The 72089-nt window shown below is 38.4% G+C and overlaps 1 protein-coding gene across 3 annotated transcripts; it reads right to left on the bottom strand.

Annotated features, from left to right (window-relative positions):
* Nucleotides 1–8473: 8473 nt before the first annotated feature.
* On the bottom strand, nucleotides 8474–53615 carry LOC130093026 (ephrin type-B receptor 3-like). Of its 3 annotated transcripts, none has more exons than XM_056260533.1 (16): nucleotides 53096–53615; nucleotides 28587–28651; nucleotides 24282–24954; nucleotides 20951–21106; nucleotides 19826–20161; nucleotides 17940–18064; nucleotides 17405–17567; nucleotides 17088–17196; nucleotides 16060–16112; nucleotides 15828–15950; nucleotides 14532–14779; nucleotides 13925–14140; nucleotides 13675–13824; nucleotides 13397–13590; nucleotides 11496–11651; nucleotides 8474–10086 (listed from the first exon to the last, which is right to left on the bottom strand). In XM_056260533.1, exons 1-16 carry the CDS (start codon nucleotides 53157–53159, stop codon nucleotides 9978–9980), a joined length of 2940 nt encoding a protein of 979 aa, XP_056116508.1. In that variant the 5' UTR covers nucleotides 53160–53615; the 3' UTR covers nucleotides 8474–9977. The 3 variants fall into 3 exon arrangements, with proteins under 3 accessions (XP_056116508.1, XP_056116507.1, XP_056116509.1); XM_056260532.1 differs by having other exon boundaries at nucleotides 15744–15950; XM_056260534.1 differs by lacking the exon at nucleotides 11496–11651.
* Between the last annotated feature and the right edge of the window lie 18474 nt (nucleotides 53616–72089).

The following is a 72089-nucleotide window of genomic DNA, read 5'->3' on the forward strand; positions in this document are numbered from 1 at the left end:
CACACAACCCCGAACACCCCCACTGTTATCGCCTTTGTCTGGCTGTCAGCTAGCATTAGGAAAACTAAAATCACTTGTTTTCATGCAGACCGAAGGCTAGGGTTGTGCTAGTTGGGCCACCTGGTCACAGCAGGTCTAATTTCCACTTATTAGGAATTCAACTTAGTACACATTACAAGAATGCTCATAAAATATTACATATTTCTGATTACTTTGTAGCTAGTTTTTACTAATAAATAGTGAATTCCATGGCTTTATCATGAATAAAACATTATAATAAGAATAAAACAGAATCAAGACGGAACTAACCGTTTTATACATGGTGATATATTTGTACAATATTGGTGAAATATTGAAAGACCCGGTTATGTGGATATTAAAGCACAATATGAAGAGAGCAATTGCTTGGTTGCAGGTGAGGTTTTACATTCCTAACAAAAAGGGGATTCGCTTACATCTACGGTAACACTTTACATCTACGGTAACTCTTTACATCTACGGTAACACTTTACATCTACGTAACACTTTACATCTACGGTAACTCTTTACATCTACAGTAACACTTTACATCGACGGTAACTCTTTACATCTACGGTAACACTTTACATCTACGTAACACTTTACATCTTACGGTAACTCTACATCTACGGTAACACTTTACATCTACGGTAACTCTTTACATCTACGGTAACACTTTACATCTACGTAACACTTTACATCTTACGGTAACACTTTACATCTACAGTAACACTTTACATCTACGGTAACTCTTTACATCTACGGTAACACTTTACAAAAAGGTTAATTAGTTAACATTAGTTAATGTATTAACTAACATGAACTTTGTTAATGTTATTGAATAAAAATACAGCTGTTCATTGTTTGTTCATGTTAGTTCACAGTGCATTAACTAATGTTAACAAATACAACCTTTGATTTTAATAACATATTAGTAAATGTATTAATAGATGCGTAAGAGGTATTGTTAATTCGTAGTTCATATTAACTAAGGTAGTTAACTATTGACGCTTACTGTAAAGTGTTACCACATCTACAGTACGGGGTTTAAATAACTGATTATGTTTATAAATAACAGTAGATTAAGCTCTGAGCAAAAGTTATTCATATTACTGTATTTACATCACTTAGCCACTTTGCACATTTCCCTTTAATGTTTTAGTATTTTTCCCTGCTGTGCTGAATGAAAGCATTTGGAGGTCACAAAAGCTTGCACATTAAAGAAATAAATAAAGAAATGATAAATCAAATGGGAATATACAGTATATATATATATATATAAGAATAGCAAATGCATTAATGTAATGTCATGTAAAATTATAACCATGTATTTTTAGCTTAAGATATAATATTAATAATAATATGAGTCAAAACACTCACACACACACACACACACACACAAATCAGGTATCCTTAAAATGATCATTTTAGTATTTATGTTAACTGTATATTTTGCCTTTTATATTTTCAATATTTTATTATACTTCAAGTTTGGTGGCTTCTGGCATTTCTTATACCTATCAAGGGCGTGTGAGAGGACACTGTGGTCGCTGGGAAATTATCACGGCATGTCTGCCGCAAATTTGATTAAGACTGATAAATATCATCGCTCAGTTAATGAGATGTCAGGCGCTAACTGGACTTTCCCAGCCTAACCTTTTCCACCCGCAAAACATAATATAAAAACAGGACAGCGTGTTCTCACATATCTCAAGGTCATCTTTCACTGCGCTGGTCAGGTGGCTTTTCATTTTTATCAAAAGACAACAGAAGAGAAGACGGAGTCCTCGTAGCTGGGAAAAATATTTCGGTTAGCAGTTCAAGGTATCAAGCATTAAGTGGATTCCTCACATATAGACATCAAAGGAACTGAAAGTTCAAGTTCATGCACTTGTCTTAAAAATGTTCACATCACGGCGCATAAGAAGCATGTTAAAGTAATACAAAAATATTACTAACTTGACAGCTTTCTTTAGTAACATAACAGTAGCTCATTGCATATTAAAAAGCTTGGTGTTGGTTTTCAATAAGGCATTGTCTACAGTTAGTTTTAGTTGACAGTGTTTTTATATGTTATGACATAGTGTGCACATACTGTAGTCCTAGAATTGTTTACATTTTCTTAAGATCAAAACTTGCACAACTTACAGTTTGAATGAATTGGTTTAGGGTTTGTTTGAAAATGTATGCAATACCTATAGTTATAAAACACACAGAAACACTAATAAGCAATATAATCTGATATTTATGCAATATTCCCTTCTTAATACCCATAACCCAGTAATTTGCTATTAGTATACTGATTTTAAACTAAAAAATAAGAGAGTATACTCTCAGTACTTATCAAATATGTCCTTAACCAATTCATACCAACTAATTCTTGGCTTATACTGACAAGTATACAAAAAAAGTTGAAGAATATTTGGCCTATACTTGTACTTAATATTTTGATTGAGATGTACTTAAGAAAAAGATCATTTTGCAATCACAGATTTCTACATAAAAACAGATAAACATTTAGCTGATTTTAATTACAATTATTCAATGAAAGTAAGTGAATAGTAAAGTGTCCATCGAACACACACTTCAGAATCCCAGCGGAAGTACAGTAGTAGGTCATCCGGGTATTTATTGCCCGCTGTTTTTCGAATACTATGTATTCGGACATACTACTCTGTTGGCCTAATGTTTATCACATACTATATAGTAGCGAATATATAATATTCAATTCCGGATGCTGCGATGTAGTATAGTTGCAGTACAAAATAAAAACTTAGTAGCACTTAAAGTCTACTAGAAACACTTAAAAGTATACTTTTATAAACTATAAAGTGTGCCAATTTAGTCCCAATAAGTATTGAAATAGAAGTATACTACTAGTAAATTGATTTTAGTTTAATTCCTATATAGAGTATACTTGGAAAATACACTTGAAATTAAGTTTACTTCAAATTAACTTGAAGTATACTTCTTTCTTTTTTGTATGGGTAGGTAAAGTAATTGGTTACTCAAAACACATGTAACATGTAGAAATAGCCTGCTTGACAAGTTCCAGACTTTATGGTGGCTCATAATTAATATATTGTTTGAGTAATGACAGTGCATGGCAAGCTAATCCAGTTTGGGGTGCTCAGCTGCGCTCAAAGATCTCAACAAAGGCCTGCTTGTTGCACCACTGTCAGTGCAGGCTGCCATTTTGGATGGATCAGTCAAGGCGAACAGAATTGTTTTGGGGGTTGGAGGTAGGAATGGGATAATCCTGCTTGACGTCGATGGGAAAGTACGGCGGAGCCTTCTCCAAAGTCAAAATGGAGAAAAGCCTTGCTTCCAGAGATCCCTGCCTAGATAAAATCCTGTTTTCCGACTTTCAATGACATGGGAAACCAGAGGACGATGTAATGTCGCCAACACCTTCTGCAATTTAACTTAGACCAAATCAACAGGAAGCGCACAGTCCTCCAAAATACGCATTCAAGATCATTAATCGTGGTAAATACAAAACTGGAGACATGACAAGAATTACTAAAACACGCTTTATTGTTCCCCTGGTAAGATTGCGGTTGTTCTATCAGAAATCCTAATGAAACACTATATGCAATAGTGCATAATAAGACCTGTGATTTGTGACCATTCGACAGATGACCACTGGAAAAACATTTGAAACCCTTAATGGTGCAGATAGATCATTCTTGTGTACTAATTTCCCATATGGAAGAGTATGTATTTTCTGCCCGGTCTTGGCATCGGCCTCATCTGCGAACACAGTTCGCTGTCAACTCCTTCTCTGAACGGCACACATGAGCACACAAACACCCCCATTCTTGTGGGAACCCTCTCCCAATTAAACGCTGTGGCGCTGGTCCTGTAATTAGCGTTTCCAGTCAGTTGCTGTCTGCATGTTGCTTAGCCGAGACAGGCCTGATGCTAAACGGCACACTATTTGTCCAACAATTATGTCAGGTCCCCGTGTCATGGCACAGACGTGACCAATTAGCCGAACCTCTGCACCGAGCGAGAGAAAGAAAAAAGGGATTAGAGCGGAGGAGATGGGCGAGGATGAAAACAGGGTGAGGGGGAGAGAGGAGTGGGTGGAGAACGAGGCGAATCTAATGGGAATAAGAGCAAAGAACACATAGAAAGGCTTTTGCCTCGGGAGGGAGGTGTCAGGCTGCTCTCTCTCTCTCTGTACTTTCTGTATTTTCTGAGGCTGTACTGATCATTTCTTTAACCAAAACATGGTCCACAATATTCATCAAAGGATGCTTGGAAAAGCTCAGTCTATTTGTCTGTGAAGCCAGCGTTTATAATGCATTGTAAAGGTTGACGTAAGACATCACTATGTATTCGTAAAAGCCGTCTTATAATCATTTTGTAGGTTCTCATGCTAAACATCACGATGTGCACAAGGGACTCGACTCACAATGGATTCCAGCAGAGATTGATGTTAGCATGGTGCTAAGCTAACAGCCCAGGACTCCAATTAGCATAAAATCCACCTATACAAGTTTTGTCCCAAATAATGAACTTCACACTATGTATTTATCAATGCTATCTCACGAACATTTAACATTTCTCTCCCTTCCACCATTTTGAATTCAGGTTTCACTGAGCTTGTCACAGTGAATTCTGTGATTGTCCTCTGCACAGAAGGATGAATAAACTATTGAAACAGTGCAAATGCAAAGCAATTCGGCTCTGCAAGCACATAAATCTGCGCAAACTCTTGGTCTAAAGAACCTTTCACGTCTGCTGCTGTCAAAACATTTTGCCATATAGGATGTGCGGTTGCTCCGTCTGGAAGCACCTCTGTTTCCCTTTCCAATCTGACAACAGCTCTTGTGTGCGCGCCAGCCACTGTAATGTCACGGCTCTCACCGCAGAGACTGACAGCGACTGGTTGCCATTGCAAATCAAGAGATAGCACACAATACAAGCACTGTGTCATCACATTCCTGCCCCGTAATATCTGTCAGGGCTTGCTTAACTGAATCTATTATCTGGTGCGGCCCGAGGAACAGGGTTTGGTGTGGTAAGATTTCTTTTGTATTCTCTCTCTCTCTCTCCCTCTCTCCATTCTGTGCAGGCAACAAACAAGTAATCCTCCTTTTAAGGACCTCTGAGCATATCGCCACAGTTCTGCAGAAAGCATGCAACAGCACACAGCTCCTTGACAACAAGAGAAGGAGGAAGAGGACTAAGTATGTAAAGACCAAGAATGGGTCCCCCTTGTTTTCTTCGATATTGGAAAAAAAGTTCCAGCATCATTTGTTTGCATACACTTCTTGATATTTTATCTAATGCAATGGAATAGCACTTTTTTTTTGTCCAGATCTATTAATCATTTCAAAAATAAATTAAAAAGCATTCGTATTGATGTTTTAATTTTTGCTTAATGCTTATTAATATTTTACAACCAATTTTTTTTTTATTGGTAAATCGTGTAACCAACATGCAGAAATATAAACACAAAACAAAGCTCAAAATACAAAACAAAATATAAAGCACACAACCATATCAAAACAAAATATAAGACACATGACGAAACAACAAAACTAAACTAAACAAGAAATAAACTAAATATAAGACACAAACTGAAAAAATCAAAAACAAGACAAGACACGACAAAAAATATGGCAAAACAACAAAACCAAACACACACACACACACACACACAAACACACACACACACACACACACACACACACACAAAACGTAAAGAAGAAAATTATATAATAGAAAAGAATCAGTTTCTTAAAATTTTAAATAATTTGACCTTTTTATGACGAGGCAAGGCTAATTTAGTTGATAAAATATAATGTGATTCAATGTCCAAAAAACTTGAATTACCAATTCATGATATTTGCACAAAGGAGCAAACAAACAAACAAACAACAAAACATTTTGCCTTCAAAAAATGCTACTGTGTTACTGATGTTACACAGTAACATTTGTAAATGTTCTATTTAATATTTTGCTGAAAATGAAGGTTTAAAAAAAAAAAAAACATATGAAACCAAAATTCAAAAAATGTAGGACACCATTGAGTGTGACTTAAGCGTCCAAACATTTTGGGGCCAATGATTTTTTTTTTTTTTTTGAAAATAGCCCTCTATAGTTACCAGTGGCGTACTTATGAAGACCATAAAATCACATATTTCTAAGATAATCAATTCAAACTAAAGTAATACAACTTCAAGGCCTGGATGTCGGGAGTTATGAAGATTCTCCATTTTGAATGTCCAGAGCCGTCTGAACAGCACATGAGCTCCACATACTTTCTCACAGTCTGTATCTGCGAGGCAGGTTCCCTGACCTGTAAAGATCAAAGCCTTCCTCACTCAAATACAGGGCAGAATGTTTTATAGAGGAGGTTGGTCATAAAAATCCTCAGGCCTTTCAATTAAACAAGAATCTGTGGCCCCAACGTTCCTGAAAAAAAAGCTACCACAATTGAAGACTTCAACAATTGAGCATGTCGATACACAATAACTTTCAACAGAAGCCATAAAGTAAACCACGCAAGAACAGACTCAGCAGACACAGGTATTTCTTAAATAATTTAATTGCAAAAGGGTTTTTTAAAAATATTTCTACAAGAATGCATTATTTAATCGCTGTTTTTTGTCTTCACCATTAAATACATCTCAATGCTTTCCAAAAAAAAAAAAAAAAAAAAGAACAAGAAAAGAAAATATCTTGAAATGTGTCTTGCTTCTCTCAATGTAAGTACAGCACTCAGCAGACATTTTGCTTTTTGAACGTCAGTGATTTGCGATGTGATGAGAAGACCGTTTCAACTGCTTGGAAAGAAAAAGTTTTTTTTTTTTTTTTGCTTGATTTTTAATATAAGAGAGTAACTTTGAAACTCAGGGCAGGGGGGAAAAAATGTCACAGAGGAACAGGAAAGGAGTGGAGGGGAGAGAAAGAGAGAGTCCGAGAGATTGGCACAGAGTTATTGAACAAAAATCATGCAAGTTGTGTTCCATAAAAAAACAATGACAATAGCACCTTACCTAAATACAGTCATACATACAAACATACACACACTCACATCCAGTTAAGAGAGAATATACGGTCAGACATGATGAAAAGCAGCTACGTTCAGTTCCCGGACGGCTCTGTGAGTTAGTAGCAGTGCAAGACATAAACTTTAAGGAACAGGGTTCATATATATCAAGATCAAAAAAGATAATGTCTGTCATCATAAAATCGCTTCAGCGTGTTATATTACATAGAACTCTTGTAATTGAGAAAATAGGGAACCGTTAAATGATTTGTGAACTTATGAAACAAAACCACAAACAGAAGAGTACTGTCCAGAATATATACCATTTGCCCAGTATCTACTCTAGATACAGATTTTGGTAATAACATTCTGAATTCGCTTCTAGCTTTAGTTCTTAACCCATCAGATATGCTACCGTTTTGCATATTGTACGTCTTTCCTGTTTGAAGTGGGGCCATGAAAACTTTACATAACTAATCCATTAGTTCAAAACCTGAAATGGGCTGGTCATCTGTCTCTGCCAGACTGTAAACAGCCTATTTGCCAAGAAAAAGATGAGCGAGGTGAAGGCTTAAAAAATGTGGAAGACTAACCGACAGTTTCAGGAAGTATAACGTATCCTGCCGCCCGCAGAGCACTAACATGAATTTCCATTGTAACTGAAGATCTCATTTGAAAACACCCCCGGAAATCCTGTAATTCCAAAAATATGATTGCTAGAAATTACCGAAACGCTTGGCGAGTGAGCTTTACAAAAGGATATGTTAAAGAATCGGTACTAACAGTTTCTCTTTTGTGGTGGTGACGGAAAGGCTTAGCTTTAATATTGAAGAGATTTACTAGGGATCTGCCCAACATTGATGAGATGTTCAACACCTCTATTCATTTATCTTACACCAATTTCAATGCACTTCCTCTTCAGCAAAGAAACATCATGATGTCATTCCAAAATCTTTTTTGTTGTTGTTGTTGTTGCATGTCTCTTTTTAAATGTCAGCATACACTGTAAAAAAAAAACAAGAAAGTTGCTGTCTTAAGTTCAATCAACTTGAATTTAAGTACAATCAACTTGGATGTTTAAGTCATTTAAATTAAATGACATTAATCTTACTTTAATCTTGTATAACAAAAAAGTTGAAAATTGCGTAACTTATTGTTGATGAGTTAAGCAATGTCAAAACATATGTTGATCATATAATTTTTTTTACAGTGTATACTGCTTCAAATTCATATCAATCATTCCTTTTGGCCTCTTGGGATATGTTGAAATCAAATCAAATAAAAATCTCAATAAATTGGTATTTCTCCACATAATAGCATTGATTCGTAAGTGATGATATATAATATAACTGGAGCTCCTCACAAATTGGTTCATGCATTTTTGCATTGAAATGTTCATCTACATAATTTGTGTGCATAATCCTTATACTCTCCCTTTGTTTTATACACATACACACACACACACACACACACAGACAAACGCACACACTACAACATAGTCATTCTGACACGTACACACACTCATTTTAGAGATGGTCAGTGATTAGCACTGGTTTTACACTGAAAGTATTTTGTCTTGTTTTCCAGGAAACAGTCTTAAAGCAAGATACATTTTCTTGAGAAACAAAACAGTATTCATTAGATTTGTTTTCTTACCCAATTGACAATTATTTTATGTTTGAACCATATGTTTATAATCTTTAGTAAATTTTATTAGATTTAGTCTTAAAAAAAAAATAGATATATTCTCTGAAAACAAGTTAATATATTGCACCATTTTGTAATCTTTTGTAAGGATGCTTAGATATTTTTCCTGGAAAAAGACAAATGTATTGATTTAAAATGATGGTTACACTTTATTTTACAGTACATGTACTTAGAGTGTACTTACCTAAAAAAGTACTGGTAATATAAGGTAACTACATGGGTTAAGGTTAGGTTTAGTGGTAGGTTCCGGCTTAGTACCTAGTTGTTACCCAGTTATTGTAATTGCTATAATAAGTACATAGTATGTACATGCGGAACAGGACTGTAAAATAAAGTGCTACCAAATTTACTTATCGCAGTGTTGTACAAGTTATCACAGTCCTTCTCTTTTCTAACTGCTAAAAAATCCTGATATAATGGTTAATGACCAGCTAAATGTCAACCCATCGTGGAACAGAAACTAAACAGGGAAAACAACAAAAGAGAATAAAAAAGTGAAATTGTGAAAACATAGCTGAACTACGAAAGCATCCTGAGTTCACCAGGTATATTCTAAGAAGTCCTTTTGTCAGTTTAAACCTGGTGGACAAATGCAACTTCCTCAAATCCGGTCCTGCGACATCCGTGATCTTTCGCCCTCGGCTGTGCCTCTCCCTCCTGTCCGTTTGAGGCATGTGCCCTTAAATAAAACACCTTCAATATGAAGATGGGGAATAAGCACAAAATCACACGCACAATAGAACATCTGCTAGCACTGGAGGGATTCGTGTCCACACGCTTTGTGAATTTATATTCACTTTTAGTTTTTTGTCTTTATATTCAAGTTATGCGTAGTACTATTAGAGTTTCTCTTCCATAAGCAATGTCCGTCCATCCAGGAGAGTCTGTCCCTCAGAGTCAGTTTCAGGGAGAAATGCATTATGGGAGGCTTTAGAGATTGGGCGAATCCCAGCCAGCCTCGCAAAAGAAAGTATCACACGCACGCATGCAATCGCCAATCCAATACCGGAGCCTCGTGGGGCAGGCATTGGGATATGGGCTTTCCTCTCCGTTCTTAAAAATAAGTACAAAATAATCTTATCTAATCCTGTCGGGTGTAAAATAATGCAGTCGTTACAGGAAAACAGGAAAATGGAAAAGAAAAAGTTGTCCGAGGCACTGCAAGCCAGTTTCATCTGATTAGTGGAGATGATCAGGCATCTAGGGTCGTCTGTTAGCTCTCTGAAGAACAGTTCCCACCCCCTTTTCAGACCTGGACGGGCAGCGTTTGGTTCATTTGCAGTCTCATGTCTTGAATGCTGCCGAGAATCTTCTTTTGGTGCCCAGCTAATGTCACACCTATCCGTAACAGATCTCTGTAGAAAACAACAACAACAAAATTAAAACCTTATTGCCACCGTTATCAAAAGAATTCTTAATAACAAAGTGGTTTCTAAAAGAGAGAAAATAAGTCATTCAAGCAATAAACTCCCATGGGAATGTAGCCAGGTGAGCAAATCCCTTTAGCAAATTGTTACTACGTTGAGCAAATAGAAGAGCCCCACCCTTTGGCTGCTAAACTGAGACACGTTTGTGGTGCTAAGCCACTTCTCAAACTGGAGATAGTTCAAGCGTTGGTCAATGATTTGCAAGGGTTTGCACCTAGGGCTACCAGATGTCAAATTTCACATGAAGAAAGAGCAATTAGTGTAACCACAGACATGACTTGGAATAATATTTCACTGCGCAACAGACAGCAGTCATTATACTGTAGAATGAGTGTGGTGTAAAGGTTACCACAGGCTTTATGATAAAAATGCTTCCTGTTGTTTAAATGGTAATCTAATCCCTTCGTGAGGTTTTAGTTTACACAGCAACATGTGCAGCTAAAAGCTAGCACAGACTCGTCATTTACTTTTTTTTTTCACCTTCCGATAAGAAAAAGCCTGGAAGAGGACGGAGGTTGTCAGGGAGCAACCAGCCCCGTGGCGGCCCCCAGTCTGGCTGCCCTTCTCATCTCTACAATCGCACAACATTAGCAGAGTAATTTCACACAATGTAAAAGTGTTTTTCTCTCTTTTTCCTCTGTTGGTCCCATCAAGCCAACAATGTTGGATAAAATGATAATAAATGGAGCCCATTAGGAGAATTACTAGTCATTAAGAGCACAAGAAAACCACCGACTGGTACACCTGTCAAGTTGCCAAATTGAAACAAATTACCCCTGCCTCCATCCTTTATTACAATTTAATGGGCGTGATGAATTTATTATATTTTTTTCTTTATTAGTTTATTTGATCCCAACTGCTCTCTTCACATCTGTCTAGACATTTAACATAGTTACAAATCATGAATTTCTTTTTTGTACCATGACCTTTGTAGGATTCTTTGTTTACGTGAAATTATTTTGAGAATGAAATGTTATAGTACATTAAAGCGAGATGAGGAGAATAATCACATGCTCAAAAGCTATATCACTAACCCCATTCTGATCATTAAAATATTAATTCCCTTTAACTTTAATTCCCTATTGAAGTTCTGTTTTAGGCTGTGTTTACACTTGGTTCGAATGCTTGGTCTGAACCACAGTTCGATTCTATGCAGTTGTCTCAAGTCCATGCCACAAGCTCTGTTATAAAATCATCCTTACTGGAACAATTAAAAGTTGCATACAAATAAAATTTGAAACAGTGCACCAAAAAATGTGCACAGTGCCTTGAATTCGGACTGATGTAAGACCACCAAAACAAAGAGGAGCATTCCAACAATTGGTCCAGACACTCACTCTGCAGTCATCTGGGCCACCAAGTCAAAAGAAGCAAAGCCAGCATTGAGAAAGTTGTCTCGGTAGCGGCTCATCTTGATAGCATCCAGCCAGTCGCCCACAGTGGTGAAGGTGGTGTAGTCAGGCACACAGCGGTCGAGGAGCGGCTGGGAGGCCCTACAGAGAAAGAGAGGAGTGGAGATAAAAAGAGAGAGAGAGGGTTAGGTCACGCCAGGCCTCCACCACCAAAACCTCACCCCCAAACCCCCCACCATCACCACCTCTCCTGGCCTGTAGGGCCTGGGCCTGCCACTGTGGCCTACTGGCTGGAGACATCCAGCGGCCTCCTAGAGAGAACTTCAAGGAAGCTGTGGGAGTGGGTCCAGGGTCCATATGAAACAGCACTTTTCTGGTCTTAAGATTTGTTGCCTAACATGTATTGATACTTGATATGCTGCAATTCTATATTAATTGTATTTTATGATTCTATATTCCTTTAGAAATCACTGTTTGCATGATGTATCCATCTCTTTTGTTGGACCTGGAGCAGAACTCATATTGTGATCTATTTGGGTAAATCATGTTTGCCTGCATGCAAGCAAACAAGATCCTTCTTGCACTATAGCACAACTATATTTAATGTCATGCACAAAAGCAGCCATTTTAAATTATATTAGACAAAATCCACAGAGACCAGACTTGATCTATGCCCAGATTTGGGTCTTAATAACTAACAATGAGGTCTGGGCAGTGGGGATTGGGAGGCAAAGTTTCAGAGCAAAGACACTTCTGTCTGCGAGCTCTCTGCTCTGCTGAACCTAGCTGTCTTTTGATGGCATTAGATTAATTTACAATTAAAAGCATAAGAAAAAAGTTAATAAGAATGGAACAGAGGCTCTATTGAAGACAAGGTCTGTAGATGGATGGGAAGAGTGATTTTTAATAAGCTCCTGCCTTTAGGGCTGAAGGGTTTGTGGTCATTAACCTGGAAGGCAGCTTTCCTTAATGGAGCATTGTTAGAGCTGGTCTGGCTCTCACGTCTTCGGGACGTTGACTTTAAGTGCAACTGTACGAGAAAACCAAAAGGATAAATGTCCATGCATAACTAACCTACCCTTAACTCAAAACTGAGAGCAATTATTAACTAAATGAACTTTTTTTAGTTTATTTAAGGATTGGATCACTGAAGATAGTACACAGAACATCAAATGTTGCAACAACAGGAGCCCATCTCTCCCTTTTCATTAAGCTCAGCAAGCAGGCCACCTATCCAGTGGCCCCTTTAAAATCTTGTTTCTTTCTAATTAAAACCATTCCCATCTCTGAATTACATGAACTAATTATTCTTCCTTTAAACTCTGATCATTGCAGAGTAGACAAAGACAGGCTCCCACAGTTTCCAGGTTGTTAGAGACCCTCCCCCAGGACCTACAGCCCAGAGGCAGGCACCCCGAGGTGGGTCAAAATCCGCCTGAAGCTTCTTGCTAACACAACTGAAACAATAAATTTGTAGAAAAATGTGGATCGATTTTGTTTTATAGTGACTGGCATCTGAAAGGCAGGTAATGTCATTAAATATCTCAAACAGAAAAGGCTCTTGTAAGTTTAGACCCGAGCAAGCATCTCAGGCAAAACAATCAATAGCCCTGTGATGGTGCAATTAAACCAAATGTTTTATTGACTGAAGGTCCTCTTAATTTCTATAATGTCAGAGTTTCTCAGCTTACAATATTGTTTGTCAATTGAAAATGATCTGAAATCAATGGTCTCTTAATTCAAATGCCTCTGCAACTTTGGCCTAATTCTGAATTTAAAATGAGAGAACCAGTTTGAGTAAGTCTATAATATGGCTTGCATAGATGAAAATCATGCAAACATATTAATTAGCATGATAGTATGAGTCAGTCCATCTGTGCCCTTACCCAGAATGTGTGCTGGTGACCACCTTAAGGCTGGCGGCATTGCGAATAAGTTTGTCCAGGGTGTTGACGATCTGGGAGAACTTAGGTCTCAAGTTTCTTTCTTTCACCCAGCAGTCTAGCATAAGTTGATGCAAGGCAGTAGGGCAGTCCATGGGTGGGGGCAGTCGGTAGTCCTGCTCGACTGCGTTGATCACCTGTTGATTGAAAAATAATAGTTGTTTGGCTTTAGTTAACTCTCAAATGAAGTTAAATAGAGGCAAAGTAGAGTGGAAACTCACATCTTGGTTGCTCATGTCCCAGTATGGGCGCTCGCCATATGACATCACCTCCCACATCACAATGCCGTAGCTCCAGACATCACTGGCTGAGGTGAACTTCCTATAAGCAATAGCCTCTGGGGCTGTCCAGCGAATAGGAATCTTTCCACCCTATAGATGCAAGTGAATACAATGATTTTTAACTTCAGTCAGAAGCTGAAAACATTATTAATTGATATGCATATTAAAGGATCAAGGTGTGAATGCTGACCAATGAGCTTGTGTAGGTGGGGTCAGTGGCATCATCCTCCAAGAAACGAGAAAGACCAAAATCGGACACCTTACACACCAGGTTGCTGTTGACTAGAATGTTACGAGCAGCCAGATCACGGTGCACGTAGTTCATATCGGATAGATATTTCATGCCAGCTGCAATCCCTCTCAACATACCGACGAGCTGGATGACTGTGAACTGTCCATCATTTAGCTGTTAGAGAGAGAAGGAAAATCACAGACCCATTCATAACAGAAATGTCTGCTGTCTAAGTGTTTTTAACTTTCCAGGATGTTACTCATCACCCAGCTGATTCATCTCTGAATGTCACATCTAGCAGCTACGCTTATTTGTCATCTCTATTCAGTTTAGAATGTTTTTTTTTTCAAGGGGATAGGTGAGAACCTATCTTTTTTTATTAGAAAACTACTGCTTAGATAAAACTTGTGCTAGACCTCAGCAATTATGGTATTTGTTTTATGAAGTAGATCAATTTGAATTAAATATTACTTGCATATCCATAAACAGGAATCCAGGCATCAAATATTAATAATAATAATTATTATTATAAATACATTTTATTAAGGTAGTAATCATCTCTAACCCGGAGAAAGGAATCCAGCGCTCCGTTCTCCATGAACTCAGTGACAATCATGACTGGCCGACTCTTTGTCACCACCCCTTCCAGGCGTATAATATTGGGATGATCAAACTGGCCCATGATGCTGGCCTCACTCAGGAAGTCTCTTCTTTGGCGCTCTGTGTAACCTGCCTTCAGAGTCTTGATGGCAACAATGATCTCACGCCTTCCAGGGAGCTTCAGACGGCCGCGACACACCTCTCCAAACTCTCCTACATAGGTAATAGACAGACAAGAAAGAGGCAGAAAGGGTGGAGTGGAGAGAGGAGAGGAGAGGGAAGAGTGGAGGAGTGTGGGAGAGAAAGGGGAGAGGGACAGTTACTGGTTAGAATCAAGGAGCCAGGGGGAAGCAGGGGGAGACAGCAAAAGAAGCCAGGGCTAAAGGTGATGCTATTGGAGTGTATCCCCAGGGGGCGAGGGAAGGGGTAGGGTGAGGTCAGGAATGCTTAAATGGAAAAGGCTTTTGGAGCATTGTTGGGGGTTGAGGTACCAAAAAGGAAATGGGAAAAGTAAGGCAATAGAGGAAGGGGTAAAGGGCAGAAGCAGGGAATGCTAGGGTGTGGAGGGAGTGAGGGTAAGAGTGTAGGAAGTAGGTGGGGACAGAAGCTTGGGAGGATTGGACGACTTGCGTCTGCAGTCTAGGCCAATGTGTAAGCAGGTGCAAGAGAAACAGTGGGATCAGGGAAGGACATGGTAGGGGTTCATCACTTTAGACAAAGCTGGGAAACAACAGGTTCAGGTAGCAGCGTTAGATGTTAAAAGCCTTGTTTTTTTGGAGTGTGGCATGGGGCTCCTCAACTCCATTTTATTATAACATGGCTGCAAGTCTTACTGAACCAGAATCCTACTTATCTTTGCTTTTGGCTTTCAGAAACTAAACTGTTAACACTAATGTTAAGAGCTAGCAAAATGTATCAAACAAAAGGGAGTGGTCTCAAGGGCAGGAAGGAGCACCATGGATGGAGAAGTTAACAGGTCAAATGGTCAGGAGGACAATTAGTTGTCCGAGAGGTATAATCAGGCTCAGGACAGGTTTGGTAAGTTAGCAGGAATGGTAGCTCTATAGTTAGCTCTGAAGATAACCTCAGAAGCTCCATTTTGTAAGTAAAGCTGTTAGAGACATTGGTAAGGTGCTAAGGGATTGTATTTTGGAGCGGGATGAGTTGATTGAAGTACCGCTTGGAGTGAAGTCCTCTAAAGGTATGGCCTGGGTGTGCCTAGCTGTCTTCCCCCTGTTGATCAGGAGCTTTTGTTGGTTACCTGCGCCAATGACCTCCTCGATTTTCACACAGGAAACGTCAATCTCTTTGGCAAACTCGCGGATGGCCTCATTTGGGTCCTCGTAGGTGAATGGGTCAATGTAGACCTTCATCCCCGGAGTGACTATAGGGGATTCAATAGTGCGAATAGCCGTATGAATCACACTGCCATAATACATAATATTCATAGCATTTTAGTCATCCAATGGCAAGTAAACTCTGTAGAGACTTACTGTATTGTTGCAGTTTTTCTGTGTATTCTGATTCTGAGCCATTACGTTGCTTCCTGTGAACCAAAGACAATACAGTCAGTTACAAAAGGTTCATGATTTCTTAACTAAAAATAGCAAAATAAGCATTTTGAAAAGGATCTGTTTTTTTTTTCTCTCCCTGCCAGCCCCTTTAGGGACATGAATTGAGGTCGATTAAAGAAGGGGAATTATATGACAATTAAGAGAACAACAGATTCAGTCTCAAGAGACCATTGTCACTTCAGTTGACTGAATGGTGGAAGTGAAATCTACATAAAGACAGCTGAGAAAAACAGAAGCAGCTATGGTTGTCTTGCTCCCGTTACATACTAAGGAATCTTTACTGTCACATTGTTTAATTCACTCCTGTCTTTTAATTCTTTCCTTCACACTTTCTCCACTATCAGTCCATTAAATGCAATGCAATTTCAACCCCCTCTAGTAGCTACATGTTAATGCAATCCCTTTGTTGTCTAACTAGTAACCGGGCCAATAATACCCGCTGGTGATTTGTATCTCATTTCCAATTCAAATTCAGTTTGAGTGTATGCCAAGGCCTACATTTTTTTCAGTCGCAGACTAGTTAAGATACTGAGACACACTGTGCTGATTAGAAAGGAAGAGAGTGCAAATTGAGAATTTTTGGATGATAAGGCTTTAAATACACAGCTGGCTTGCCCTCCGCTGTGGAAATGGTAAGGTGGCCACAAGATGGAAACTGCCAGTGCCAACAATCACTGGAACATTAAGGAATTCCAATGTAGGAAACATGTTCATTTGAGACCACTGGATACAATTTACAAAGTAAAAGATCCAAAATGAATCTGCTTTTGAGAGTGCCTAAATTGCACCAATAGGTTCCAAGAAAGCATTACGGGTGACTAAAATAAGTTCATTCAAAGAATTGTGTTGTTTCATAGGTATACTTTGACGTAATTATTTCTTCTACATTTGATGTGATCCATTTATAAGTGCAATTACTGAATATTATTTAGGTAAGTGAAAATTACCTGAGGCAGACAATGGCAATAACCACAACAACAATAATGAAGACCAGCCCTGCCGTTAGAGAGCCCACAATGAGGGGTAGCTGCTCCTGCAGAGTCTTGTCTGCATCAGCTGTGTGAGGCACACAAAGAGAGATATCATAGGAAATATTCAAAGAATCGTATTTCTCATATCTATTTATAGCATTTATTTTTCTATGAGTGTTATTTATAGAATTATTAATGCAAAAACTTCACTTAGATTCAAACCAATGCTTGATATGCTTCGGAAAGACATCATTTTAATGTGATAATATAGAAATATAGGGTGCTTTACATACCCTGGTGGTTGGTGCTGAAGTCGGTAGGGCTGCTATAGCGGCCATACCCTGCCACCGTTCGGGCTCGAACCTGCACCACATACGGCGTCCCTGGCTTCAAACCCTCGATGCGTGCAGAGCTACGCTGGGCTGTCATGGTGTGGGCAATAGCTTCTCCCTGGTCCTGTGGGAACAGTGATAAAACAAGCCATATAAAACCAGCCAGCACCCAAAAGCGAGCGTCTGGCAGCTCCAGTTTAATCTGTCAGTACAACACATCAAACACGGAGCAGATATGCCTGGCTCTTTCTTCTCCTCTATGCAAATCCTCCTGCCTCCATCCCTGCCAAGCTACAACTGCCTTGCGGTATCAGCGTTCAAAAGAAGGGGATGAATCAAGGAAGGAGTTAGGGAGGAGTGTGTTAGGGTATGAGAGAGAGAGACAGGAAGGGTTGATGCTGTTGTCAGGATGAACGATTATGTATAGAGCAGAGGATGACAGTGGTGGAATTGTGATTGAATGCCCTTCGCTTCATTGACTTACACTGGCTCTTACCTTCTCATGGTATTTAATCTCGTAATCCAAGATGATGCCATTTGGTTTTTCAGGAGGGAGCCAGGAAAGACTCATGGTGTTGGCTGAGGCCCCCATCAGGTGGACAGTAGGAACTGCAGAGGGAGCTATGTGGGTGGAAAATGAGAGAAATCCTATTTGAATGAAAACTGAATTTCTTTTTCTTTTCTTGCTTTCACATTTAGAGCATGGTCACATTTAGGATTACCAAAGAGCTACTTTGAAGTATTAGCATTAGACAGCCCTTAGTATTTGGCACTTTTGGGGGCCCAGCCTCTCAAACTACACACGAGAATAGATTCTCTTGTAAATAGGACCATGACAGACAAACCGGAAGGCTTGGTATCTGGCAGATCCAGTCCACACAATTTACCACACACCATACACACAAATGTCCACTCCCTAATCTCTTGTTATGGCCCATGATGCCTTCTTTTTACTGTCTGTCTTCCACATGTAGATTAATCTCATATTTTTATATTATTTCCCAAATCACTGCAATATTCCCAAATCACTGCAAAAATGCATACATTATTTAAATTGTGAAGTAATTATTCATCATGTTAGTATATATACAGTTTATATAGTATATATATATATATATATATATATATATATATATATATATATATATATATTCATGTTCACACAAGTTCTTCCTTAGCAGCTTACTTATTTTAGCACCAGCTTTACATAATCTAAATTGTCCCCATTTGTCCTCAGACCTGATGTTGCCGTCTCCGGTTTCTGATGTTATCAAGTTCTGTTCACACACTACAATAGCTCTCAACATCCCCTACTTTCTTGCCTCTGTCTCTCTCTCCCTCACTCACTTTTTCTTTGTCAAAAACGTTTTAATCCCCAGGTCCGGTTCTTTGATCCTTTCCCTAGTAGCTCTTTATTATTCTGTCTGTCTCTTTGTCCGCCTCCCCCAAAAGCTCACTCTCCCCCAACCCAACACCGTCAACCTCCTAACCCAGGCCTTGCTCAGAAGAGCCTCACCCTGAAGACAATACTCCCTGGGCAGCCCGCTTGCTTACTCTCACCCCGGGATTAAGGGGCCTCATCCTGCGGAGACAGTGAAAGTAACCATGACGTCCCTTGAGCTGACGGTCCATATTTATTTTTTGTCTTAAAAAGTGGATGAATATTCAGGCACAGTCCTAGGAGATAATCTGCTCACAGATTTTCCTGAATATTTGGAACCATGGGGGTGGGCTGCTGTGTGGGTGTGCATGTCACCCTGGGATTGACTTATGTGCAACAACAGCCTGGGTCATATTACAATGCCTGTGGTCAATCCCTGATAGCAAACAGAGGCATTCTTGGAGCTTGGTTCTAGCATAGAGTGCTAAGGAGAGAGTTAAGCATATGCATGACTCTGAAAGCTGTCCTGAGTCCAGTGATCAATTCAAAACTTGGATTAAACAATAAGAGGCTGTTTCCACAAAGTCAATGCATCTCCACATCTCACTAAACCCAGCATGCTCTAGCCTAGAGTAGCTTAGCTTTGCTACTGAGCATTATAGCACATCTATCTGGTGTTGATGCATTCAGTGGGCTGAGCTCTTTGAATATAGTGTTGTGGGTTGTAAGTATCTTAAGAGAACCATCACACTTAATTATTTCAGGCCAGAAAGCCTATGAAGAAAACCCTTTTGTAAAAAAAAAAAATTAGGACACACATGGAAGAGAATATTTGTAACTTTTTGTAAAGCTGGTAGCTGTGTTTTGGAGCATGGTAGAGCATTAGATGTTCAAGAATGATAATAATAGCCTCTAGAACCAACAACAAATCCGCATGTTCAAACCATGATATCTGGTTGATTGATAACCAACTTGAAACAGAAACAACTCACTGAACTCACCAGCTTGGTTGGTGGTGATGTTAACAGAGGCAAAGTGGGGTGCATAGGGACTCTTGTTGGAGACTCCATTGACGGCCTGAATCTCAAAGCTGTACTGGGTGTGAGCCTGAAGGTTTCTGACCGTCACGTGTCTCTCTATAAGCCCAAGGTGGCGGGGAGAGATATCCACATTGTCATCACACCGTGTGCAAGTACCACGTTCGGGCAGACATTTCTTACAGATGACGTTGTAGAGAAGGTCCTCCCTTCCACCTTGGTCACGTGGGTCGCTCCACTCAAGTACAAGCGATGTCTCGTTTACGCTGGAGATGACGCTGCGTGGAGATGAGGGCACAGCTGCAAAAATAAAATATATTTGTCATGTTATCCTTCTGAAGACACAATTAAACATTTAAAATAGTTAATTTAGCATTCATAATAACCCTATCTAACAGACCAGGCTAAGGTGGTTTTCTGGTCTTAGCAGGTTTAAGGTGGTTTACTTGCCTTCCCAGCAGGTTTTTCTAGTCTCCCTGTTTAGTAAAGCTGGTGTTCAGTTGGTCTAGCTGTTTGGACAGCTGATTTCCCAGACTGGCCAATTGACATTTTAACTAAGAAATAAACTAAGCAGTGGAAACCAGCCTGTTACACAGCTGAGAACGTCAGACCACATAAGACTGGGTTAAGATGTTTTTTAAGCAGGAAATTTAAATAAAATTGGTCAAATGGGACTTCATTTACACTCAATGCAGATTAAGTGCTTTCATGTAACTAAAATTAAGCAAAACCTTGTTTTCCCCACTTGTGCTGCTCATTTAACATCAAAAATGGCAAGAAATAGCTGTGGTGTTCACTTGGGAAAACATTTTTTGGATGTATCTGTTCAGAGTACTGACAATGAACACAACCAAAAAGAAGCTTATATAAAACAGGAGAAAGGGAAATATTTCGAAACAATCCCAGCATTTTCCTACTTGTTGGACTATTGACGGAGAAATTGGCTTACATATGGATGAACATGAATGTACATACAGTTGATCAATGTGGATTTTGAGAGCAGAGAACATGGCAAATAAACAACACTGCTTAAGATTAGATGAGGTCATGATGGGTGAAAAGGAGGTTTTTATCTAAGGCGTTACTTACTGGTGCATCCTGAGTCAGGTGAGTCATTGTCTGCCCGATAGTAGCCTGTCCTGCAGGAACAGATGCTGGCAGCTCCAGAACTTGTTCGACTGTTGGGCGGACATGGGGAGCAAAACCCTTCACCCTGCTTGGACTTGAAGGTGCCTGGACTGCAAGCTAAAGAGAAAGAGTTGTTTACTTTTACTGTCAGAGATAAAAAAACGATAGTTGTAACTGCATATTCACACCAAGTTTACCTTTTTACTACTCATTTTCAATGTATTGCTTCCATCTAGGTATGTGACAAAGCTTTTCATTGCATTCAACAGAAAAATCAATAGCAATTTCCCCATTGCAATTAGCATTTTGTGAGCTCTGTTTGCCTTAATTTTCCTTTTGTTTTCCTTGCCCACAGTATGCAGTCTAATCCTTTCCATCTTGGCATTGTAAAATACGAAGGCACACAGGTTGTTGCTTACGTATTTGTTTGGCGCCATTAGTTTGCTGTTGCTTTCCTCCAGGGAAATAAACCCCTCATGACTAGACGAGTTCCAACAACATACCCTGGCCTTGCATAAACCCCATGCGCACATGAGCTAACCGTCAACTTCAATTACAAACAGATGCCTGTTTGTTCCAAACAAGAGCACTTTTCGAAATGAAGTCCTACAATCAATACTCAAACACAGGGAATGTCGATGTTGTACCCCAGGAAGTGTCCCTCTAAGATAAACAAAGCCATTTTGAAGGCTACACATTAAAGTGTGAGCTCTTATCTTATGAATACAAAGATTGTTGTGTCATTCACAGGTCTTTGGCCTTTGTGGAGCTCCAACACCATTTACGGACATTGTGTACACATTGTATCGCATCTATGATAAATGCAGAGGTGATCTCCTGGGACACAATGGCCTTGTGATCTTTCTGTTCGGAATGTCACCTAACTGTCTTGTTAAGTGATCAAGGAACTGTCTTGTTAAGTGATCAAGGAGCCAGTTTTTTGTTTATTAACGAATGGGAAGGAGTATGACACCAGTTCCCAGCCTTCTGAGCCATTTTATCAGTAGTCTCTAAGGCTTAGGATCAGCAAATAATGAACAGTCACTGTTTTTTAGGAAAAGATTTGAACATCTGGTTTCTGGACTGATAGTGTTCAAAGCAGAACACACCTCTGGTGATGTTCCTGGGGTCACCTTCTTAGTTCCCTTTCTCAGAATATGCAATATTGACACAAGGCTTCATTAGTGCAGGGATACTGTTAACTTGGTTGACTGGGGGCTTATTTGTTTAATCATTAATCAGGGGAGGCCAGAGGTAGGTAGCGAAGAAGGAACATAGAAAACAGTTTGCAGTGATAAAGATGAAAGAGTGTAGGCCTTGCGAATTTGAGTTTATCACACATAACGTATCGCTTTGGAGATTAATGAGTCCTCAGTGTTTTGCCTCGCATTTTAGATGTACATAAATCAACCAAAATCTTTGGGAGACAAATGAGACCATCTAGATTCTAGACCATATGAAAGACTGCTTGAAATTCCCCTTCAAAAAAACTGGCTGTTTTCTGAAAGGTTGAAAGTGCTGATTAATCGCTTCCAAGAAGGTAAGAAGTCAGCCCTTTCCTTTCATCCTCATCCTTCCTCTAGCTGCACTTCTGACAGAGCGAGAGAGAGAGAAAGAGAGAGGAGAGGTGAAAGACAGCAAAGGAAATGCAAATCCTGTGGCTTTTTCATGAGTTGTGCAGTCTCTCCAGTACAGTCTATTGCACACACTCTATTGCCCAAACCTTCTTCTTCTCTCTCTCTCTCTCTCTCTCTCTCTCTCTCTCTCTCTCTCTCTCTCTCACTGAGAGCAGAACATAGGACTTAAGGGAGTGATTAGAATTTGTGGTGAAATTGGAAGCGAGGAGAAAGAATGGATAGTAGAAATATGCAGCGCTAAGGAAAAAAAAGGTTTTGTCAATTAATATTCATGTGAATATCCTAACTGTGCTCTGGCAGGGTATTAATGAGACCAACGGCCTTCAGATGAAGGCGAGCAAGAGAGAGGTGACAGAGAGATTTATCCCTCCTTTGGTTTCCGGGTGGCTTGATTAGAGAACATTTTATCAGGTCACTGCTGCCAGGGATTTCACCTTGAGCCACCACAAGCAAACAAATGAGTTTTTAACTATACATCAGGACTGCCCACTTTCCCCACGGGTATACACTGGTTTAATATCAAGTTGGCAGTAGTAGAAAAGTCCTTTATTACTTTGACAACTACATACATTTCTTATAATAATAATGATAATTATGTGAGTGGTGCTTGGAGTTGTATGCTAAGGTGTTGTAAATGGTTTTCATGGCATTGCTCTGCATTTCCAAAGGTGTTCATTTTTAGGGTGGTTGGTAGGGTTTGGCAATAGGTTGTCAAAGTGTTGCAATGTGGTTCATAAGGCATTCTTTCTTGTTATTTTAAGCATTCTATATAGTCGCTACATGGTTCCTTTCCGTCTCAAGTCAAAAGAGCCTACCCCTATATTCTAGTCCCTCCTTAAATGTTAACGTACAGGATTTTTCCACTGATTTATCATCCAAATTAGACTGCTTAGAAAAGTATTAGTCTACCTTTATATGCTTGGTAGTAATATATTTTTTAAGGCATTATTAATGTCCATATCACAAACTGCGTAGGGCAACTAACGCGCCACAGTTTAACACTCAGTGTTAAGCGACTCTCAACCAACTCTCATAACGTTGATGTTTACCTCAAGCACTACTAATAATCCTCCTTTCTCTATACGCAAATAATTTGCTGTTCAATTTAGTTCTTTACCCCAGAGGTTAACTTCTCAGTGACTCTGTCTTTGTAGGTCTCACAATTTGTTGGAACCAACTGTCTCTTTGAGACCTTTCACTTCTGGTGCCTTGATTGTCAGGGTTACTTTTCTATCTCCATCTCGTGCTCTTCATTAATGTTTCACTGCAGCCCTTGCCCTTGGTCCGCAAATCGATTCCGTTCTCCTCTCACTCCCAGCTCTCCATTTGACCCTTGACCTCCAGCTGTCTGCTCTGCTCACTTTCACCGTGGCTATGTTACACGCTGGCTTAATTCACCTCAGTCTGAACCTGATATGTTTTTCAGCAAGACCGCTCCTTTCTCTCAGCAAAATGTTCCAGTCTGATGGACATACAGACTCTTTTACTTATTCATTGCTTTGCTCTGCTTAAATTGAGGTTGAATAACTAAATTTGCTGTTAGGCCAAACACCTCAATAAAAAAAAGAATGATTTGTCCATTCGACTTAATGTGATACCAGGAGATAAGACAAACTGCACAGTGAGAAAAAAAAAACACATATATCAGCACTCACCTTGACACTGTGTCTCCTTAACTGCAGGCTCGAACCCAGCCATGCAAGTACAGGAACCTACAGGAACCATCCACTCTCCATCTCCATTGCAGTAGAGTTTAAGAGGTACAGACACCTCCAGAGCGTTTGGCACGCAAGTGCCGGGGGCAATGACTAGTGACGTGGCCTCGGCTCCTGTGGCTGTCTCTGGGAAGACGGCAAAATTGGCAATGGTCGTGGAACACTTCTTGTAGAAAACTCGGACAGAGATTAAAGACATGCAGGCGCCCAGGTCCTGGAAAGCCAGATAGAAGCCGGCCTTGGAAAGTGGACCAAAGCTGCGAATCTTGGTGTTGACCCGACCAGACTCCAACATAGAGAAGCTCTCATCCGGAGCAATGGTGTCCACCTTAACGTAAGGATTCTCCATCCAAAACGGACTGGTGGCGGTGGCTGAATCCGAGTCAGACTCATAGTAGAACAGATTGAAGGTCTCTTTACATGATCCTGGAATGTTGGGAATACTGTTGCAATCTCGTACGGTGAACTTCATCTCCACATAAACACGAAGAACATCCTTTCGGGGGATGAAGTCGCTGCGAAGCCAGTTGTTCTGGTTAAGTTCACGAACATTGCACACCTGGTATGTTCGGATGGGGTTCATGGCATCGTCATAACCGCTTACTTCCTCCCACTGAGAGAAAAAGAGAGGGGAAAAAGAGAACACTGTATGTCATGGACATACAACAACTTACAAGTTCACCTTCGGAATGAGCTAGCACTTAATGTATACCGCATTCTTCAAGGATTCTTCTACAGAACAATAGCAATAACAAATGTTTTTATCTAAAGTATGGTACAATACGCCTCATTGTCAGTATTATAAATGAAACTATTCTCATTTTGATGTTATCCGGGGCTTTAGAACTCTGAGGTGTTACGCTACTGAGGTACGGCAGGCAATAAATTGCTCTTTCTCAGCGACAGCCCCACAGCTTAGAAACAATATAACGGAGGGAGCAAGCCGAGAAAAAGAGTGAATGGGGCAGATGAAAGAGAGGGGAAATTAAATTTTGTGCTCTTTAGTTTGTGCCTTTTCAATTACACATTGTGTACGGTGGCATTAAGTGGGGAGCTGCACGCTGGTCTTTCATCTGCGTTCACCAGTTCAATGAAGAAACCCGCCTGGCGAATTCATCAAAATTACCGTGGAGTTTCAGAACTCCATTAAATAAAACAACGAGTGGATGTTTACCTCATAACTCGAGTGTGGAGTACTCTCTGCATCACTTCACAATCAATTACAGTCCAATTAAGCCATCATGATTACATTGTATTCATGCAGATCTACACGCTACATTCAATCCTCTACCTGAATGATTTCTCTTATCTACCAGAATTAAGAATATACATCTTTTCAAAAGAAAAGTGAGAGGTATCGTCAAGAGGTTGATTGCTATTGTGGTACTGCATTGTACATCTTACATGACAATGAGTATACAGGTCTCGGTGAAAATGAACATAAGTTTTGAGCTGAGATTTGGCGATTTGAGATGCGAAAAGGTTAAATATAGTTCAAAATCATGCAAGTAAGAAGCAGTGTTATTCAGCAACTGCTAATGGGAGTGCAGACTGTGGTCAAGGAAGAACGCCTACTAGCAATCTTGGCAGCTAATGAGGGTTTACATCAACCTCTTCTTGCTTAAACAAACAGCATATATCAACGAGAAATGATTTATCTTCAAATTGGTAAAGAAACAATTAGATACATGCTCGGCCCACTTCTTTTGATTACAGCGAGTTCAAATTAAGGCAATTCTAAAGGAGAAAATGAGCTGTAGCCGAAAAGGAAAAAGAAAACTAGCGCAGCATCGAGAGATTTGTTGAGAGAGTAGCGTAGGGTTTGTGTAGGGGTGAAGTCTTTAATTAACACAGCGATATGGATGTTGTGCGGACAGGCCATTCATCCCTACGGGCCCCAGGGACCCCAGGTAGACAGGGCTTCTAGAAGTCTCTGCTTTATCACAGCCTTTCTGAGCCAAGGGTGCTGAAATCAATAAAAAGTATCAGGTCAATGGGACAGGAGAAAGAGTGAAGTGTAAATGGGCATTTAGTTCAGTGGAATAAATTGCTGAGAGAGTGAAGATGGGAAAGAGGAAGCGGCCCCCACACATTGCACTGGTGTGGACTCCTCCAGGCATAACACCGCAACGAAACATTCCTCTTTCCAGGATTAAGATGCTCAATCAATTTCTTTTCAACGCAATATCAGGGAAATAAGCCTAAAAATTGTTATCTCTGCATATTAAACTTTGATGCAATAAAGCACTTTCATAAACACTTGTATGTTTATGTACATTGATTTTTCTCCCTGCTGCATGTCTTTGATTCGTTGGGGGGATGAATGAATTCACTTTAGATGCAGCCGTGGAATGATGGTTCATGTGGTTTATTTATAAATAAGTAAGTGCATGACTTTTTTTGCTCAGTTTGTTTATCTTGGAAGAATTAGCAGGTCAGGTTTAAGCAACAGCAGGCCATTATGTTTATTTTTCCTTAATGGTGTTAAAGTCTGTATTTATCTGTGTTTATTTCTCAGGTTACAGGTGTAAGACTAATGACTAATAGAGTTTTTTATTTATTTATGGCAGATTGAATGAAAATAGAAAAAGACCTGCTGAGTCAGGCTGGGAATTATTCCAACTTCTTGCCTTTGTTTTTATTATCTGGGCACAGTTCCCATTTCGTTTTTTTGGGTGTGACATACCATGGAACTTAGTGTCACAAAAAAATAGAAATGAGTGTCGCGTAAGACAGAGAGATATGGAGGGTGCCAATTAAGCCAGTGGGTAAAACATTTCATCCATTTTGATTTATTTTGGATTTGGTTTGAATGTGAACCGTTTTCGTGGGATTCACAGAATATTTCAACTTGAGATTGAAATAAAAGACATCCAGAACACTGTGATATTTAAGGAAAGGACTCACTGGTGCCACATTTCCCCTGTCTGTCTTAAAATACAGTGGGGCGGTGTGGGTGAAATGTATAGCTGTGTGCATGACAGAGAGCAGAAGGGAAAGAATTGGGCAATGTATGTCCTGAAAGGAGGCATCTGTTGGGGTGTCGAGGGGTTGTGCTTTGGCCCATTGTGCTGGTGAGTTTTAGTGCTTTAATGGGGGCGGCGAGGGATATTTACAAGAATAATATATAGATGGGGAAGGTGAAATGGCAGTTGATTTGTGTCTTTGGGGTTGTTCATTGGTGCTAAGTTACTCGGAAGTAAAGGTTTTGGGGAGGGGCGACTGCAACAGCTGAGATGGTGTGGCTGGGGGCAGGAAGGGGCAGTGGACACATGCAGTACCCTGAAGTACAGGATATAGAGGACCCAAAACTAAGAATTAGACAAAGAATCTGAACAAAAAAAATAAGGAAAGGCAGCAGTCTCTGGGTATTGTGAAAGATATACTGAGCAAAGGATACTTCTGCTGTGTCTGCCAAAAGCTTGTGGGCACAAATTTCGTTTTTGGAGAACGAATGTAACACGGCTAGGGTGAAATCTGATCTGGGCATTGCCTTTATCTGATGAAACTCAGAGCTTCCTGTGTTTAACACGCTATATTTGAACAAGGACCGTTTATAATGCCTCTTGATTTAAAGGTAGTTTAACTACGACATTTATGAGAGAATCTCACGAAATCTGCCAAAAAGTAATTTTTAACCCTCAAATGAAAGAATTCAATGGAAAGAAATATATATATATATATATATATATATATATATATATATATATATATATATATACATATATATATATACATATATATATATATTTAATGACAATTAAGCACATTTTAGAATATTTCTAAGTGTTATTAATGTGATGGGGAAAAATCTAAGGTATTTCTGTAATGCAAAATAAATAAATACATCAAATACATTTATTTTTGTATTGCCATTATTTGAAAATAATGCTAATACAAAACAAACAAAAAAAAAACTAAAGGGGAAAACAAAACCAGAGGTAATGACTAACTAAATATTGTAACTAAACAAACAAACAAATAAATAAATAAAAACAAAATGGGGGAAAACAACCACAACAACAAATAAAATAAAAAAAAACTAAAACAAAACAAAATAAAATAAAAACACAAGGGGAAAAACAAAACTGTTCCTACAAACGGACCAGTTATTATTTTATTTTTTTTAATGTTAGGGTTAAATATGACATGGAGAGGGTTTTTTTTTTCATGGAGATTCACAATTTGGACAGAAGGAGCAGATCATATAAGCATAATGTGAAACACACAACAGCACTAACTCACCCCAGTTTCAGGATGTGAGGTCCATGCGAGTTCAGTGGTGGCCCATTTGGTGTCCATGAGTGTTTCTGCAGGAAAAAAAGAAAAGATTCACTAAGTTTGAGGAACAATATGAGCCTAAACAACTGACAACAAAAAAAATGAGAAAACTTAATGAAATGGAAAACCTTGGGAGGAATTGATTTCACACTGTGAAGGACGAGCTAAGCAATACATAACAGTCACTGTCCATATTGTTAATGGGCATTAATGCATTGTGGTAAATTCACGAGTGCCGTTACAGAGAAACACTATCATGCTAATCAACGGAGAAAAGACGGAAGAAAGGCAAAACAGCTTTGTGGGTGATCCAGAAGACATTGTCAAAGATTTATGACAGCCCTCCTCTAATTAGATTTAATTAGCCGTGTATTTGCTGGGTGGGAAAGAAAAGCTAAGTGTTTTTGAAAGACAACCCTCTACCCTTCCTACACGTACACACACACACACACAAAACATCCACACACTCGCACCCTTAAGCTAGCAGCTGTAAACTCAAGAGGATATATAACAGAGCAAAGGAGTTCTTGAACAGCGCCATAAAACTTGCAAAAGGAAGATCTTCACAATTTCCTCAATGCCCAATATGCTCTGCCTGTCTGTTTTTTTCTGTTGTTATCCCACCAGCCATATGTGCAGCTCTCTGTTTTTATTACAATGAAAGCACGCTCACTCGAACATATTGAGTCAACCATTTTACCTTCCACCACCTGCTTCTGCTGTTTATGTATGGCGGTCGCAGTTACGATGGCACGTAGTGTCTATGTTTTAGTAAATTAGATGGATGGGAGTGTTTAAAAGTGCACTGAAATCATGTGTTAGGGAACAAAACATCAGAGGAAGTTTCTTGTCCCCCGAAGTGAGTGCTAAACCCAGTTAGTCCTTGTATTAACATCCGTCCCAGGAATAAACAGGGTTTGGATGTTGTCATAAATGCATTTGAACTCTTTGTAGGGCTTCATGGTTTGGAGAAAAAGAAAACAAAATGTAATAAATAAAAAATAAAATAAAATAAAAAATCCAACTTTGCCGTGCTTATTTTTGAAACATCAAATTCTCCAAAGATCTTCACCACGCTTACGGTTATATTTCATATTTGAAGTCTTTCTAAACGCTCAAATCATGACAAAACAAAAAAAAATGCATTTTTCAAGCGTGTGCAGCTCGCAAAGTCGTAAGTCAAGTCAGGTCACCTTTATTTATATGCCGCTTTACACAAAACAGTTTGTTTTAAAGCAGCTTTCCAGTAATAACAGGAAAATAATGCATTTCAGCTGATGCCATCTGAAGTCAGTTCAGTGTTGATTCAGTTCAATTGTAAAGATCATCAATTATTAAATCAGTTAATTTCACCTATAAAGCAGTTCTGCAAAAAAAATGACGTATCAGAACACTTAGAAAGTGGGACTTATTCTGTCATTTTGCGTGCTTTAGCCTACTTTCTCCCATTCTTAGTAATATGAGTGCACAGTCTTCGTTTACATAAAGTCTTTGCTGATTTGTCCCGGACGACAGTGGAGGACCACCTACTCACCTGTCAATCAAACCGGATATTAATAAAGTTGGACACGGCAGTCTGTCTGATTTGGCTACCTGATATTGCATCACTCGTCTACTGGAAATATTGAACTCGATTGTGGCTACTTGACATGTTTCCAACGCATAGGTTTGTAAAATAAGTAGAAACCATTTAAGGCTTTCACGCCATTGATTTCCTGTTGGGATGTCATTCATCGCGTGTCATTGGCTTACAGGTCCGCTGGCATTCAAACACGCTATACAAAATACCTCGTAGTTTAAAAGAAAACCATAAGTCAGCTGTCAGCTGTACTAGTGCAAGGTACTAGTGCAAATAAAACGCCGGGCAGAACCAGAGAAAAGGGGAATGGAGTGAAAGTCAGATCTGACTCAGTGAAACAGGGGGAACGTTCGGGAGCATGCGGCGATCGACTGCAGCCTTCTGTTTTGTTTGCGTTTTGTAAGCTGCGCTGAAAAACAGCAAAGCCGAGCATTGTGTCAGCTGAGCGCGCTTTTTAGATGAGGAGGCAAGTCCCGGCTCAATGAGAGCGCGAACACAGCGGAGGGTGACCCACCCCTCACCCCGGCCCGTCGCAGTCAGGGGGGGGAGAGGCCGTGCCCTCAATGCGACAATTCATTCACACTCCAGCATGAAGCCTCCAGCAGCACCCAGCCTCCATTACGCACTCCTCTACAGTTAAAATGGCTCCACACAGGGAACGTTTTGTTCATGGAGCAGAGGACCGACGGCTTATTTCCTGCTTCTCCCACTTCTGAGGTAAAACCGAAGAGCACGGGCAGTTTCTGGCAGGATGTCGAAACCTGATTGACGAGTGCTCTGCAAAAATCCTTCCCTTGCGCAATCCGTCTGCAATCGCATGTTTGAGAGTGAAGCATGGGCAAACTTTGAGCCGAAAGCCCAACGACATAAAGCATCCACCATAAAGTCAAGTTAGAGAGGCAGAACTGACTGTTATGAAACTTGAAAAGGCAGGCTGGCACAAACGTTTCTGCCGCAAAACAAAACCTCATTCACCTCGCGTTGACTTAGCTGTCATACAAGTTGAAATGAAATATTTAGGTTTTTTCAAACTATAAAACACTAAAGTAGAAGAAAATAGCAATTACATACTATATAAACAAATATATATTTTTAGTAATAATATGTATTTTGAATGTGTACAATGATAAATGGGTTGCCCTTTATAATAACTATATATAGTTATATATTTCATATTTTAATGGCTTAGTAAGTTTTTGAACATTCTCATAACGTTTCAAAATCTCAGGTAATGTAAATATTTGAAGTTACACAAGCACATATCATATAACATAATTCAAAGATAACTGACTTGTTGTCATATGTTTAGAGATAAATATGGACATGTGTGTAAAATTACTGTAGATTTGTTTTTGGTCCAAACACTAAACTTTTTTTTCTGTAACTACACTGTAAAATATTATTTTAAGTAATTAACATTCAAGTTGATTATACTTAAAATTTTTAAATCGATTGTACTTAAAAAAAAATGTGATACTATTTAAACTACTTAAAAACGGTATAAACTAATAATAATATATTTTAATAGTCATTTTTCATAATAACATAGTTCATATATAATTTCACCATATTGTGTTGTCACTGCTTTTTAAGTAATGTGTAAATGGGTAGGTCTTTATAATAACTTACTATGAATAACAGCATCATAAAATGCTTATGTAAATATGTAAATATTTTTAATTGCTTATTAATAAGGTCTCAAAGACTCAAAATTCCCAGGAAACACACATATGAGGTTACCAAAGCAAATGTATGGAAGTATGTATAAATGACATAATATGGAAGTATGTGTAAATTACTAAACAATAAGTCATTGTTTTTGCTTCAAACACTAAATATAAAAGTTGCATGACACACAGATTTAGTGGAAAATTCCCATTCACAGAATTGCATGTTCACAGACACACACACACACACACACACACACACACACACACACACACACAGAGCTGTGTTTTTGTGATATATGAGGACATTCCATAGGCGTAATGACTTTTATACTGGACAAACTGTATATTCTATCCCCCTACACTGCCCCATCCCTAAACCTACCCATCACAGGAGACATGCTGCATTTTTACATTAAAAAAAAAAACACATTGTTTTTTATGTTTTTTAAGCTATTTGAAATATGAGGACTCATGCAATGTCCTCATATATCACGTGTAAGTTGTAATACCAGTGTAATATGCATGTCATTATACACATTTGTGTCCTCATATATCACAAAAACAAAAGCACACACACAGAGACACGCACACGCACACAAGCACACACGTACACACACACACACACACACACACACACACACACACACACACACACTGACACACACACATATTGATGTAAGAAAGGTCAGCTCTTCCATTCTAATCCTCTAATGACAGAGCAGCGTTAATAACAGAGGAAGACAGAGAAACACTTGGTTTCTAAAACACACACACACACACACACACACTCATTCTGCGGGTTTACAAGCGCCTGAAAATATTTCTTTGTTCCAGTAAGCAATCTTCTTTAAAAAGAGGGGTATGTGAACAAACCCACCTCTATTGATACAAAGAATGTGCAGTGGATTTAGAAACTGACTCAGTGCCGTGTGGGCAGACAGGTGAGAGATTACTGCAGGATTTCAGCCCAACTGCTTTCAGCTTTAGCGATTCCTTTTTCCGTGTTGTTTGGAGGTTAGGACACGTGCAAAGCAAGGAAAACTCAAAGTGAAACGGCAAAGACTGGATCAGGATTGTGCAGATTGAATGACTAAAAGAATTACATTTACATACATATTTTGCATGTAAGAAAATGAAAGGTGAAGTGTGTACTTTTTGCACCATTATAAGTTAAATAGAGATGCAGTTAAACCAGTTTTCTGAAGACTGACATTGGTCAGTCAAACAAATAGCCCCGCCCAAACTTATGGTATTGGTGAACACTATGTTGTTGTGGCAGGTTGGTCAAAGATATATATAATCTAAACTCAGATCTATCTAAACAATCTTGATTTGCCAATCTCCTGCTGCGCTGTTGTGGAATCGTACCAAACAACAGGCTTAAGGACTAAACAAGGAACGTCACTCTCCGTCTCCAAACACTTGAGCTCTGTTTTGCCACCCAACACTGAGATGTGTCAACAGCGTGGGGAAAACACTGCATTAAACGCATTAAAGCTATTAGACTGATTGCTTTGTATGTGCTTTTGTTGCTGCTTTTATTAGCTGTTGGGGGGTTTGGTGAAGCAGGCTGAAAGTGGGGGAGATATTTTGGGAGAGAGAGGGTGAAGGAGGACGGAGGGGGGGTGGGCTTCTATTTAAATTGAAATGTGGTGAGCGTCCCGGGCTTTTGTGGCACGCTGGAGTGTGGTGATTAGAGGAGTAGGCTGCTTTTGGCGAGCCGGCGTGCAACCTCTAATTGGCTGACGGTCCTTGATGTAGATGCTGGATCTCCAACACCCTGAATCCTCCATGGGAATTCCATGAAAGGAGCCTCCTTATCCCCATCCGTCCACTTGCCGTCAGTCACGGCACAATGCCTGTCACTCTCTGGGCCATTTACGTACTAACAAGGCCCACTGTCAAAGCTGCAGATGTAGCGTTCATTTCATGACGGGATTACTGTAATTTCCGACCATTAAAATCACCCGTGTCTTTGTTGAATTTGTAATTGTACAGTGGAAACTCTTAACTTCAGGAAAGACAGACTTCTCCCACTTGACTATTGGGTTACACTTTATTTGATGGTGATGCAGTTACATTGTACTTACTCAATTAACTACATGTACTTACTATAGAGTTACGGTTCGGTTTAGGGTTGTACATGGAGTAACGTATAATTGCATCACCGTCAAATAAAATGTTACCGACTATTGCTATGTCATGTTGTGCTACATTTACATCTATGCCAGACTTTTATCCAAAGCTACTTATAAGGTATTCAAGGGTTACACTTTATTTTAAGGTGTCATTTTATATTTAAGTACTGGGTAATGTTAATTAACAACATGTACTTAGTATAGAGTTAGGGTTAGAATGAGGGTTTGGTTGAGGGTTAGTTGCATGTAATTATGCATAATTTACTGTTATTTCTATAAATGTAACATATGTGACAAGGACACTTTGAGAATTTTATCAAAATTTTGTCAAATTACCATTTTCTCAAACAATCGGGAAAAGCTATATATATATATATATATATATATATATAAGTGTACTTGCAAATAATTTAATATTAATGAAATAAAAGGCCGCTTAAGTTTACTTAAAGAGAGTACACATTCTTAAAACGCTTAAGGACACTTTTAAAAAGTGCACTTTGTAATAATGCCATATTAAAAGATGTACTTTTAAGTAGATTTTAAATCATTGCTGTAATGGTATTTTGTCATGCTTTAAAGAAGTACACTTAATTTGATGTTGAATTGCATAGCATTTTAAGTTTTTGTTATTCAAAATTACTTTTAAGCTTAATGTATTTTAAATGTTTACATACTTAAACATGTGACATACAAATTTCATTAAAGTACATTTTAGCTTTCAAAAAATGCTTCTCAGTACACTCGGCAGTAACAATATTTCAAAGACAATAGAAGTAGCTATGAAATGATATATAAAGATGTACTACTTAAGTGCATCTTGCGTTTCTTGACGCCGGTTATGATGACAGCAATTGACAGGAAGATGACAAAGAGCATAAGTGCGCCTGCTACATTTTTGTTTGTTGTCTTAATTAGTTCTTCGGCTGACGTTAGGATTGATGCAAGGTCTTAGGGGGTCTGATTTTGAGGCTGACATCATCAGGGGAATGGGGTTGTGGAAAATGAGCCCTTTTGCTTTGATCAAACATGCCGCTCACGCTCACAGACAGCACGAAGACAAGCACGCGGGTTCATGCGGCGAGCAAAAGATGAGCCACAACCCAGATTAATATTCAAGCCTTGTGTCAAAAATGGGAATGGACATTGCACACCCCCTAACCCACATTTCTTCTTCTTTCCAAGGTCTTTAATTACAGACCAGAGTCAATCTGGCGAACAGGCAGACCCTGGGGCGACTGTCTGCTAACCAGGTGTGCTCACAACTATATGTTCGGAGTGCCTGAATGGGCGTCCTTAGCTAGCAAATCCACCGCCGCATGTGCGAGAGCTCCTTAATAAGTAGGGGGATCATGTCACCTGTTTAACAGCTTTTCAATGTCTCCCTCTCTCAAGAGTTATAATGCATTTCCGTTGAAGTATTGGTGGTATTTATCCCCTAAAAGGTGTAGGTTCGTACCTTAGAGTAGTAATATATACCCTTGATGTACTACTTTGAACGTTTGGCTTGCTATTTGATGAAGTTTGCATCATTCCGTCATTTTTCAGTTAATTACTGTTAAGCTGCTTTGAAGCAACCTATTTTATAAAGCGTTGTATAAGTAAAGGTGACCTGACTTTTAGGCATAAATACAATACAAAGATGCCCCTTTAAGGCTACTGGGACAAGGGACAAGCTGTTTAACTCCTGAAGGCAAATTTTTTGCCTTTTCTTCCGAGTGTAGGCTATATATTGCAATGTTATAATATTGTAATAAAGGCGTTATTGCATGGTTATGCAATACACTAAACATCTGGCAATTACATTTCTAGTGAAAACCCCTATATTTAAGCAATACATTACTAATACCATTATAAGAAAATTACTCAAGCCATTTCAGCCATTGTGGACAATTGCCATGAATTCGGCGCGTGTCCCCTAAAGCACTTAGAGGAAGAGTTACGATACTGCACATCAGTTACTCTGTTGTGGCTAGACAGGACACAAGATGCATTGAGATGGAGATAAAGCATGATCAGCTATTAATGAGCACTTAAGCTAACACGCTGGCGTATTCTGATACCGAGCGTTGATCCGATTACAGATTTCACACTAAACGGGAGCCGTCTGTTAGACTCACGTTGCTACAGGAGTACAATCAATTAATGCGTTCGTGTTTCTTCTTGTAGAGGCGAGTTATTGTATAGCCACAAGGCAAACAAGAATGCGTAGGCCTCGTCTGTGTTCATAATTTTAGTTTGGCCTGTTGGTTAGAAAAAAGCTCAAATGTGTTCTCCACTAATCAATATCCAAGGCTTTCATTCAGAAGATGAGCACCTTGTGGTTTCCCAATCCTTCCCTCAAAATGTAAAAGTATGACGTTTTCGCTAGCGCTGCCGCTTCAGGCATCGTTACACAACGTTAATGGCAGTGTTTGCTGATCAGAGAGAACGACAGCTGTACTTTTATGATGATACATGATGTGTTTTTTGTGGTTTTCTAGACTTAAACACTAACATAACGTAATTTATGCGTCAGAACATGTGATACTCATCAAAGTCATGTTTCGGTAGCGCTGATGATGGTCATGACATCTAAGCAAGAGTTTCTGTTTGGGGTTTTGTACATAATCATAGAAGACAACTCTGTTTGGACATATGGAACGCCTAAGAGATTTGGTGATATAAACAAAAAATGAGATAGAAGGAAGAATTATATTTCAATGTTTTGAGTTCTCTGAGAAACTTTGCGGTTTCTCGCATAACGTTTGCGTTTCCCAGAGAGAACTTTTCGTCCACTTGGTAAAAACTTTGCGACTACGCATAGTTTCTTGGGGGAACACAAAGGTTTAAGGTTTTGCGAGGTAACGCAAAGATTTTGCAAGCGAACTCAAAATTTCTCAGGGGAGTGCAATACTTTTGCAAATGTGCAAAGTTTCTCAGGGGAACACAAAGGTCCATGAGGTTCTTGCGAAGGAACACAAAGATGTTGTGAACGAACGCAAAGATTTTGAGTTGCTACGATTTCTTGAGGGAAACACGAAAAAATATAAATATATTTCCAAACCATTGAAATATATATAAATATATTTATATTTTTTTCTTTCGACACAGCTAGGTACTCTTTTTTATATTAAAATGTTCTGCATTTTAGAATGGCGGCAAGAACATTAAAAACAAGTGGAAATATCAGAATTATATAGTAACCATAAAAATGTTAAACCCGACCTAAAGTATCTTACATTTTTGTTTTGTTTTCAAAGAGGCCATGCTTTGCTTGACGACTCTTTCTTTCTCTCTAATTAATGTTTCAATCACACCTTTTCTATCTCTGTCTTCTTTTCCTCGGTGTCTGAGTGTGTATCAGTCTACAGGAAGTGTTTTGACAGGCCGGAGCTGATCACAGCCTTCCTTTCCATCCACTTCATTCTCTCTCATTCCCCTCATATCTCAGAAACCCCTTCTCTCTTTTTTCTCCCTGTCTATCATGCTCCCCGGCTCTCCATTCCTCTCAGCAGGAGGCAGGGCCAGCTGGAATAAATACAGATGACTCAACTAGCCGGTTGAAAAATGCAAGTGAGAGTAAACCGGTTTACAGAATGTTTGGAGTCACAAAGAATATAATAAACCATATGTTTAGGTCAAAAAGTGATGCGAACCAAGCAAAGGTTCAGTAGGAGCACCGATTTGCTTCATTGTGTTCCATACGGAAATACGTTCAGTCAAAAAACACCTCGGAAACTGCTTTTTCTGGTGTCACCCAGGTGTCTGCTATTTTTAAAACTCTGATTCAGAGACTAACTTTTAGTAGGATCTTTGCTTCAGTTACATTAAGACATTTCGGTTAAATGTAAAATAAAGAAGAAAACTGCAGTTGTGATGAATCCTGCGTTTGGCTGAGCCTAGCTTAAGCACATTTTAACCAACAGTCAAACACCTCTCCCTCTCCTCAAGCCAAAAAATTAAAAGGACTATAATCCCGATAACTATGTTTTGATTGATTTTCTCGTTCTGGTTGTAATTCAACTCTGGCTGTAATAAACTGCCAGGGACGCAAGTCTGCCAATACTGCTGAAGAAAAACAAATCTTTTTTGAAACTAAGATATTCCTCCACGCTCAATAGAGAGCTCAATGCATCATTACCCACAACTCATATTATCAGTCAAGCTATGTCCCAAAATCTGGCATATGGTACTGACAGAGATAGTATTTACATAAATCAAAAAGAATCTAAGAGCATTGGTATTAGGCATGTTGAATGAATTGCATATTTTTGCTGAGCAATAAAAGTGAAAAAGACAATGCCCAAACAGAAACTGGAAAACCCTAAAATCCTGGATGTGTTGTGTTTGGAAATATTTTGGTAGCACTTTATTTTACAGTCCTGTTCCCCATGTACATGCCATGTACTTATTATAGTAATTGTAACAACTAGGCACTATATGGAAGCTTGTTTCCACCACAGAATAAAAAATTAAAAAGGTAACTGCGACTTTTTATCTCACAATTGTGACTTTTTTTTTCTCACAATTGCGACTTTTTTATCTCAGAATTCAATTGTGGGTTATAAAGTCAGAATTGTGAGATATAAAGTCGCAATTGTGGGTTATAAAGTCAGAATTGTGAGATATAAAGTCGCAATTGTGTGTTATAAAGTCAGAATTGCGAGAAATAAACTCACAATTCTGACTTTGCTTCTCAACATTGCATGTTTATATCTCGCAATTCTGACTTTATAACACAATTGATAATTGTGAATTGAGAAAATTAGAATTGCGAGATGTAAACTTGCAATTGTGAGATAAAAAGTCGCAATTATCTTTTAAAATGTTTTATACAGTGGCAGAAACAAGCGAGTTCTAACCCTGAACCTACCTTAACCCATGTAGTTGACAAGTACTATTCTTAGGTAAGTGTATACTGTAAAATAAAATGCAACCAATATTTTTGTATTCCCATCCTGTGTTTTGTAATCCAAGCCATAAAGAACGGGGCAGGAGGCACCGCTGACTTCCTCATACCTCCATTCCAGGTTCATTATGGAGGTATTTTGGCACCGTGCTGCCCACTGGCCTTGCCTGTCAGCCTCGGAGAGGAGCTGTCGGCTGAAGCTGCTGTCCAGGGACTCATCTCCATTCTGCAACAGCCCGTTTGCCGTACTTGCTTCCCTTTGACACGTTCATTATGCCAGTGCAGAGGCAGCCAACAGACATCTAGGCTAAATATATGGTAATGGCACGATCCCTCAGGTCCACTGGAAGGCATTTGCCATGCTATAACACTAAGGAGGTACTTCAGAGTGTGGCGGATGTTGAAATGCCCCCAAACTCTCATTTTCTCCAACCCCTTTTATCTCGAGATAAGATGTTTGTGAAAGGACGTCGGGGATGATGTCAAAGCTAAAATCATGGTTTCTGGTCGATAAAGACACACACACAATGAGAAACAGTGAACAGGGAATACACAAATGCACACATATATGGGTGTTTCTTCAATTATTAAAGATGTAATATTTCCATTTTATTCAAATGAAAGTGTTATAATTTTAAAACTATGTGATATACAAATATAGCCCATGTAAAAGGCATTGAAACAATAGCAAAACTAAGATATTAAAAAATAAAAGTAGCAAAAATAATTGTTAATGTGAATTCAAAACAGTGTTAACAAAAACATTTGTTGCTACCTTAATTTGTTTAAGTACAATCAACTTGGATGTTTAAGTAATTTCAACTGAAATTACATTAAACTGGCTTAAAACATAGTTTAATCTTGTAAAATTTATAAAAAAAAGTTTAAAATTGCTTAACTTATTTTGATAAGTTGAAGAAATGTAAAATATATGTTGACAACTTATCATATTATTTTTTTACAGTGTAATACAATATAATATGACGTAATATCATATAATATTTTTAAAAACGATTTAAAAAGACAAGTAATAAAAATCAAACATGCCCGTATAATTATTAAATAGTGTATTCATCCTCGCATCACTCAGGAACTATAACTCTAGCGTATATAAATGTAAAGGTTTTGGTTATAACTTTTTTTCTTTACAGTTCTGCTATGAATTAGGGATTGAGATGTATATGTCAGGATACAATTACCCCTGCTTTAGTCATCAGCCAAACATACAATATCGTCTTACTGTGCAAACATACAAATAACCTCTAATGGCTGTTAAATATGAGATTTCTGCTTTGTATCATGGGACAGCTGTTTGTTCGCAGCTACTGGACTGATGTGGTCCACATTTCCAGCGTTCCAGTGGCTTTCGATCGCTTTGTAATGTTTCAAATATACCGTCTGGGGCGGCTAGTGAGGTTTAGATTCCTTTTCATTTCTTGAAAAGAAAACCCATAGCTGTGAGGGCAAGAACCCTGCTAACTTCCCAGTGCTGTCACATATTAGCATTGGCAGCTACTGCTGAAGACATGGGAACAAATCTGTAGCTCAGTTTCAGCTGTCATGCTGCCTGCTAATTATCAGGATATGTTGTGGTTTACCTGCTCGAACAAAGAAAACATCTCTAATGGCTCCAGCTACACCACAACGTAATAGGAGTTATTATGTTCTGGGTTTTTTTTTACATTTCTTGCTATATGTGACACATTAGCCTGAGGCGGCGCAGGTCTCTTTCGACTACCTCTTCTCACGTTAGCTCATTAATCCCAGAGACACTCGTTAATGTTTACCTGCCCACTCATTATCACAGTCAGGTCAGAGCCGCAACAACAAAGAAAGGTTAGGCAGTAACCGACAAGAATGTGGCTGGGTAGGGCCTTTGTGACTGTTAAATACACAAGCAAAAGCAATGACTAAAGCATGGTTTGGAACTGTCCTGAGTGAAAGGGACACTATCAATCATTCTACATTTGAGAACACTCTTCCTGGAAATTTCTGCCCTACTCTGCCTCTTTGGAAATATGTCAATACTGGAAGTAGGGCGCGGAAATATGCAAATGTGCATTCATATTAACGCACAAGATGAATTTACCCCATAAAGCATGTTCCTGGATCAATATTTTACAGCTCAAACCAGAGGGAACTGATCTGTTGATGGGAATGTTGTTCAGGGACCAAATAAAGTTCGCTGATTCAGGTATGTCTTACCCAGGTGAAATCATATTAACCTACCTAGAATGTGCCTCTGCTTACTTTTTTTTTTTTTTTTTTGCAAAACTACAAAAATATACCTATACATACAATTCACAGCAGTTTCCAGCTGAAATGAACACTGGTGGCAGCCCACACCAATAAATTGTAATACTTTTCAGAAATGTCGCCACAGCCACATTTTTTCAATGAGCCTGGATCGTAATTGGAGGCTATAATGTAGCTTGTTATTTCTGTTTACTCCTTGTACCCTCCCAGTTGGCTAAAGCAAAAAAATTTTGGTTACTATTCGCCCCATGCTTATCTGTTAGATCTTTTCAGCCGCGTTCTTAATTGCTGCTCAGTTAATTAATCTCACACTTGGCTGCAGTAATAACTTGACTCGTTAGACCTCTCTAAATGGTTTTCGGCTCTTTAACGCACTGACGCAGCGGAGTGTATGGAAAACGGTCATCGGAGTAATTTATTCATGGACTCCACCTCTGAGACTGTTGATTAAAAAAGAAAAAATACTGCCTGATTAGGACACGTGGCCGTCTAGGTCATTGGCGATCACACAATCATGCTCTTAAGTGTTTCACTTACAGCAAATTGACTCGCAGATTGTGACAGAAGGTATTAGCGATGGAAGTTCATTTCTGGGCAATTATGCTGGAGAAGGTTGATAGAACGGTTGACATCCAATTCTAGGGTGCCCCCTATGGCCAGGGGTTTAGATGTCTCTGAACAATTAAATAAAAGCCTTGACACATTAAAAGGAGACTGTGAATGTTTCTGCAATTGTGCATGCAAGGAAGGGGGCTAGTGACTTGAAAATCGTCAGATATAAATCAGTACATAGTGCAGCTGGACTGAGAAGGCTACAGTTCTGGGGCCATTTATGCCACAACAATCCATCTCCACAGTCCTTGCTGTCCGACCTGGGTCAGTTGCAATACTTCCTGCCCGCTTAAAATTATTAACCTAGACTTTATGGGTGTCACTTGCAGCTCTTGACCCCTAAATGAAAGGAATGGTGCAATTTCTTTGCATTTAATACCTTACATACAGTGCTACCCATACTCCATATTCTATATAGATACACTTTACAGAACAGCTCAACTTATAAAACGCTTGTATGAAGAAAAAAAAAAGACAAATGCATTATTTAATGTATTAATTTATCTTTTTACGTGATTGCTCAAGCTCATGTTGTTTCAGAGTTTTCATTTTTGGGAGATCTACCCCTTTTACCCACAGGTCAGGCGTTTAAATATCATAATATTAGCATACAGAGTAAGTAAATCAGGTGGAAGAGAGGAAGGCCAAAGCTAAGGTATGTCTCCAGAGGCTGATTATGGCACAGATGCGCTGATGAAGGGCCAGGGGAGGCTCCGTCTGCCTGCCCGCCTATAACTGTACTGTCAGGGGCTGACTAATGTATTATTCACCCTTCATTGATGTGTAACTAAAACCAACGGCGGGGGAGCCTGGGCCACCAATACCCCCCACAGACGGTAAAGCCCCGACAGGCTACTGAGCTCCATTGATTTATGGGTCTCAGTAGAGGGCCTGGTGAGAAGGCTGAGGGAGGGGGGGATGGAGTTCGACATGAGATGGGTTCCATTTTTTAAATATGCTTTCACTATGTGGTTATGCAATATCTGAAACAATTTTAGGTTGAATTTCCTGTTAAAATAACATTATTTTATCCATACTTCCCATTCATATTCTAAATAAAATAAAACATGTAAGGTCAGAATGTGGGTATATCTGGAGACACCACTAAAATGACACTACTATCATGTGAAGACAGTGGCGCTGATGGAAGAACTTAGGGAAATGGCCACATGAGATAACATAGTTGAATCAACAAGAACTGTGTACGTGGGCTGGGAAATGCAGGGCTGCTGCTGGGCATCTGTTTGAAGTGCAGGTGACATGGAAGGTTATAGCAATCTAGAGTCAATCATTGACTGATAAATCAACCACAGTGGCTTTAACAGCGTCTACACTGAACCAATAAAGTCCTTCAATGAGATTGTGTCTTGTATAAACACTGCTTTGTTTTGCGGTACTGAAAAAGTATCTGGGAAACCAACGGCACAGATAGAAAATGTGGTAAAAAGATAACTATAGAGAAAATAATTTTATATGAAAACACCCTTCAATTTAGGAAGTACTGTACAGGTGCTAAGAGATGCAATTGTCAGGTATAGAGATAATAAGAAGTCTGGGAACTATCTGCTGTTGCTCTCTTTCACACACTTGAACACACACACACATAGATCCACTAAATCCAACATACACAGACATGCCGTCACAAAGACTTGGTGGCCTCAACACTAATTACAGACCTGCTAACCACACCTTGACTGCTTGGAACCTACACGTGAACTTTTGTGTTTCAGGTACGTTACATCTCTTGGTGGTCTCGAAGCAGGATGAGTTCAACTTGGGAGCGCTCATCAAAAGAACCACAGGGTGTGTACTGAACCTCAGCATAGATTACTCATAGGAACAAGTCAACTGTACAGGAGTTCCATCACTGGAGGACTGACCATATGAACTGGTTTCAACCCTGTATTTACATCTTCCTCAGAAGAGGGATGCATGAATGGACATGTTTCCCTGAGCCTGAACTTCATAACCTGAGGGCAGGCGAGTACGGATGCAAAAGAATGGTATAAATAAAAGAGAGATAAGAAAACAGATTGCTCATTCTTTATTGATAGACATGCAGAGAGTGTCCTAATGGCTAAAGATCTGCTAGCATTGGGATTTAGTTTTCAGATATGCAGTGTGGTACGAAGTTGCTAGCTCTGTGATTGGCCATCTGTGCAGGGTGCTGCCCTGCCTTTGGGGTGTTGGGAAAAGCACCCGTATCCATGTGACCCTACAAATTTGAAGCGGTTTGAAGAATGGATGGATCTATGGACGTTTTTAGCGGCTGTGCTGACAGTTAGAAAACATGCTACAACACATTAATTCATGGCTCATTTCCTGTCCTATCTGTTTTGAATCAATAAAAGTGCCAACAGATGCATCAGCTAAAATAAGAATCTCTAGATATTACCCTCTTGATACGCTTTAGTCATAAGTGCCTTTGTGTTTATGACACCACTGCAGTGTCTTGATTAATTAACCAGGCACAAAGCTGCGTCCGATGTCGGACTCTATAGATTACCCTTAAGTGCTTGCCTACTTAGCTAGCTTCTTCAGACCAAGCTGTCTCAAAATGAAGGGAAGATTTATGAATAAGTAAGAACAGTGACAAAGTGCCTGGTTAATTAACCAATAAAAAGAAATCTAGTCCCCAGACATTTCGATCGCCACATATTTTGATGGCAAGGCAGCATCAACAACCATCTCCTCTTGGCCTGCCATATTGACCGACGGCTGGCTAAATTGAATTGGTAATCATCGCCATCCTTTTAGGTCATTTCCCAGAGGACACGGCAGGGCAAAAGTGGCAATGAAGCTGTTTCACTGTGGTGCATCTCACACCCATGATACAAATATGGCCCCTCAGTTCACCATCCCCATCTGGCCATGGGATATTGTAATTTGTTTCTAGTGCCAGCTCCATTTCACGTCAATATGCTTGCTTTCACACCCCATGAGGGTTTGTGTCACATCAGCATGCCGATTTTCACGCGTGTTCTTAGTTAGAGACCCCTTTTTGACTCTCCTCCATGCAGTGTATGGAATTAGGCCGGTTTGGGGCTGCTTTGTGCTCACATATGTCAAAAGTAAGAACCTACTCTCAGATTTTCTTAAAAGCCATGGGCGATGAAGTATCAAGAGACTGAACTTGTCAAATATATACTGCAAGAGTTTGACTTACATTGCTTTTAGACATACCACTTAGCTCCCACAGGATAACATGACAGAATAGAGTTGTAGGAACACACACACACACAGTCAAAAATCTTATCAATGACTGGATACAACAATGGTTTTGTGGGTAAATAGGCCCTGTCCCTAAGCTTCTGGTCCTTTTCTGGGATTCTGATATCACTGAAGGGGTGAGATAACAGATAGGGAAAATAATGCCACAATTAGAATTATCTCCCTGATAAGAAACGGCCGCATAAGGTGCCCAGGGAGAACAGGGAAGGGGGCTGTAAAAAGATGGTGGGAAAGTGTAGCAAAGAAGTGACAGGGAAGTGGGGAAAGGGGTGGTAAACAGAGTAGAGAAAGAGGTGCATTGTCTTAACCCTCTCTGTCGGGATAAATCCCACCTGCTGGGGGAGAGGCCTCTGAACTTCCCACACTTGTTCTCTGGGTTTTCACCAGGTTGTCATCCCTTTTATGGTCGACATGCATCTAGATGCAGTTGCAGCCCTTTAAATGAGTATACCAATAGTGACAGTTTCAAGCCACCAACTGTTACGACATAAGAGATAACATCTGTCTGTTACACTGGAAAGCTAATTTTTCCTGCCTCGAGATTTCTTTAATCTGTATGCAGGCTGTAACCTTCCTTTCTACTTTCCCACTGTCAGGTAGACCTGATTTCATGTGCAGACTCAAGGCCGTCATTGATTGATGCTCGCAGGCTTTTCAGATTCATTAAAAACCCTTGCATATTCCTTGCCCATCAAGAGTTTCTTAGACTAGCTCTGAAAAAAAGAGTGATAGGTAGAAAGATGGACAGAGAGACAGAGAGTAAAAAGGCAGAAACAATGATCTCCTCTCAGACATAGCTAGGCAGAGCAAGTCAATTTTAAGATGCAGAGATAGATCCATGGCAGCTGTCCAAGACAGAAGATGAAAATTCTCTGCTCTCGCTGTCCTGAGCTCTGCCTCAATTCCCACTGCATTCATAACCCCATCTGACCAGACCCAGTGTATTTCCATTGTCTCTCCTCTCAGCACCTTTTCAGATGAACTGCTCAACCAATACTGTACCAAGTGCCTTTTGGATACCGAACAATTCTCTCAGTCTTTCTCTGTCCCTTTGTTCGCCTATATCCTCATCTCTCCCGTTCAGGTTGAGGGCACTTTAATAACAGATAAGCCACTCATCGCAGATCGCAAGTGACTTGGGGGGTGCACGGTATGCCTTATATTAAGGGGTGTTCAGTCCTGCTCCTGGAGATCTATCTTTCGGCAGAGTTTAGAGCTGTAACAATCTAAGGGTTCAATCTAAGTTCTGCAGAAAGATCTCCAGGAGCACGATTGTCTATCTTATATCTAATATTCTCTAGACTTGAGACAAGGCTGGAAAAGGGCAGTTCTGAAGTTGATGAAGAAACATGTCACTTCATCTACAGGGTTGCTCTTGAGACTCGACTAGCGCCCTTTCTCCATGGCAGTTCTGGCCTATGTCAGCTACACAGAAAGTTGATGGGAAGATGACTGGACAGATACTATCTTCAAACTCCTCGGTTCCTCTACCCTGCCATTCATCTATAAGTCCAAAAAAGCTGGTAATGAGAGGCTCTAGGAGTCTTGGCACATTTCGAAAGGGCAGTTGCCAGAAAGGCTAAGTGAGAAGGAAGTGTGATCGATCAAGCCTGACAACGAGCCATAAATGAATCAGTCACAGAGATTCATTGAGAATCCCTGATTGGATGAGGATGGTGACCCTGTCGAAACTCGATCTGGTGTAATAGCAACAGTTAAACCAGGAGAGGGTATGAGAAGGGACGTTGGGGGAAAATATGATTATAATTACAGAAGCAAATATCTAATGAATTACATGCAACACTGTATAATATCTTATGTTTATACTCAAACATGCATGGTAATCAAACAAAAATGTTATCAGAAAAGTGAGATGTCTTAAAGGAATTCACCAAAGAAAAGTGTGGTGGATTCAGACACTTGGCTTTGGATTTACTTGAAAGATGATTTTCAAAACACCCGCAGTACAGCTACAACAGACAGACATGCAATGCCTTCAGGGACTTTTACGACACGTAACCAACTGGTTTTCACAAGTACCTGCATTTGCACCTTGCCAAAGGGCCACTGCTCTAACCTCGAACACCAAATGGAGAGGTGACAGATCGTGTAAGCAGTAAAATAGTTCCTGCCTAACACCAGTGCATTTTGTGTTGTCGGCTAAAACAAATTACCCTTACACAAGCATACCATGGTAAAAATAGTTTGCACTAAAATAGTTACTGCACTTATTGTTGCTACATTAAAACTCTGATAACTTGGTTTATTTTATTAGCTTTTTACAATATGCGATTGATATCCTGTATTAATTTACAAAGATTTTAGAGTAAGAGTAATTGTGATCCAAATACACCTATTCATTTACTGTTAGTAATATTAGCTATATTTCTTTTATTAGCTAGCTGATAAATATTATATTAAATTCTAAATAGTTTTTAACAAAATATATACACATATATAAACCTAATGAAAATTTGATCAAATAGTTTTAACTTACATTACATCAAATCTATAAACAACAACATTAAGAGTCTTCAGCTTTTCCTCAAAAATCCCCAAAAGCAAAAATCAAACCAGTCAGAACTCATTTTTTGTACACATACGCATCAACAAAATGAATGGCTAAGAAAGTCTACAGATGTGTAATTGAACAGCATGGCTCAAAAGTGCAAATTCGAGTCTAGATTTAACTGAAAGGGTAAAGGGCCAGTGTGCTTTTGGGCCCTTGCCTGCGGCTCCCAATGTTTGATGTGGAGATTATGAGCATGTTTCAACCATCTAGAGGCCTGGTTTGATTGGTAGCGTGGAGTTTAGAAGCTGTCATTAGACTTACATCCCCCCCACCCTGTCCGCACATGCCCATGTTGCTAATCAAAGCAGACATTTGCACCTAGCGTTAGCATTAGCCATTTCCTGCAGGGCTTCTAACATCATACATTCCCTCCAATTGAACTGCGGTTTGAAAACTGGCACACATATTTATCTGACAGTTACAGTTGTTTTCGCTGTTTTGCACATTGTCAGTTCAGTATCATTTAATATAATTCAATCAGTATCTTAAAATACAATTTTGGTTTATATTTTGGGATATATAATATTAGGTTGTGGATTGTGTTTTCTCTCCCTCTTGTTCTCTAATTATAATGAATTCATATCAAAGAAATCTGCTTTATCAGCAGAACAAGCCAGACTGGTTTAATGCTCATAAACATTGTCCATCAAAGGACCAAGAGTCTGAAAGCTTTTCCCAACTCCTTCTAGCCAAGCAGCTTCGCTATAAAGTAATGCCTATGGTATTCTTGTAAAAATGTGTTAGTCATTTCTCAGGAGCATAGCGGGACTCCATGTGTGTGTCAGATCGTATGTCATCTCCCTTCTATAGTCTGAGCTCATGTAACCTATTTCTGCGTGCTACTTCTATTTATGTGCATTTTGACACACTACATGCATATTGAAAGACGGAGTTGTCTCATATTTGGCGGTTTGAAATTTAAGCAAATTATTATTTCGCTAACTTATGCAGCTAGCAGGTCACAGTGCTGTCTTAGATCTTATAGAGGTAAAAACACATCTGAGACGTAGCATGAATATGACACATTTCAAACAATTAATACATGTTTCTGAGCAGGGAAACTATCTCTACTATATTTTTTATCCGATCAAATTGGCTCTGACTGTAAATTCACTGAACCAATGCAGGCATGCAGTCCGAGTCTCAAAAGTAAAAATCCCTGTGGTTGGGTCGGAGAGGGAAAACCATTCAGATGGGAAGAAAAATGAATTGCGCTTGTCATCATGTGACTTTGTTTGGGTACTCTGGGTTCAAACGCAATGGGCGTTTTGGTAGCAGATATATTCCCTGCCAGCGCCACCCATCTTGCTCCTGACCAACCGAAGACAGAAACCAAGCTCCGATGTCTCTCTTTCTCTCAATCCCTCTTTCTTTCTGCTCTCGATTCCTCTCTGTCATTCCGCTTCAGTAGCTGCAGACAGCACCGGGGGGATTTTGGCAGTGTTCAGGCCCAGACACATTCTCTCCTCACACTGTCGTGAGTGTCAAAGACCTATTTTTCTGTAAAGGCCTTTGCGTCAGCTGCCAGGATTGCCCTTTTGAGTGGACACTCCAAAAAAAAGAGCGAATTCTACATTCCAGTCAGCGTCCAGTCCACTTCTTCATCAATTAACAGAGCACTCGGTTAAATATTGGCCTTCAGCGCAAGTTATTGCTCCACGCTGCACAGGCTTAGAATGCTGGCGAATTTTACAGCCGGAGCATTCCTGAATCCAAAAGGTTATCGGTGCTAATGTTTATGGGTTAGTTATGTGAGCTTTCGTGGACCACCAGAGTGCGTGCGCTTACGATAACCCTGCCTGGTTTTCATAGCATCTTTAAGCCTGAGTCTGAGACCCCATTGAGCTCCTTACGAGAGTCTGAAACAAAGCCAACAGACATCTGTTCACCCTATAGCCTACTCTGTTTAACATATGACCTTTCAATGGCTCACCCACAGGACTTGGATATTAATAAATTTCATTGTTTTATAAACAGATATTACATGAAACGATATAAATATAAGCCAAAGCTGTGGCACATACAGGCCCCACCAGTGAGGGGAACACCATTTTAATCATATATATGTATGGAAAAAAATCTAATATATTTGATATTTACATATTTCAGTTCAATTTTATTTCAGTTTACAGATATAATAAATATAATAATATAAATAAATATCATAACTTTACAAAGACAACTTTATCATAGCAGCAAATGCATGTTGTTGGTCTTCCGCCTGAACCTTCATTCCTTTTTATATATTTTTTTTTTCATTTTTTTTTTTATATATATTGTAGGCTAATAAATAATTATTATCTTATCTTAAATAATTATCTTAAATAAATTGCTGTCTTTATGGTCATTAAAAACACAATAAATAGGCTAATAAATAGGCCTATTACTTTTTTTTATTGTACTTTATTAGTGCTTATATTTGGTTTCTCTAATTGAGTGAGTTGACTCATGCGTATAGGTGTGAAGAACAAATCAATGCTCTGACCTCGTTTTAAACCTTTTGACCGTAGATTTTACAGATCGATGAAGTCGCATCGATTGCAGAGGTCGGGTTGCGCTCAACAGCTGTCATTATAATAATAATAATTATTATTATTATTATTATCATCATAAATAATAATTATTATTGATTTCTGTTTTTAATATTTACGAGGAATTAAAATATCAACTGTATTAAAAAAAAATAGTGATGTAGCCTAAATTTCGTATAGCCTACGACTAATCTTTTTTTAACAACATCAAGAATTTTAGGCTAAAATTAATGTTTTAATGAAAAGCAGGTTATATAATTCATAAGATGTGACATCACTATTTCTTGTAAGTTTTTTTTTTTTTTCATTATTGATTGTTTGGATTCGCAGTTCCGCTTTAAACGGACTTATGGCTGTGTGAAAAATGATTTTTAAAAGTGCAAACGTTCCATATAGCCAATCAGATCATGTAAAACATTTTAAATAAAATGTCCTGGCCTCTAATAGCTCACATGAATGAATACATTTTTAAATAGCCTATAAATAAATGTTTGCTCAGGCCTTTCCTAAAACTCCCATTACGGCTCTTCTGCAGTGAATGGCCCTGTAATTATTCTCTTGTTTCTCATGTTAATGCTGTTTACCCCCAAAATGAGTCTGTTATTTCGTCAACAGGGGGCTACATTTGCTTTAGTTGCGTTTATGAATCAGCCTACCACTTCAATGGGACAGGACGCTCCGAACAAACATGGATCATCTCAGTATTTTGGTACGTTGATTTATGGGGTCAAATGGTCTAACTTTACTCGCGCTGTCCTGCGAAGGTCTGTTTTACCACATTGCGATGAGATATGCCTTTAAAATGACTGTAGTTACCTCAGAGTAATTATATAGGACAAAATGTGTTTATCACGTGTATGTGCTAAATAATAAGTGCAGTGGGGTAGTGGGAATTAAAACCAGGCCTTAGACTAATTGGAGTAGACGAGAGAGAGAGAAAGAGGGGAGATTTCCTACTAACGCTTGTGATTTCACATTCAAACAGAGATAGGAGCGTAAGTGATGTTTTATATAGGCAACATCAGAGTAGGCAAAATCATATTTAAATGCATGTTGGACAGTTTTGATCCTTTTTTAGGTTCAGTAGACTTTCTTATAATGAAATCTCCAGGGACCAAGAATATGATTGCTTTCAACGAGAACACTGCAGTGTTTAAATCAAATTCACTTCAGAAAATCATTCAGTATGAACGGACACATAAGACGGATCGTGCTTACAACCCTAAACAATATAACCTACTGAATAACTTGTAATTAGGTTATTCGTAAAACTCTTTCATTATATAATTATTTCATTAAACATTAAGATACTTGCGTAGCCTACAATTAATAGGCTGATTGATTTTTATTTAGCGAAACAAGGAGACAAACTGTCCGAAAATTTAGTAACCGAGGCCCTTGTGCCTTTCATAAACATTTATTCTTTTTTTCTGATACATTCTTAAAAATAAAGCTTCATTATTGACATCGATGTTCTATTAAGAACCTTAAACATCCATGAAACCTTGTTGTTGCACAAAAGGTTCTTTATAGTGGAAAAAAAGATTCTTCACACTAAGAAAAAAAAAGAAGGTTATTTTCAGAAGTTTTCACTGAATGGTTCTTTAGGGGAACAAAATTGGTTCTTCTATGGCATCAAACCTTTTGGAACCTTTATTCTTTAAGACTGCGGGTTATCGGACAAGGACATAAATCAATTAGCGAAGTTTATTTGTTTTAAACTTTTACAAGGTTAACATAGACAAAAAGATAGACAAATAAATTTAACTTAGGCTAACCATTCCGCACCCGACATCCACCACTTCACTCATTAAAACATTCAAATAAAATAAAATAAACAAGTAAAGTAGGTATAATATAACCTTTCATTTAGTGAATAATAGCATTGATAGTGTGAAGAAAGTAATAACCCAACATTCAGCAGTAATTTGAAAGGCAAGCTTTTTCATCTTTAAAACAAATTAGACTATTCGGGGCTTTTCGTAAGGCAACAGCATATAAAATAAATCGCCCGTTAATAACAGGCCTATAATATGACTTTTATTGCATTATAAGTGCTGTTTTAAAGAATATCACTGACAGATTCACAAATACAAGTCAAGGTACAATAAGAAAGTGTTTGCAATATCATGCTTGTCGCCGATTATGGTTAAAATAACACCAAATACATAAATAAATAAAATGACATTGTTGTTCTCCATGAAAATCTATTAACGCGCGCGCACTCATTTTCATCTTTATTGGTGTCAAAAGGTCCCCTGGTCCATAATGGGGGTCCAGACTTCGAAGAATTAATTGAATCAAAAGCCAACTAAACCACCGATCTGAGTCATTATGAAATAAATGAATCAAATTTTGATTAAAAATAACACACACACACACACGCACACACACACACACACACACACACACCCACACAAGGCCATAACTGATTCACACTATGTCTGACATATGTGCAACCTAGCCTATATACAAATAGTAGCAAATAAAATGTTAATCTTGGTCAATTTAAAGGTTCCATAAATCGCTCACACTTCCTTAAATTTATTCAGGAATAAAATGCTCAAAATTCCCTATGAGTCTTTTGAGGGAACCTGGGTTTGTGTCCGACTGACAGAGAGACTGTTGAAGTGGGACTCCCTGTAGAGACATTTCCTTTACCAAAGACGCAAACTATTGTGTTGGTGAAAGAAAATAGACAACGATTAGGAGGGAGAAGTTGTGCATTGTAATTGCATGTGTATTGGTGTCATTCAATGGCCAGATCGATTCCCCGGTGCTTTTTAAAGAAATATCGGACCAGACGCGTGTTTCTGCATTACTTCAAATGCATAAAAATAAAACCTTAAAACACCGATAGTGTTATTATTATTATTATTATTATTATTATTATTACAAGCGCAACTTCTATAGACGCACATCGATCGGTGACGCGCGTCTCTTGATAAGCATTGCGAATTTGCGAGTAAAATATATTTAATAGGCTATCTTACCTTCAACAGCCGAGGACAGAGGCAGCAAAAAGCCGCATAAAAACAGCAAATAATCCATTGTCATAAACCAGAGACTTCGGACATGAAAGTGGAGGAGATTGTAAAATCCTTCAGACCCTCAGTCCAGCTTCAGAGACCCTCTTCTCCAACTTCAGCTGTCTTCTTCTCAGCTCTTTTTCCATAAACCGCAATAATTTCAGCAGTGTTTATGTAATCCAATGTGCGAAATATCTAAAGCAGCGCAGAAAGAGCTTTAAAACTCATCCACCGGGTGCTCTTTTCATCAGTGGAGAACATTTGTGTCCGTTTATAGATGTTGCACAGTGAAATCCCTACTCGGAGAGCAGTTGTTTAAATGTCCATTCGTCCTCAAATAACATTCTGCTGTAGTCCGAGAATAAAGCGCGTCCCGTAGAATCACCTTATAGCGGCTTCACGCGTAAAATCCCTGAGCGCGTTTCCTCTTGTGAGCGCGGACCGTTGCTGCTCCTCTGCCTTTCCATGTGCACTGGAATGAAGGCTTCTCTGAAATCAGGGAAAGAGTGAAAGAGGGAGAGAAAGGCGGTGGAGGGAGGAGTTACGCTCAGAATCAGCTGTCAGTCACTCCTGTGGCCCCGCCCCCTGGAGAACCGGCGCAGTTGGCAGGGTGAGAGCGCCGCTCTGCGGGTCCGAAAGCTTGCATGTCTTCAGAAGCTCTCGAGGAAACGAACAAACCTAATACTCTTCTTTTTGGTAACATTTAATGTTGCAATGTGTGTGTAACATACACAGGCCTATTATTTGAACACTTATTCATTATCAGCATTCTTTTAGGATAGTAAAAATGTGTAATTGCGCGATTTATTTCAACAAAACTACACTGTAAGTACTGTACAACTATTTTAATTTGTATTGCTTACATGCATAAATATATTGAAAAATGAACTCTGATATATTGTATTATTAGTAGCAGCAGCTTAGTATTTGCTTCAGTAGTTGCTGAATTATGCGAATGCTACTTTTGAAGGATAAAGCCGGAGGGAATTGTTAAAGGTTTGGCGTGGATGGGAAACGCTTCGGATGTGCCACGTTGACCTGTATGTTCAGATTTTGCCATGTTATGATTTATGATATTACACTGAACACACGGTTAGCATGTGTTCTAAATGAAGTGGTCACATGTTGTACTTTTGCAGACTTGCTTATCAGAATGGTTATATTGTTCTCTTCATCTCGTTCTTGATCTATTTTACTCACACTCTTTTCTCCTTCGCTCCCTCTCTGTCTCTGTCTAGAGGACAACCGTTTTAAAGCCACTTTGAAATATAGTAATTACATCAAATTAAATAGATTCTGCCTTGCAAGTATTGATTGCGCAATTGTGCTTTGTAAAAAAAAAAAAAAAAAAGATTTAAGAGTAAAATGCAGTTGTAATTATTATTATTATTATTGAATGTTTATTTTGCTTTGTTACACGGGTTTAAGTTAGGCATTACATAATCTAAATTGTAAATGAACATTGAATAGGTTAATTTATATTTAAAATGACCATTAAAACCATTCACCCATCCCTTATTTTTTTAAATGTTGTTTATTTTTTAAAAATGCTTTAATAATTTTTTTAAGAAATGGAAAGTAACTCTCTTTAATAACTTCAGCTTATCTTCAGTGTTAGTTTGGCAAGCTTAACTACTTCATAAATGTTTATATGTTTTGCACTGCTTGAATGCTGCGTGAACACATCAAAACACTTTTTAAAAAAAAAGGTGTTCAACATTGATTTTAGTTTTATATATATATATATAGACTTGTTCTTTAAGGACCATACTGAGGGTGGATTTGTGTATAAGGGTGTAAGTGAACTGAGGGATTCTATAATTTATGTGAAGCCCATCAAGTAACCCTGAAATGATAATGAATGCTCTTTTTCTGGTATTTGTGCTGTAACAAATATTCATGGTCTGATCTTTTTTCACGGGAGAGCATTGCCATGCGGTCTGCTAGTAATGAAGGAATACTTCAATATCTGTGTATTTGTGATACAATCTGAAACAATGCACTTTGACAGTTAATTTCAAATGATAAAAAGCCTTTATGACATAAGTCTCACAGCTGTTTTTAATTAGTGTGGTAAGAGGTTTTGATTCGTTTCACTTTCTGGGCTTCTGTTATTATGTTTAGCTGAAAGTTTTTTGACACTACTGTCAATTCATTAAAACGTATGGCTGAGAAAGAAAATCATATAGAAATGTGTAGCTGGGCTAAATATAAAAGGACCCAGTATAGAGCCTTGATTCACTCCAAATGTTTAATTTAGCTTTATCTTAGCACTGATTGCCAATAAAAGCAAAGGTTTCTATCATATTTCAGATTGAATTTAGATATTTTAACTGTGCTTGAGAGGTCAAGTGCTTCAGGAGTTTGGTGCAAAGTTGTGTTCGGCATCATATTTATCCATAATCTTTGTGTCTTCGATGTTATATTGACGTCATAAACAACTTGAAATAGAGTTGCATGATTTTTATTTTGCTTACTAAAACCAAATTATTCACAAAATACATTATTATTATAAATATAATGTTGCAGTTATCGTTTCTAAGATGAAAACAATGCAGTATTTATTTTTTATGACAATCTAAAGAGTAATTTTAACACACACAAAAAAACAGTTAAATACTGTGACAAAAGTGGTGTTTCAGCTAACATTAATGCACTCTGAGAGAGTATCAATTGCAGTTCCAACATTTCTGTCACATATTTGTTATTTATGGGGCTGCTGTATAAAGACACAAGTGAGATTTGATTTATTATTTAGGCAGTCATGTGTTTTAATGAAATCTTACGTGCGATCTGAAAGAGGGCTGGGTCATGAGAACAGGGATTAGTTGCACACTAAGGAAGTCTTCTAATAAGAATGTTTGTTAAAGTAAAAAAGTATGTGCGTGAAGCCATAAATATGGGGCCAAACTAAAACCCAGAGCAAAACTCTGGGGTCTATTTTGCATGAATGGAAAATTCAAGTTAATAGACTGATTGGCGGACTGCCTTTAGGTTCTATGTTGTTTAGCAAACGTTTTATTACTTGGTTATTTGTCAGTATATGTGAACTGTTTTAAAAGGTTAAATGTTATTTGAATTCTAGTTTTCATTGAGGACTTTTTCTTCTGTTTTATTGTCCCTATGAATGGTAATAACCGTTCTGCGTATTTTATAATACTTGAAAAGTCTGTTTTTGGTCAAACGGCATGATTTCTTTAAACATTATTTTTCTTGCGTGTCCATGGAGTGCCTTGAAAAAAACAGACTACGCACCTGGCATTTATTACAACCTCAATAAGTAAAGTGGCAGACATTTTATTGCCATGTGGACATATGGAAATTTCTCAAACTTACACCCGATCCCCTTCCACTACTGGACTGCATGCCTGGCACTAACTTTGATGCTGAACTAACAAACACTAGGGCTGAAGCAATAGGGACATGAGCATATTGTTTTGCTCTGGGTATATGCAGTGAGGGAACACAAATCTGACTGGGAGATAGTCCACCACCAGGATGATGCTATACTGGTGTCGGTGATAAGTTTATAAAAAAGCAACAAAATAAAATAACACAAAAAGTGGGGGGAAATGTTCATTGTCTACGGACTTTGCACTGTAAAGCGATTTCTTTGGATGCTAAAATACGTTTGCCAATCTCGTAGTAGTTCTAGAATAAGATTGTGATGTGCCATGCTTGTTTGTGGGTAAGTTTCCGCATGTAGAAAAGTCATTTACGTCATGGTCCGGGCACTCGAGTTGGAGGGGAACTGCTAATTGATGTCCCGGCACCTACAGAAACCCTCCCTCTCTCTTTATCACTGTCTTCAGTTATAGTGTCTTCCCATTGCTTTGCACTTCAAACACTCTTATCTGCACACCGTACTGATCTCTATGATCTCTCCGTCACACGCACCCACACACACACGCACGCACGCACGCACACACACACACACACACACACTTAGCTATCTAAATGAGGAAATTCCATGGACGTAATGGTTTTTATACTGTCCAAACTGTATTTTCTCTCCCCTTACTCTAACCCCTAAACATATCCATCACACAAAACTTTCTGCATTTTTACATAAAAAAAAAAACACCTTTAATTACTTTATTTTAATACCATATTTACTGTGAGGATGTCCCTAAAGGAGCTTCTTGGCGATTTTATCAGGTTTTGGTCACTTCCGTGTACAAATTTGCCCCAAAATTTTGGCTAAGTAGGTACACTACACACACACACACACACACACTCACACACGCACACAGACAGAGACACACACGCACACGCACACATACCTGACATGTATAGACTCTTGTGCATAAGAGCATAAAGCGTGAAATGCTTGCTGACAGGTTTCACCCATTTTAAGTATAGGGCTTTGCAAATGCATTGTCTCACAGAACAAAATGTAATTGCTATGCCAGAGAGAGAGGCGATGCCAACAGACAACAATGATACAGTTCTCAGAACTGAACACTGGCATTCAGTTTTCTGATCGGTGCCAAAGGTCTTACAAAAAAAGTCATGTCCGACTCATAATATAATATCCATAGTAAAACATCTTTACAATGACAAATAGCCACTCAGACCCCACCAATACTGTACGAAGAATCGAAACCGAATGTAAGTACTAAGTGACGTTCCCTCGATCTCATTCTGCCTCTCCTTTTTGACCTTTGGCCTCTCCTACATATACCGTAATACCACCGCAATACCAGTACAGTGGCAGCCGCTATTAAGAGTCGATCACAATAGGTCAATGTCAACACACCCTCTAAAGCCTGAGAGGAAGCGGGACGTTAGGGGGCAAGGGGGAATTCACTTTCATTTCCAAATGCATTGCGGATACGATCACTCGGTTATTATGGGATTGAGGTGATCCAGAGGTCAGGGAAGTTGATAAGTTTTTCATCCAGAAAAGTCCATTACACATACGGGTATTAAAAGCCCATCTGTCATCGAGCCCCTCGCGATTGTGCAGATCTCATTTAATTCGTTTTATGTTTTTCGGGCCCCGTGGCAGAGAGTAATTCTCGCACCTTTCGCGAAAAGCTCTCTTCAGTGTTTACTGTAATGCACCTCGCCGCAAGTACGTCTGGTTTGAATTAAGGCCATGCTACTTCTAACATGCTCCCCCATGGCCGTGCAGCGTGTGATCAAACCACCCATGTTTCTCGGCTCAAGAACTCGTGGGTAATGGGAACCAGAGTCATCGGGGATGTTTGGGCAGAGCCGGGACGCACGAACTGATGTTCCCCGGGATCTTCTAAGCAGGGGGCTGTTGACTGATGCATGCGTTCAGGAAGGAGAAACCCCGACATGACAAAACATCCACACACTTGATCATTGTTCTTCGTCTCCAAGTGTCGGATTGTTTTGGGGCAACTCGTTAATCTTATTGCAACTCGCTTCATAGCGAACACCTGGAGATATTGAGCAACGTTTATGAACGCAACCCAAATGCAGATAAAGTTCACTTGCGACTGCATGAAACCTCGCCGTTTACTGCCAGAACTCAATAAATATGCAACAGTAAGAGAGAGATATTGAGTCAGTGAAAATTCAATGCATTAAAATGCAAGAACTGTTCATGCAATGCATTTTTATTAGTGCAATTCGACATGATTTTTGTCATTATTTTACTTCCATATTAATATGGCAGATAAATGCACATTGCTGATATTTTTATGTACTTTTATGTACTTTTTTGTACGATTTACTTTTATGTATATACTTTTGTTATTGTAGCTATCCCATGCCATGGATAACTAAATACAAATGATTAAACAATGATTAAAGACACAATTTTCATAAAATGCTACCGTCTTAAGTTTTAGGCTCGGGAAATGTGAAGAAATCCTTCTAAACAAGTTTTACGTGACAAGAATACAGCACCAGAAATCACACAGAACAAAATTATACGAATGTCAACTAAGGTACAGTACATGTAATAAATAAATGTGATGGCATTGAGCATATCTCATTATTGTCATGTATTCAATAAAATCAATCTATTATTTCAATAAATTCAATATTCTATGAACTTCAAATGCTCCATAAACATAAAGTTGATCATACATAAAATGCTTAGATTTTGGATGCTGTCAGTATGCTTATAATGTACGTTTCAGTGTCTATTCAAACATACAGAAATGTATTTGTGCTAGAACCACACTTTATATACGAATATCTGGGATTGCTAATGAAATTAGGTGGGATAATAAACTTTAAAAGAGCACCAAACCAGCCCATTATTATTAACCTATGATTTTAGACAGTAGAAAATGCCTGAAATCTTGAACGTATATCTTGTGAGTTACACACATGTGTTAAAGGCACTCTTTTGGCTCCCATAGTCAGGGATTAGCATGGAAACTATGGTTCATATCAATTGTAGAATGTGTGGCCTGTAAATCTCACTGGAGCGTGTTGTGACACAGAACTCCAACCCAAGAAAGGGTAAGATTCCTGCGAGAGAATGTAATCCACACGTACCCCCACCCATACACACACACACACACACACACACACACACACACACACACACACCAGTCCCGTCGCTGCCAAGACGGCAATCAGACAACCGGCCCTGTTCTGTGCATCTTACAGGTGCTGGAAATGAGACTGACAGATAGCGATCCATCAAACGCAAAAAGATTAACTGCTCGCAGCTGATAGAAAACTATGAAATAATAAATCTGATATAAAACTACCCTTAAGCAACGTTTGACAGTGCACAAGCCCTGAATTGTTGCGGAAAACAACTTCAATTAAAGTTTCATGTTTGTTTCACCTCTAAAGTTGCGGTCACATTTCAGGCCAAATGCAGCCATTTCAACTGGAATCCACTCAATTGTATGGAAGCTTAGATGACTTTTATGCAAAAGAAATTGTGACTTTTTATCTCTCAAGTTTTTTCTCAGAATTATGCATGTGCAGTCAGGTCAGATGTCTAAAAATTTGGGGTAAAATAAAAGAATTGCAAGATGTAAACTCAGAATTCTGAGAAAAAAGTCAGAATTGCGAAATGTGAACAGAAAAAAAACGTAGAAAAAAGTCAGAATAGTCCAAAATCTGAGAAAAAAAGTCAAATGTGAGATGTAAAGACAGAATTCTGAGGGGGAAAGTCAGAATCGCAAAATACGAATCTGAGAAAAGAAAGTCAATTGCTAAATGTAAACTCAGAATTCTGAGGAAATAAAGTCAGAATTGCGAAATATAAACTCAGAATTTTGAAAAAACGTCAGGATTGCGAAATGTGAACTCATAATTCTGAAAAAATTGTCAGAATTGCGAAATGTAAACTCAGAATTTTGAAAAAAACCGTCAGAATTGCGAAATGTAAACTCAGAATTCTGAAAAAAACATCAGAATTGTGAAATGTAAACTCATAATTCTGAAAAAAAATGTCAGAATTGCGAAATAAAAACTCAGAATTTTGAAAAAAACGTCAGAATTGCGAAATGTGAACTCATAATTCTGAAAAAAAGTCAGAATTCTGAGAGAAAAGTCAGAATTGCGAAATATAAACTCAGAATTCTGAAAAAACGTCAGAATTGCGAAATGTAAACTCATAATTCTGAAAAAAAGTCAGAATTCTGAGAAAAAAGTCAGAATTGCGAAATATAAACTCAGAATTCTGAAAAAACGTCAGAATTGCGAAATGTAAACTCATAATTCTGAAAAAAATGTCAGAATTGCGAAATGTGAACTCATAATTCTGAAAAAAAGTCAGAATTCTGAGAGAAAAGTCAGAATTGCGAAATATAAACTCAGAATTCTGAAAAAACGTCAGAATTGCGAAATGTAAACTCATAATTCTGAAAAAAATGTCAGAATTGCGAAATGTAAATTTAGAATTAATGTAAACTCAGAATTGTGAAAAAAGTCAGAATTGCGAAATGCAAACTCAGAATTATGAGAAAAAAGTCAGAATTATGAGGAAAAAAAGTCAGAGGTGTATACTCCAGGAATTCCAGGAAAAAGTCAAAAGCCTGAAATTTAAACAGAATTCTCAGGGAAAAAAAAGTCAAACTGGCGAAATGTAAACTAAGAATTCTGAGAGAAAAAATCTGAATTGCGAAGTCAGGATTCTTAGGGAAAAAAACACAGAATAGCTAAATGTAACTCACAATTGCGAGAGAAATTGAGTTGACAAATGTCGCAATTACCATTTTTATATTTTTATTTCGTGGCAGGAATAAAATTCCATACGATCGGGAATGGCATAAGGACGAAATGTTTTCAAATGCAGATCAAGCAATGAGTTGAAGCGGATTCACAGTGTTGACCAACAGAAAGCAGCTCGGTGTGAAAGTGGCTTCCGTGTGAGCTGTGCTTCATACATCACTACACTATTAATGAGAGACAATGCACCTTTTTTGCCCACAAAATTTGGTTAAGAACGCTGAGGTCAAGGGATGGAAAATGGGAACATTACCCTTGGCTGTGTGTGGTCATTGACAGACTGTAGGGAAAGACACCAGGCTCACTTTGGGCCATCATGGGCTTTGAGCGGTCAGCCATCTCCGCTGCGGTACCTTAGGGAAGGTGTAGCGTTCACAAACCACAGAACAAGGGTGTCTGGAGTTTCTCTTGGCTCCCATGATGAAATATAAACACGCAGGACGCCTGGCGTCACCAAGCAAGCACCTGGTATTTCAAAGTGGACCCTGGCTGTGACAGTCAACAGGCGGGCTGGACTGTATTGTATGGTCTCTCTCTCTCTCTCTCTGGTGTTTTAAAGCTCACCTGGAACCTTGTTTAGTCTAATTTCTGAGTAAAGTACACGACTAGGTTACGCAGACTGCCTGATTCGGTCTGAGGACAGACGCTGTGCCTATTGCCTCAAACAGGACAGGCTTTATCAGAAGGTGTCATGCTCTTTAACATTGAAACTTCCTGCAAGAAGTATGAATGCAATGTAAAATAAAAATAATAAAAAAACAATAATAAAAAAAAAACCTTTTTGCATTGAAAATCCATTTCGATCAAAATATTTGAATTGGTAATGTTTTTTTTTAATAATAATAATAATAATATAAAATATATTATTATAAAATAAATGATTTTTTTTAAATAAAGGTATTATATCAAAATTATAAAATATGAAATATTTCTATAAAATATATTTAGGGCTCTTGGAATTGCTCCGTTTATTATTATTTGTTATCGTATATAATAAATGCATGATTATCACTGGTAAATAAATGTTGCCTAAATCAATTTATTTTATCTTTAAAAAAAAAAAAAAAAAAAAAAAAAAAAATAATAATAATAATAAAAAAAAAAAAAAAAATTTAAAAACATAATAATAAAAAAAAAAAAAAAAAAAAACGGCAACCTACAGAGCCAAACGGTTTGGAGAATGGATGGTTGGATGGAAAATAAATTAATCAATAAAAAAATTCTTACATTTTTGGTGCATTAGATCCCAGCTTGTATAGTTATCTCAAAACTGACACGCATTCTGCCAAAGACATGTGCAGCAACTCAAGAAAGCCAATTAAAATTTTGAGCTTGCAATATTTTACTGTTAGATGGAAAGAGCAAACAGACGACCTCAAATAAAATGCAATTTTTGTCAAAATTGACTTCATCCCCCCTGAAGATTGGGCGTATTTATTGACTGAATTAAGCTGGTACATGTTTGGCCCCGTTCACTGGTATGATGTCACATGACGGATTGAACGCTTCAGTGTTTGGATTTCCTCACTGTTGACATGCAGTAAATACTGGGTTTCTTTCAGCGCAACCATGACACTTTCCACGCCCACCCACAGATAAACAAGCCGAGTCTCCGCTGTGACATTACACAACCCCTGCTATCTCTCTAAAGTTTGTCATAAGAAGGTCTAAGTCAAATTGCATTTAACATTTGTATTTGCAAATTAAAAACCAGTCTAAGAAACACTAGACAAATGTATACAGGCCTCATGTTGTACACGCCTTTATCTTAGTTGGAACTCATTTTTGTTTGCAATGTTTTGTTTTCTATTAGTCACTGTCGGGATATGAAATACAGTGTAGTTTGTATGCAAAAAACATGACAAAAGGACAGGAGCCAGTTGCATTTCATCAATGGAAATGTTCATAAACACATTTTGTGGACACAAACACACTTCATAACAAGCACTTTAGGGGGCAAAATACATATCTTATTTGAAGACTGAGAATTTTGTGACATACTGGGGTTATTTGGTCCACAAAAGATGTATTCTGCATCCACAAGATGAAAAGTTAATTCACTCTTAAGTGCAATAAATGCAAGGAAATTTTGTTTTGAATTTTGTGCTAAATTGACATTATCATTGCCAAAATTAAACTGCCTTTTTGTCTTTCAGTGTTATTACAGTTACTTTAAATCTAAAGTTCAGTAACGATTTTATTATATGTGTTGCCCATGTGATGCTTGTTTATATATATAATCTTTTTCTTTTTCTTTTTTGTCTGTGTGACTATAAAGCACATTGGTCAACTTGGTGTTGTTTTAATGGTGCTATATGAATAAGTTGATATTGCTAAAAAATATTTAAAACACTTATATTATTTGAAATAAAACAAAATGTAACTGAGATGAAACAAAATATTAAAAAACGTATTTATTTTACATTATTTTTAATTTGTATTTATATTTTATTGATTAGTTTTATTTATTGCCAAAATTTCTAATTTTTGTTTAGTTTAATTTGAAGTACTAAAATTACTACAACTAAAACCGAAATAAAAATGTATAAAAACTAAATAGACATTTTAATTTTTTTATAAAATGACAAAAAAAAAAACCCATCAAAGTCACTAAAACTTTAAAACTAAAATAATTAAATATTATAACGGTATATTAATGATATTATTAATGAATCCATTCAGTCCACAACATTAGCCAGGTAACATAACATTTGCCACGCAGTTAAATGCAAATATGAAACTAAACAGTTAAAATTACCAATACAAGAAATATTCTTCTTCTGAAAACAAAAATTAAAAAAATGATCTACTAGTGACACCATATGAATTGTAAAAAGATATAATTTTCACACGGGTTTCCCTGTCTGCCATTGGTCAGCCAAACAGATAGTCCAACGCCATTGGCTGAGCCAGTGTTGCTATGCTGGACTGATTGGTGCTGGACTGATATTGATAGAGCCATTGACAAAATATTCACCCTTTCACGGCAAAACAAGCTGCCTCTCCATATCAAGCAGGTGTAAGTTACACACAAAAATGACAGCAAACCCATTAACTAGTTTAATTCTTTGGATTTAAATAGGTGAGAAAGTTTAGAAGTGTACGAGCTCGAGCAGTTTGGAGTTATCAAGGTCACTGGTCCTCCCTCACTGTGTCTAGATTCATTTTATCAAATTAGAAAAGGACAAACCCGTCCTCTGTGCTGGGGGCAAAGGTGTATCTGTATTAAAACACACCGCAAATTGAATTCACAGTTGATGAAACAAATAGATTTTTTCATATTGAGTGAACTCGAATGAAACGAGATGGCCAGCTCGGGGCAAGAATCTGTCCTGTCTTTTAACATTGTGCTCAGCGAGATAATTAATGAATGTTTAGAGCACGATCTTTGAAAGAGAAATGGTTTAAATCCTCTCACCCCCCGAGGGCCAGATCCTTACCTATTACACGCCAATAAGAAGCTATTTTACATCAGAATGAATCGCAGCGTTGGGCTGAAATGGCCCAGTAAAAATAAATATCTGAGCATTGGCCTGGTAAACTCTGAGAGTCAAACAGCAGTCCACATTACAGAGACCTTCAACCGTGTTGTCTATTGAAATGTTTACAGTAATCGGTACACCCACAGAAAGTTATTTTAAATAGGATATAAAGCCAATAATCTTTACTTATTACATTCGGATGCACAGAAATGCCCGCATTTTCCACCATTTTATAGATTAGATTCACCTGTAAACAACAAGTCAAAGCAAAATAAACAGTGCGTGGTTGCTTTTAACAGGCTCTTTCTGTGGGCGGCTCTCGCTCTCATCAAAAGTTGATCACATTGTAGGCTATAAATCTGTAAGTACATGCTTTTCCATCTCGGAAATGATGTCTGTTCATTAAGGTCTATTAATAAACCAACACGATCTCACTCGTTGACCTCAAATCTAACTTTGAAAATCAACAAGCTGCTCCGAGTCACCCAGAAAGCAGTTTGGCTCTTGTCTAAGTGCCCTACGGCCAGTCTCTCCTGCCCTGCTCTTCGGATGTCATGGTTTTTTGAGTCCATGGCACGACGGGCACCAGTGCCCACAGATAAACCTCCGGGCTTCGCTCGCGGGAGGAACACCCACATGGCAAACGCATTGACGCGTCTCCTGCTATTAGCCAGATGGAGGCCTCTGTTGGAATTTCACACCCTGTTGACAGTGTTTTCTCGTCTGTTTGTACTGAGGTAGTACTGTAGTTCTAACTAACTGGAAACAGAGGTGTATAGTCATGTCTGATTCTGCTGTTCGAGTGGACGAACCCAAGCTTAGCAGAAGTAAAAAGCTAAATGTAGGCTTTGAATGAACTACACCACGACGGCATGACTTCACGTCACCACAATTGAGTGTCGGTCAAATGTATTTTGTACTATATTTTAGTTCAATAATGTTTTTTATTTAATATTTAGTTTTTTTAGGGGATTTTATGTTGCTAAATTATATTTACGCTTTATTTGTAATCCATTTATTCACTTTTTGAGCAGAGAGCTAAAAATTAAATTTCTCACTTAAACTGTCGTAAACCTTGAATGCTTTAGAGCACAGCATCTCGTTTAATCTCTTTTCAAAGACGACACTTGGCGGTTTTTTGCTGAAGTAAAAAAAAATAAAAAGTGAACTTAAAAAAAGTTACAGAATTTTACGTTTATTGTTATAAAAAATTATATGAAATGCATATTTTCAAATGTTTTACTGTGAGAAAATCCAAGCCATGAATCTAAACAAGTTGTGTTAAAAATTTTAGCCTGATATCTAAAGAAAATAGCTTTCAATAAGATTTCGTTTGGCCACAGAACCAAAAGATTTCACTAGATGAAATTAATCTCCCATTCATTTCCAAGTTGGTCATTTTTGACCGTGAGGAACACAAGTGTGACAATTTTTTCAGGAACATTTAACCTGTTCGAATCACGTCCATGATTTGTGTGTGTGTGCGTACATAGCAAGTGCCAAAGCCTTTACCAAGCTTCGTACCATTCCGATAATTATTATTATTATTGTTTTTTTTAAGTAAAAATGTTTGGTCAAAAATGACCGAAGAGCACCAGAGGGTTTCTGACAACTCTTTCAGTCTATATTTTAAAAATACCTCCCTGAAAGTATGAGTTAGAATAGTTTGAAAAGTCTTGATTGTAAACACATCGAGGCTGTGAAAGCGGACTAGTGAGTAGATGAGTTTACCAGTTCGATGTGATGACGATTAATGTCCTGACAACTTCTGTAGACTCATTTAGACACTTGTTAGCAACTGCAATTTTCAAAGCTAAAGCTTTCACAAGGGTGTATTACTGATGTATTTTACGTTTTAGGACTAAATGTGAGCTTGTGTGAACCACAGACCTGATTTCAGGCATTCTTCTTGACTTCAGGAGGGGTTTTTCTGAAATGTTATAAATTGAGGATGTGCCTGAAGGCGAATACGGTGTTTGGAAAGGAAATGACACATTCTACGGAGCACCTAAAGGGACATGGTGATGGAAAAAATATATATATTTCAATGCTTTTGGGTTCTCTCCAAATTGTATAGTTGGGTAATTATATTGTAGGACCCTATAATACACCCGGCGCAACACAGCGCCAGGTGCGAGTCAAGTGTTTTTTGCTAGTTTCAGCCCGACGCAGTTATCATTTTCACGTCCTGCTTGTTTAAATAGCAAATACATTTGTGCCCATTTGTGCGCCCATGGGCTGCTGGTCTGAAAACGAGGTGTGTTCAGGCGCATTGTTGGCGCGTTGCTTTTTTGAGGCAACTGAAATAGACTGAGCCATTGACCGAATGAAACCTGGTCTAAAGTCAATGGCGCCGTACTTATTTTGTTATTTAAAGAGCGTGTTAGTAATATAAGCCTATAGGCGGGTCCACAACGCGCGTACACTTTGTCCCGTAGATGGTCAGCTTGCGTTTTAACCTTGCGCACGAGCAAATCCTTTTCCTCTCTGGAGACACGTTCAGTTTTTCCGCTTGCAAATTCTGCCATGCGCCACGAGCGCAACTGGCTTTTAAAGGGATTGGGAGATGAGACTCTGATCGGTTTATTGCACGTTACGCCCAAAACACACCCATTACTCATTAAGAGAATAGGGACAACCCTTTTAGACCATGCGCCGGGAGCGCCGACCATTTTTCCCGTCGTTAAACTAGCAATTCGGACGCGCCCTAAGTGCGCTTGCGCCATGCGCTTTAGACCATGCGCTTTGATCGTTAAAATAGGGCCCTATATGATTTGCGGGCATCAGGTAGCCACTCTCAATGTGCAGGGTTTTGAAATCGCTATTTACTTTCACTTTTCAATTCATGCATACTCTTTGAATAGGTAGGAGCTGTACTGACCACATATTTTACAAGATAAGACATTTTTTTCTAAGTGAAACCAACATGAGTACAAATGTACAACATGAGTACAAGTGTAATTTTAAGTATGCGGTGCATGCGTTTTAAGCTATATTTTTAAAAGATTCTTCATTCTGGATACATTTATATGTCATTGGCCAATTAAAACACAATCTAACAAACAGCTACTTTCAAGTCTTCTAAGGTGGCGGACCAGGAGAGCGCATGTCTCAAGCGTGACTGCGTGGGTGGCATGTGATGAGATGAAACTGGTGAAGGATATCTGAGTTAATTAGCTTAATCAGATCGGTTGGAGGGGGAGGGGCCGTTCGGTGCATTGGGTGTCCCGTCCTTCAGCTCTGAGATCATCAGATGCCCGTGGCGTTAATCCCCCAAATTGAAAGGTGCCCGCTCATAGGGGTTAAAATGGCACCCGCTTCCGATCCTCAGGACGAGACAGCAAAATTGAATTTTGGTGCCAAGACTCCCTACGCCTAGTGCTGATTGAATTTGCGCCCACAAATGTGATCTGGTGCAACTGGCAGGCTGAGCGAAAAAATGGCCAGTGATGCCGACTTCGCGTGCAATCAGAAATGTCCTACTTTCTGTAGATTTGTATAGATTTCCGATTCTTTGTTGTTGGAAAGAATAGGAATCATGAAGGACAGATACATTTTTAAGTCTATTTCTAGGGTAAATCTTACCAAAGTCGAAATGTATCAAACATATTTAGTCAATATCTAATGAATTTTGAATAAAATGTAGCACCGCATTTGGTGACAACCACATAGGCTAAATATTACCTGCGCTAACGTAGCTAAACATACACAACAAAACGATCCCCGTTCACACGGATCTGCGAAAATGTTTTCACAGATTCCCGTTTTTGTAGTTTACATGGAGATGATGACGGTATCGTTTTTTAAAAACTTGGAAACGAAATAGAAAGCTAAAATTAGTCATAAGCTCGCTGAGGGATGGAGAGTTCGCTTACATGAGGATGTCAGCTTGAAGTTCACGTTGATATCTTTTTGATATTCGTCTTTTGAAATACAAGTTTTGTGATTTTATTAGACAGGATGGAGGGTTTTGAAGTGAAACAAACTACAAAACATCTCAGAATTCATCAACTCCTCTGCTAATACTTAATGATATTTTGCTATTTAAAGGTTTAATTGAAAGGATATAACCGTATACAAAGTTATTAGCCTGGGAAAACCCAGACAACTTCCGGCAAATTTAGATTTGCTCTGAAAGTTAGTCTGGCAAAGAGCTCATTCAAGCTCATTTCCAATCCGCCGAAATCGAGGCACCAATCAGAAACGTTGGGGCGGGCTTTACACGATGACGACAGCGCTGGGATTTTGAAGCAGATTTTGTTTAATTACAAAGATGGATGCCGCCGTCGAACATCACTCGTTCGAATCAGCTATCGCGTCTGTTTTAAGCGATTTGAACGTTTCCTTTTAGTTAAAAACCGAGCAAAGAACAACACTCGGAGATGTGTCTCCGCCGCTCTGCATACGTCATCTCCTTCATCGGTCTGATTGGGTTTAGGTCTATCCGCGACCTCCGCTGGTGACGCCCCTCTGGAAATGAGTAGTCTATGACACTTTGGCAGACCATAACTCAGTTACAACTGAGAATGCTCTGGTTTTAACCAGGCTACAAAGTTATTTAAAAAGGAAACGTATTATTTGCAACATTTTGATGAGAGAACGGGGAAAATGAAGAAACAACTGGATTTTTTTTTTTCACTCATTCACTCAATTTACAGTAGTAAAACTTTAAAATAAAATACAAATCCCTTAACTGTAACATTTATAAAATAAATGACCATCTTATATATTAAGGCATTTATGATTGGGCATACTGTATTAAATAAAATAGACATAATACATAATATTACATAATTTATTTGAAATTTTAAAGAGCCAAATCTCTTTGATATTCTGGTCTTTTTTCTGTTTAGTTTGTTTCTGTTTAATTACAGTTAAATATTGGTGTTTTTTTTTTTTTTTTTTTTAATTGTATTAGATAATGAGATCAAAGCTAAACATGTCAGAAACAAAGAAATCAGCTTTGATTTTATTTTGTTTTGTTTTTTTCTGTTATTGTGTGGAGAAACCTTCCAGCATAGAAGATCAGGTGGTCTTTTTTATCTCTCTCTCTCTCACACACACACACACACACACACATGAAAATCTGGCCTAGTTCCAGACTAAACCTAATGTTATTCCCAGATACGAAGTAGTGTTTACTCTGATGGCCTACCATTGTGTCTGTAAGTAATAGTAGCCGCACCAAACACTTTTATTTACCACTGTGTGGTGGAATGCTTTCCTGCATTAGAGTCGACCTAATAAACACACAATCTTTATGGTACATGCAACAATCATAACCTTTAAAAGTGATGTAATACTTTTGACTTAAATATGAGAAAATACACACAGTATTTTGATTAGACCTCCCTTAAGCTCACCTCGGGGTTTCGACCAAATGCAATAAGACTTTGCATATTAAAACGCCTAATTCATAAAATCCTTCTTCCTCAAAAGATGATTCTCTCACAGACTGCATTTAAAGACGAAATTATGTTCTTGTCTTCAAGGCAACATTTACATATAATTCATACACATGCAGCTATTTGCACACACAGTATACAGTGTTTCCACTGTAAAAAAAAAAACAGTTTTTACTTTTTTTTACTTTTAACTTAAATTTTTAAGTACAATCAACTTTGATGTGCAAGTCATTTCAACTTAAATTACATTAAAGGACTTGTTTGATGAGTTGAATCTTGTTTAACATAAAAAAAGTAGAGCATTGCTTACCTTATTTTGAGGGGTTACAGCCATCTAAAGACATTTGTTGTCATTACTTATTGATAATATAATTTTTTACTCAGAGCAATTTACTTAGAGCCCCTTTAAAGCAAGAATGTTTGCTGTTAACAGTATAAGAATATACACCAAACTTTCACACATACTCAAAATCAGACGAATGAGTTTTTGAATGAATTACACGAGTCGTTTTTGTCAGATTTTTGCTTCTTTTTTTTTTTTCTTTTTTTTTTTTTTGATTATACACATATTAGCTTGTAGAACTTGTAGCATTTGGTACAGGCCTTTTTTTTTCATGCATGCGCACAGGTCACTTTCCTCATCAAACTGAATTTTTATTCAGGCTATTATTTATAAAGCAAACAGCACAGGCGTGGTTTTAAATATACGTAAAACTGAAACAATGAAGCCGCTCGAGGAGGCTTTTCTGATATTGCTGAGTCTTGAGAGGAAACGCGATGTAATTTATCTTGTTGAAAGACTGCCAATGCCTGCTCTGAAAACAATGCCTTCAATACTGTAAAAACCACAGCAGATGGGTTACAGAACGCAACTCGGATAAGTACTTTCCTCACAACCTTGACCTGGAAATGCAGCAAAAGTTCCGACATTATTTTAAAAACTCATTTGAATGCATACAAAGATTTCAATCTCTCGAAAAGCCCAGAATGTCTCTGACAAAGCTTCAAGTTTAGATGTGAAATGAGGTTAAATGAGCTCCGATATGAAAGTGTTGGAATTCTAGGTGATGTCATAAATAGAATGATTAGAAGTGTGTGCGATAGGACTCTTTTTCCCTGATAATTCACTCTGAAGAGAAGCAGAAATAGCTCTAATCACTCGAGGCCTCTGGTTTGAAGTGTTCTGCCTCTTCAAACTCTCCCACTTAATGCTTTTAGAAAAATATGAACTATTAATTGTGAATAATCAGCATGGCCTAATTACAACACATTTCCAACTTAACGCTGATTTCTCGCAGCACTTCCTCATATTATGTTTTCCTTCATAACTTACTGAAATCGACGAGTCATCTTTTAGTATGAGAAACATACACTGTTCAGAAGTTTGCGGTCGGTAAGATTTATTCAAATGTTTAATGAAAGCAGTCTCTTCAGGAAGGACAAACATATTTTTTGATCAATTTAATTGAATTTCGCAAGGATAACAGCATTTTTTTTTACATAGTCGTAAATAATATTTTGTAACATTATGTCATTACTGTCACGTTTGATATATTTAATGTTTTGCCAAATGAAAATATTGCTTTCTTTCTCACCCCCCAAACTTTTAAAAGTTAGAGTGTGTCAAAAACTTGTTTGAGGAAGACTTTATTATACATTTGCGTTTGGTAAAAGTTAAATTACTGTAGAAATTGTGAAAAATATGAACCCAGTGTATCTCACATAAGATGCTCATCAAAATATTAATGTTGATTCATTACACTGTAAAAAATGTCTAACCTCCCCAACTCAAAATTTTCTAGTGACTGGTCACATCTAATTTTTTCAAAGTGAAATTCTGCAAATTGATCAAATTAAATTAGCAGAATTTCACTTTGGCCAATTGAAAAATGTATA

Source organism: Rhinichthys klamathensis, unplaced genomic scaffold, assembly GCF_029890125.1.
Source record: "Rhinichthys klamathensis goyatoka isolate OS25496 unplaced genomic scaffold, OSU_Roscu_1.1 h1tg000009l_1, whole genome shotgun sequence".
NCBI lineage: Eukaryota > Metazoa > Chordata > Actinopteri > Cypriniformes > Leuciscidae > Rhinichthys > Rhinichthys klamathensis.

Coding starts and splice junctions, on each gene's coding strand:
- LOC130093026 (XM_056260532.1), bottom strand. CDS start 53,159: ATGACAATGGATTATTTGCTGTTTTTATGCGGCTTTTTGCTGCCTCTG. Junction 14,141..14,531: donor CGCTGGATTCCTTTCTCCGG/GTTAGAGATGAT, acceptor TCTCTCTAACAG/CTAAATGATGGACAGTTCAC. Junction 13,591..13,674: donor GGGACATGAGCAACCAAGAT/GTGAGTTTCCAC, acceptor TTCAATCAACAG/GTGATCAACGCAGTCGAGCA.